At 40.4% G+C, this 72089-nt stretch overlaps 1 long non-coding RNA gene across 1 annotated transcript; it reads left to right on the forward strand.

Annotated features, from left to right (window-relative positions):
* The first annotated feature begins 36221 nt into the window (after positions 1–36221).
* Positions 36222–45260, forward strand: LOC123639413. Its single transcript, XR_006735723.1, has 3 exons — positions 36222–36267; positions 44948–45072; positions 45247–45260. It is a non-coding gene; the product is annotated as an uncharacterized LOC123639413 (long non-coding RNA).
* The last annotated feature ends 26829 nt before the right edge of the window (positions 45261–72089 follow it).

Genomic DNA, 72089 nt, shown 5'->3' on the forward strand with positions numbered 1-72089 from the left:
ATTGAGAGAAGCATTCCAATGATGATAACCCTATTTATCCAAGTACTTTTCCATTCCAGATGTTATTTATAAGGTGGTGATATCTATGGGCCCTGAATACTCAAAGGTGGATGGGGAGGTGGACAACAGAGGGCTGGACTTGGAAGACATGTCCTACATTAGAGTAAGCATTAAGTATTCAATAACTGGAAATAGTCTCAGGTTAGAAAACAAAGAGGGAAAGGCCAATGGGAGTGAGAGGATAAGAGGAGTGGTTATACAAAGTCATAATTTCCCAAGAGAAAGGAAGAATGAAAAATTATTAGTTTAATTAGATTCTAGCCATATCTATAGACAGTTTAGGGTGAATATGCAACGGCAGACCATAGATACAAATTGGTAGCCCGAGAGCTAAATTCAGTCTGCTGACATGTTTTATTTGGCTTGAACAATTTATTCAGCTTGAAATTCTTCAGGTTGACAATTCAGGCTGGGCTCAGCTAGGTGGTTCTTCCAGTCTTGGTTGGGCTTCTTTCTATGTCAGCTGCAGTTTGGGTCAATGACTTCAATGATCTTGGCTGGGCACTGTCACATCTCTAGACTAAAACTAAGCTGAGTCAACTCTGGTCCATACGGTCTCTCATCCTCCAGTAGGCCAGCCCAGGCTTGTTCATATGGCACTTGGTCAGGGTTCCAAGAGAGTAAGAGGAAGCACACAAGAACTTCAAACAAGTGAACCTTGTCACTTCCAAGTGAACAAGTGAACTGTCATTTCCACTTCATTATATTTTCAAAGTAATTCACCGGGCCAGTCTGGGTTGAAAAGATGAAGAAATCAATTTCAACTCTTACTGGGAGGAGCTGCAAAGTGCCACTGCAAAGGTGAGTGGATACTGGGAGGCATGAACAACCACAGGCAGACCTAAGCTGTGATGCCTTTAAAAGGAATCTTTGTGGGTAATTTTGTCCTCCAGAAATGATATCTATTATTTTTAGATGTCAGCACTTATAAACAGTATTAGAGCAAGTGGGCTCAAAACAAATGATCATGAAAGATTTTCTGTTATGAGGGTAAAGAAGAAGAGATACATCAAAAGGATGGATCCCTTAATATTATTTAACAGGAATAATTCATTAGCCCACTTTCTTCCCCATCTATTGCCTTAATAAGAGGGCACTAAAATGAGAAGATAATAAGGGACACACAGGAAATGTGAATGTGTCAGGATGGCAGGTTATAAGAGGAAGATAAAAAGGAGTGCCAGGAAACTTAGTGGGCACAGTCATCTAGGGGTATAGCTCCAATATGGATACAGATGATTATCACCACTCAGAAATGTAGGCTTAGTTACCAGATGGACGAGAGTGCTTACAAAAATGGCTGTGGTTGTTCATGCACACCCCCTTGTTCTCTAGTCACACCCCTACATGATTTTTCATAAAAATACAGTTTTTCCTGGGTCTTTGTTTCTAGAGTTTCTTGTGTCATGGAAAACTTTGGTTAAATAAGTTTGTTATACTTTCCTCTTGTTAATCTGTCTTTTGTTATAAGGGTGTCAGCCATGAACCTTGCAATGGGTGAGGAAAAGACATTTCCTTTTCTTCCCTAAGTAAATTCTCATTAGCATTAATAATGATGATGATGATATTGTTGATGCATTCATACGAAGCTACTAACTGATGAGATTTAATACTGATTTTTGGCAAAAAAAATGATATCAATCAATCATTCCATTTGTCTGAAAAATAGTGATCACAGAATGAATGTATAAACCATAAAATGATTGTTTTAGGTAGATTAGGGGATTAATGGCATGTGAATGTTTGCCACTGATTCATTTATTCAACAGATAAATAAATACAACACTGTGTTAGAAACTGGTGATGCAAACATGACTAAGACAAAGACTTTCTAAAAGCACACAATTTCAAATAGAAAATATTTGGCACAGGGTAATACATAACATTTATTAAACACTTAGCACTACAGGTTAAGAACTCCACATATAATTTACACATATTAAACCATTTAATACACAGCAACCCTCTGGATTAGGTCCATTTTACAGAGGAGGAAACTGATTAAGCAGCTTGCTTGAGATCATATAGACATTAAGCGGCAAAACTGAAACTCAAACACAGGATTCTGACTGCAAAGTCAGAACACTCTAACGGCTACTCTCATTATCTCTCAATAGGTACTCAGTAAACACATCTTGACATAAATGAAGATTTGCAACACAAGAGAGAAAGCCTTGAGCAGAAGTGTTAAGGTGTGAAGATATTATAAAGTCAGTCTGGGATGGGGAAGGTGGATGCCCTGAAACAGCAGAGAAGGCTTCCCAGAGAAACCTTAGGAATATAAACTAAAAAGAAAATCCTAAATCTCCCCCACCACCCCTGCAGAGTGAACAGACCTCCTCCTGGCCAAGGGGACCCCAGAAAAACCTTCAAACTGAGAATATCGTGGCTTGTCTCTGATTAGCAGACTTCCTTATTGTAACTTAAAACATTCTAAGCCTTTAGACAAAGCTTTATTTCCTTAACCAATTACCAATCAAAGAATCTTTGCACCCTAGTGCACCTGTAAGCCCTTGCTTCAAGATCTCTCCCACCTTTTCAGGCCAAACCAATGTGTACCTTCTATGGGTTGATTTATGATTTTACCTGCAATTCCTATCTCCCTAAAGTGTATAAAACTAAACTATAACCAAACTACTTTCAGACAACTTATTCAAGGCTTCTTGGGTATGGTTCTCCAGGCCAAAGGTCACACATATTTGGCTCAGAAGAAATCTCTTCAAATTATTTTACAGAGTTTGTTTGTTCCCCAACTTCCCTCCCCCCAGCTGCCGGCATTAGCAGGAATATTCTAAGTGCTCACAGAGGGAAAAGGCATTTCAGAGGAAAGTTACTGCATCTGCAAAGATTCAAAGTTGCCCTGGAAAAATACATTTAGGAATCCAACTTGGGAAGCCTGCAACATTTCCCTCTACATAAAAATAGGATTGGGGATCTCCTACCAAAATGGATTTGGGGGCCCCATCAAAGAGGGGCCAGGGAGCCCTCCATCTGTCTCACTCTAGCTATGAGGACCTCGGGGACCCACTTTCCCACACAAGGCCCTGTGTTCAATATGCATTAATATGCACAGAATGAATGATGCCTCCTCTCCTGGCTGAACAAGGACTAGAAACAGAAGTGAGAACAGAACCTCCGAAGTTAAGTAAAGGTAGACCCCTGTGGACATAAGGATTAGGGAAAAAGTGATGTGCAGGGGGGGAATGAAATGCTAGTAGCCAGGATCCCCTTTATTCAAATTATTACTGGAAGGTATTCATCCCCCAAGAATTCTCCTGGCCCCAGGGTAAGCCAGCCTTGTTTACTTCCCCCATTGTACTCCACTTGCTTCTAATGAATTATTTTCCTTTTAATCTTTTACACTGAAGGGCAGGGAGAGAGAAAAGAAAAGAAAACCTCTGCATCCATGAAAGCATACTCTACACCCACCTAAGCCATTTGCACCAGTTCCAGGTGGAGCCTTCACTTTTAAATGTAGAATAGAAAAACAGAGCCACTCAGAGATGCTCATTGTATGCCTCTGAGCTCTCAAAGGACTGCTAGAAGATACATCTACATTTCAAAGAAAAACCAAACTCAGACTCCCTGAGTTTTTGTAGGAAGACCTGAGTTAAGAACTCTAGTATGGGGGGATGGGATGCAATGTGATCCTGTAATCCCAGCACTTTGGGATTGAGAGAGCCCAGGAGTTGGAGACCAGCCTGTACAACATAGCAAGACCCGTGGATCTACAAAAAGTTTAAAAATTAGCCAGGCATGGTGACTCATGCCTGTTGTCCCAGATACTCAGGAGGCTGAGCCAAGAGAATCACTTGAGCCCAGGAGTTGGTGGCTGCAGTGAGCCTGGGCAACACAGTGAGACCCTGTCTCAAAAAAAGAAAAACAAAAGAACTCTAAGATAGAGTTTGGATTATTGGGAGAAAGCAGGACACCTGGTCAAGGAAACATTAGGAGATACTGAATAGTACTCACCAGCCTCTGAGACTATGTTTGTGGACCCCTAGTAGTTAAAGAGACCCAAAATGGAAACCAGCTTTCTAGTGTGAATGCCTCAGCAGATGGCAGTCCTGGCAGACAATGACCCAAAAATCCAGCTCCCATTTCCCATAAATGCTTTAGCTCTCTGTAGGCTCCTGGGATCTTAGTGAGTACACGGAGAACAAACACACAACCAGGGGCACTGTGTAGGGTTCTGACAGTTGTGGCTTTATGGGTAGCCCAAGACAGCCCTGGGGTTTCTCTTATTATCAGGGATTAGGCTTCTACCTTCTGGAAGACAGACAACTTCAGATAGAAATTAAGTTCAGTTATAGATAAATAAACATAAGCGTTTTGCACACTGGACATTTTGAGCCAAGATTCATACCTCTCCCTTGTCCACCCTATTTCAACAGCCTGAGTCTGTATGACTGCAGGGTTTACTCTCCTTCCACCCTAGTATCCTATCTGTCACCAGGTATTTCCACTTCTGAAATGTTTGTTTGGAATCACCTTAGCCTCTCTATTCTGTCTGCCGTGTGATCTTGCCCCTACTATTACACTCCATGTGCCAGGGATATTGATTTAAAATGCAGGTTCCTGAGCCCTAGGAATCAGCCTTATCAAGTCCAGGTCCATGCAGTGTTTTTCTCTAATCACCTCCTGTGGCCCCTGATCTTTCTGTTCTCTTTCAGAGTGGGCACTTCCTAGCCCAGCCCATAAACATTCTCCCACTGCCTCTTAGGTATGAGAGGAGCAAAGAATTTCTTTTCTCACCCAAGGCAAGTTCATAGCTGAGCCACCCAAAACAAAAGACAAATTAACAAGAGAAAAGCATACAAATTTGTTTAGCATAAATTTTATGTAACATAGAAGCCTTCGGAAACAGGAAAACTTGTGTATTTCTATGCTAGCTTTAAGGAAGAGTGAACAGTAATGGGGATATATGATTGTACAAAGAGGGTATGATCTCATGTTAATAAACTTGGGAGACTTAGCAAGAACTGTTTGTTTAGATTTTTCTGAGCATCTCTGAGTCTTCCTGGATAAGGACGTTCTTTTCCTCTGTAATAGGAAGAGTAGCTCCTGAATAAGCATCTTATAACCTGCTGCAGGGGAAGAGGGTGAAGGAAACATGAGACTGACCTTCCTACTTCATCATTTTCTCAAACACCAAGGTGCTATATTTTGGGGTAGCATGTCCTGAATCCCACCAGGTGATCATTTTGTTTTCCCAGCTAGAGTTTTACTTTTTTGAGGGCAAGAACTATGTGTAAACATTTTTAACCCAGGAAAGAGAAAAAGAAAGCAGCATATTATGTATATAACATAAATTATATATAAATAATATGTATTATTTATAATATATAAGCTAGGAGGTTTCCCACATGTGTTCTCATTCAATTCTGACAAAAACTCTTCAAGAACGTATGTCAAAGCCTAATTTTCAAAATGTTAAAAACATAATTCTTATATAAATATAGTGAGCATATGTCAAATTTTATTTAGCTCATTATTAAGGAAACTAGTAGGATGGCAAAGCCCGTTCAAACAAGTTATGAGAAACAAGAATTACAGTCAGGGTAGCAGGTAGGAGAGAGAAATAAAAGTATGCCAAACAACCATTGCTAAGTGAGGTGCAAACTAGTTACTGTACTACAAGGCAATAAAACCATAACTTTGGTGGTCTCAAAAGGCAAAATAACAACAAATTTAGTTTGATGATCTTAATTGACTTTTATTTGCAATTCTAAAATTGGATGACCCCTTATTTTATAGAATAGAATAAATGTTTTCCATGAGCCATACAGATGAGTTTGGTTTTATAGATAGAAAATGGCTTTTAGCAAAGGAAGAAAAACAACGCAATTTTTTTCCAAGACAGATCAAACACCACTGCAATGCATTTACATTTGCAAAGAGCCAAATACTTTTCAGTAAGCCAGGTCACCTTTCCTTTCTATATAACTTTAGTAGACCCATTCCTTATTTTAGAACAATATCTAATTCCCAGCCGATTTGTATAGTTGTAGTACTACTTCTGGACAGCAGAGGTCACTAATAACAGATACACTAGATTACCAAATTTTAATAAATGCAAAACAGCTGAAGGAGGAGCCAGTTTTCCCTAAATTTTGTGCTCTGTGGTAATTGTACAAAATAACCAATAATGGCATGCATCCTTTGAGACTCTCCACACTTGCACTCCATACACATACTGGGAAAAAAATTTCTCAGAAAATCAGTGTTTACTGGTATTCCACTTGTATTCTATAGAAAAAAAAAAAAAACACCTAGGAAATTGGTACACTACGAAAGAGCCTACCAGTTGTCTAGTTAACAATCCATAACTATCCAACAGATAATTCCCTTAAAAACCTTAGGGGGAAAATTTTCTCCTACTGATAATACGGCCCTCAAAATCATAATTATTTAGCCACCTGGCTGTTGGTTTAGAAGTCACCCATTAGCCTCATAGTGCAACCAAAAAAAACACTGGTGTTGAGGTTCCCCACCTTTGGTTTGACCCATTACTGATAACAAAACATTCAAATCATAAATAAGAATTCAAGCTAAGGGCATGAATTTCAAGTAGCTCTTGCCATCTGAAGATTGAAATGTTGGTGTTTAGGCCCTAGGCCAGCAGCTCTCAAGCTTTTTGAAGCAGTGGTTCTGTATCAAAGTCACCTGGAAGGCTAGTTAAAACACAAATTGCAGGTTCTACTGCCATAGTGTCTAATTCAGGACGTCTGGAGTCAGGCCCAATAATTTGCAGTTCTACCTGGTTCTCAGGGGAGGCTGCTGCCAGTGGCCCCGGGACCACGCTTTGCAAACCATTGCTCTCCACCAAACCTGGCTTGTGCAAGCCCAGGAACACTGTACCATGGTCAGATATACAGAAAAAAGCCTCATCCTAGAGTGCCACAAGCCACATTTCAGTTGGCTAGAACTCAAACTAATAATGTGGTGATTCTGTTCATATTTTAATCATGTCCTGTGTCATAGCATTATTTTTCTTCTGTCCTTATCTCAATGTTATTAAATGTTTTACTGACGATGTTACCACTTTGTATCAGCCTATCCAGCACCTCACTGTTCATGTTGAATTCTTTATTTCAGGCTAAACAGCTTCATGACACAGTTAAATTTTCCAGAACAATGTATAGTCATGGACAAAAATCACAAAGAGGACAAAGAGAGTAACTAAAGCAATGATCAAATGGGAAGAGTTTTGTTGAGAACAGCTAGAAACGGCCTCACCCACCCCAGCCTGGTCTTTCTAAATAAAGAACTGAGTTCCCCCTTTCTCTGGCCTCTTGTTTTGCCCTGTGACTAGCCAACAGGCCAGATCTTGAGTGGGCATTCAACAGGAAGCAGTAATATGATATAAACTTCCACGCTAATAGAGAGAACTATCGGCTGTAAAAATATGGAGAGTGAATAGAATGCAAAAGCCATGGCAATTTATCACTGACTCATGAATTCATCTCCCAGTCTCCCAGAAATATATATGAATGCCTTTATAGTTACATTCCTTGGGTCAGATAGAGCCAGGTGAATAGCCAACGTATAACAAAAGGGTTCTTTAGTGCCCTCATGAACAAATTCACCTCATTTCTCAGGGCTGTGAGTGAATGAAAATAAGAAATTACAAGGGAAATCACACTGCAATCTTCACTCTGGGCTAGGTTACAATGAGGACTATAATAATACGTAATAAATATGCAGCAAACCATGCCTATTAAAGAAGATGCTCCTTCTGCCGGCACATGGTCCGCATCCATCATTGCATGTACAATAGGCCAACTGCTCCATATTGCAGGAGCAACGTCACTAGCCAGTAATTACAGGCAGGAGAATTTCCTGCCCGTAGAAAAGGAAGTAAAAGGGCCTTCAACAATACAGACCTGATACATTTGCTTTGTATGCAAAAATGTCCTGTTATAACACTGTCACTCTTGCCTTTTGAGATGAATATTTATTTTAAAAAAAAAAAGCTTCTGGAACAACAACTTCATCTCAGACCCAGGTTGCAGTCAAATAAGTTAGGTTTCGGGGGCCACGACTTCAGAATGAGGTTAGGATCTCCAGGGCTCTGCTGGCAGAGGGGCAAGAGCAAGACGAGTTCTAACTATAACTTCAACAGAGTACTTTAAAAAATAATATTTTATTAATTCAGTCCACAGACAGACTTCTTCAGGCAGAGAGAATTTGCATTTTAACTAATTCACTTTGTGGTAAGTATCAGAAATGCAGGAGTGTGCCCCTATCAGTGATTAAAAAGCCTGGAGAGATTCCTGTCCACTGGATTTTGGGGTGGTGCCGCATCCCAGCTCTGTAATTGTATGCTGTCAGCAGCTTGCCACAAAGCACAGAGCATATGGCATCCTCCAAGGATTCGCTACCATTTTTTTTTCTTTCTTTTTTTTTTTTTTCCACCGTGTGAATCAGCTGGTCACTCTAGCTCCTCTGTAGGATAATTCAAACAGCTGATCCCAACCAACTTAGGTGGGAAGAGCCCTTTGTCTTACTTTCTAACCCACTGGCTTGGGTAAGGTTGCAGCATTTTGTCAGTGGTTCATTTAATAGCACATAGCTTATTGGCATTACTACGTTTGAAATAAAGAATGGAACAATGTATTCTATCCCCAGGGCATCCCAGAACCAAACTGGTGAAGTTATATTTTTTATGTAACCAAAAACTAACTTTTATCAGATGGCATCTTAAATGCAAATACATTGCCAATTTGCTTTTATTTCACTAACGCTGAGAAACACTGGACATGTCATCGATTCAGGATCAGCTCTGCTTAGAGAAAAGAAAGGAAAATCTGAGACTTTCAAATAGTTTTAATCTGAGTCAAGATCTTACAATCCAATTTATAGAATAATATTTTCGTTCAATCTATTTTTTGTTTTGTTTTGATCAGAAGAGGATGGTGTCTACTGTAATACTGCTAACTATGACACTCCAGACACTTAACACAGAGCAAGGTCATGAATATCAGACTTCTCTGAGTTCTTATCTTTCATGGTTCACAGATCTCATCTCTTTGATCATCAGGGTAGCTCCCAAATTGAATCTGTTTTTCTCTCCCTTCTCCCTCTACAGCCAACCATTTCATTCTGGACCAAGAGATTAATGAAATCATGGCTAGAGTGAAAAAGAACCTAGTGAACCAAAGAATGATAAATGAGTAAATAAATTTCAAAGAAAAAACATAAAGAGAGAAAAATATGCCTAAGAAGGAAGGTGAACAGAAATATAGATCTGGCAATCAGACTTAAGCATCATATACATTTATGGACAATGAAAAAAAAAAAGAAAACAGAAAGAAAATCTCCAAAGAGATTTAATCCTAAAAGGGAATCTTTCAAATAGAAGGGATGTTTTCACAGCATTTTATTGACACAATGTTTGAGTTTCACATTTAATTGCAATTAAATGCTGAAACAGATTCTAGGTTAGACTCAAATCTGAGTCAAATCAGGGGTTGCAAAGACAATCAAATTCAGAAAAGAATGACACCCCTCTCTGAACAATGGCTGCCATTTTTATTCAAATGTCTCAATCAAATAAAAATTAAATGGTGTGATACAGAGTGACATCAAAGAGAAAGCCATGACATTCTTTGTAATTATCCAGCTGCTTCAAACAGGCACCCATTGGCCAAGTGTTTTCCTGATTCCAGAGGCTCCCCCAGATCTCCTAGTGTCAACTGTCAGGAGACCCCATTTACCAACACGATTTCTCATGGTTTTATACGACATACCCAAGTGTCTGGCCACCCTGCTTCAATTAAAGGGACAAAAAACAAACAAAAAGACTGGGGCCTTCTGTGTCCTTTCTGTCCTGGTTTAGCCTGTGCTTCTAGTAGCTGTGCCCCAACGTTGCATCTCACTGCCATCCCCCAGCTGCTCTCAGGAAAGCAAGGGAGATGCCTGCTCCAGCTGGGAAGTAAAGGGAAATTTTTAAGAGAAAGGATGGCAAGGGAGCAGAGAGAAATTTTAATGACTAAGTAGTAAGGAGGGTAAAAGGCAAAACAGAAAGAAGAAAAAAAAAAAAGGCCATGGAGGTAAGACAGTGCTTACCTATAGAACAATGAGGAAAGAGGCGATTATTAGAGCCAGGACAAATCAGTAAAGTTTCCTGAATCTGAGAACAAAATGCAGCTGCAAGTTGCCATTGCTGAGACTGTTATAGGCTCTGGAGGGTTCAATGCTAAGGTCACTGACCCCATGCTTTCTTCAAGCAGTTAGCCTGGGCTAGGAGATTTCAATCTGAACAGATCTAGAAACATCAGCTGCAGAACTAAAACCAATGCCCAGAGGCCTCCATTAATGTGCCATCGTGCACAGTCCATGGGAGGGTGGCCCAGTGGACTGCTCAAATGTTCTGGCTTATGGTATTCTATGTGCAATACTTATAAAAAGAGACAGCATTAAATGTGAAAACAGATATTTTTTGTAAAAAGCTGAACAAGTGCAAGGTATTACTATCACAATATTTAACAAGCACATGACTGTTATTTTCCTTAGTTTGTTTGATATATTAAGAAATATGTAATCAATAGTTGAAAGCAGCTGTCACCAAAAAAATCTGCCTCCAAAGAAAAGTATAATCTTTATAAAATACAAATTGTATTACAATCCACCTCTTCCCACCTACCTTCCACTAGTACTACCCTGCTTATGCTTCAGTGGTCTTTGGTTGTTCCAGGTGGGAAGGGGAACTCAAAGGTTTTCAACCCAACTGCTATCTCTCCCCCCACCTCCATCTCACGACTGCTCTCTGGGCTTGAGCCACCCTGCACTGTTGTTCCTCATACTCAGCAGGCTCCTTCTGCCACGGGGTCTTCCCCACATGCTGTTCTTTCATCACGGAACACTTCTCTTAACTCTTGGCAAAACTAACCCATACTCTTCCCTCCAGAATTGCTTTCTCAGAGAAACCTTCTCCGACTTCCCTGATGGAGCTGGTAGAGCTGGATCATGTGGTATAGGCTGTCGGTGCCCCACGTACCGCTCACCCCTGCTACAATTAACACTATACACCTGACATTTGAATGATGCCTGTCTCCCTCAGAAGACTCTAAACTCCACGAGAGTAGGGATGGTGTCAGTTTTGCTCACTGTTTGTCTCAATGCCAAGGATAATAACATCAGGCACATAGATGACCCATAAAGAATCATTGAATGGAAAACGTCTGAGAGGCAGACCGAAGCCGGAAGCCCACCAGGACCAGCCTGGCGGAGAGTTCAAACACAGAAGTTACTGAATATTTATCCCAAAGGAGATGGGTGCAAACTGAAAGGGTCTAAAACTTGTCTTTAACTGGCAAGTTTAATTTATGCCCACAAAACGAAGATGAAAACTCTTACAGAAAACACGAGAGAGTGGTATGTATATTTTAAGCACTACTATATGGCTTTTTTCTCTCTCTAAATTTTGAAACATCTTTTTAGGTGTTTTAGTATTTTTAATAAAAGTGATTCATTAAGTGTAAAAAAAAATCATTGAATGAATGGATAAGTGGAAAAAATGGATCCATCCTCTGCTAGTGAGACAGCATGGTTTATCTCAAAAAAAAAAAAAAAGCAGATTTTGAATCATAGTCTTCACCAAATATAAATATATTAATTTAGTCAATAAGTATTTATTGTGCTTCCTGGCAAGTGGACTAGATATAAAAATAAACAAAGCACGATTCCTTCCCTGAGAGTACTTATGCTATAGATTCTGTAAAGTGTCAGAAAGTAAATAATTTCAATTGTGCAGGCCATCTCTGTTGCAACTACTTAACTCCATTGTGTAGTACAAAAGCAGCCACGGGCAATACGTAAATGGATGAACACAATTGTATTCCAATAAAACTTTATTTACAAAAACAGGCAGTTGGTTGCTGGTTGGCTGTGGTTTGCTACCTCCTGCTCCAGGAGAAATTACAAGACATGGGTGTAGATATACAGAAAACTTTAAATCACATTAAATATTCTGATACAGCAGCCATATGTTGAGTCCCTACTATGGGTCATGCACTGGGCTAGTGATAAGGAAAACCCCCATCTGTTACTTATCACAGCAGCCACCTGAGACCCCCACCCCTCATGGAAGACCCACATCAGCATAATACTAACCTAACACCTGGCCCATCAACTAATCTATTACCTGGCACATCAGCATAACACTAAACCTATTACCTGGTGCAGCAACTACCCTATTACCTGGTGCATCAACATAATACTAACCTATTACCTTGCAGGCATTAGTCACCTGAGACCCCACCCCTTGGATCACCCCAACTTAATAAAAGTGGGAAAAATTGGGCAGATGGGGCTCAGAATTTATTTGGTGGCGAGACCCCCTCTGAGCCCGCCGGCGAATAAACCTTGATTCTCCGACTCTCCGTGGGCCGCTGGGTTTGTCCTCAGGACCACTCGCTGTAACACTAGGATTTGGGGGCATACAGGATGAAGAAGGCTGGCCCTGCCCGAGGGCTAGCTCACTATCTAAGGGAAGACACCCACGTGCCCATTAATTATTATAAAACAGCTTGAAAAGGTTGCAAAAGGAAAAGCTCTGAAACACAGTAAAAACAAAGTATTCTGAAAGCCCAGAGGAGGCAGGGATGCAGACATGTGTACTCTTTAAAGGTAAGTGGCACACAGGCAGCCCGGCTCTGGGAAGAGAATCTGAACGCCTGGGTTGGGTGGATGCAAGGGAAGGAGTCAGGGAGGAGGAATGTAAGTGCTGGTGAGTGCAGCCTGGGCAGAAGGATTCGAATTAGTGTGGCAGCTGTTGAAATGGGAGGAGAGGACAGATTCCAGGGACACTGCAGAGGTTCCATCTGTGAGACTGATCTGCTAATTGGTTTATGCTGTTGTGATACAGCAGAGCTGTCTTTTAACTTACAGAGATAAAGCCACAAATGTGTGGTCAGAATGTGAGCTCAGGATTGTTTATGCACCACTGGTGATGGCAGAGGCCCTGAGTCATCAAAACTCTAGCTACCAAGTGGCCCTGTGACCTACACACATTTATAAATAAAAGACCAAGGTGAGAGACAGTGTGAACAGGTGAAAACCACTTTCTCTGCATTTTACCTCTTAGGCCACCCAGCCTCTCATGGGAGCATCGTTGGTGGATAAGGCCTCTTCTATGCAACTTTCCATCTTACCTCTGATTCCGAATCTAAGAGAGACCAGCTCTTGGTCATTGACTTTAAAAGCTAGATCTGTTCTGGGAAGACCCAGTTTTAACTCACAAATCAGAGCTTGATTTGCAACACTTTCTTCCCCAGGGTTTGGAGAGCTATTCTGGGGATGAGAACTTGAGAAGCCTGAGGAAGAATTCCTAGACACCCCCAAACGGACCCTCCTTCAAGCAGTGAGTCAGTGCTGTGGCATCCGTCTCTGGTAGCATACTCCTTGGAAGTGCTAATGAGCAATGGCCCAGGGGGAGGTGGAACCCCATGCTGGGCTGATAGAACTCATCCCCTGACTCATTCAGATCTCTGGGACCATCTTTTAAATGTCAATTGTTTTCTAATGCTCTTCAGGAACTTTCCCTAAGCCTCCTCCAACTTAGAGCCCACTCCTTGCTCCCTAGGGGACTCTTGTGCCCCAAGTCTAAGAGTCACCAAGAAAGGGTCTGAGCTTGGCAACTCTGGCTCTATTCCAGCTCTACTGAGTAACTTACAGCAGGTCATTTTCTCTTTTGAAGTTTCTGCTTCACCCTCTGTCTCACAGAGGGGGTAGTGCCATTCATCACCCTGAAGCACTCTTTTATTGGCACACGTCTCTGATTAACATCAGGGAGACCACACACAAAACTGGAGGAGTAGGATTTGATGTAGTTGCGAACAAACTGGGGGCATGAAGGTAGAACCCACAGGTTCAAATCCCACCCTCCCACTGGAGCTAACGGTCTGATGTTGAGCAAGTCACCCAATCTATACAAGGATTTGAATGTTGCTTTAAGACAGGAGTGATATGTGAGACTATGGGAATGGGCTTTGGAAACGGAAATAAAACTATCTGGGGCTCTTGTGAGGGGAGGCATGGTTAAACAGAAAGAGCACGGAATTTGGAGTGAGATTCAAATTCACGTTCCACTCAGGTGAAACGTGACATATTAGAATCCTTATTTCTTCTGCATAAAGGAGAGAATGAAACCCCAAGGGACTGTCACGAGGGTGCAGTGACAGGGTGTGTGTGGAGGGGTTTGTAAATTATAAGCACAGGACAGATTCCAGTCGCTGTTGTTCCCGTAACAGTATCTGATAGATCACCAGCCAAGTGCGATTCTATCTGTGTTTTGAGGAAAGTACAGAAAGGACATAAAAAGGAGACAGAGACAACAGCACTAGACGCTGGGGAGATTATAAAGATCATATTTCTCTATGCCAGCTAATTAATTCTTCATGGAGAGCTCCTGAGGGGAGAAATCAACTAAAGCCGAGAGGCCAACCGTAGCACTTTTCAAAGGGAAAGTCATTTTCCTCAGATCACGTCTGAACTTTGCCAGGTGTGGTTCATTGGATATTTGAGAGTCGAAGAGACTCCATTCCCACTGTCAGATTGAAATTTGTCTCAAAAAAAAAAAAAAAAATCAAGCTTTTTCTGTCAGCAATGTAAGAACTCTGAAGCTCCAAGAATAACGACTGCTTTTATACAGTATTGTGCAGAGAATTGAACTAAACCAGGTGCTGAGGAAAGAATGCAATTGTCGATGTTACATTGACCTTAATTCCAATCCATGGAGATACCCTGCTCCACCTCTGTGAGCCTCTTCCCCTCAACTATAAGATGAAGACCATGTCGCATTCCTCACGGTTTGCAATGAGGGTCATCATGTAAGCAAAACCCTCCAGAAAGTGCTACGCAGAGTCTTGGTAAAAGAGAGACCCCAAAGGCTGCATGGAATTACGACCAGGGATCAAAAGAAATTTTCTATGTAACTCTAAATAATAAGTTTTGTCAGTGGTTCATGGATTAACAACTTATAAACAAATGTATATTTTCGAAGACCACAGATAGGAACCAATTTTATCACTAATCTTTCATTTGTTTGCTTGTTTCTTCTTTTTTAAGACCTCAGATGCACAAAGGTTAACCATCCTCATCTCCCTTCACCTCCATGCTAAAGAATTCAGTGTCTAATCCTCCATTTTACCTTCCACAGGTGTGTGTTGTGTGTGCACACACTCATGCATGGGGAGAGAGGCACACACAGAGAAAGAGAGAGAGAGACATTAGGCTCTTCAGTTGTGTTTGCCTTGGGTTTTTTTATTGACTCTCCTTGTGACAGACACATCACAGGGCTGACTCAGGGCTTGGCGTTCCACAAACACCACTGCAATGGACATCTTGATAAGCACCTGAGCCAGCTTGCCAGGGGTCTATTCTTGGGAGCTGGCTTTCTGGGTTATGAGGTGTGCATGTGCTTAATTGTATCCCACACAGCCATATCCCCTGCAGAGCGGCTGTTCTGATGATGCTTCACTCTGCAGCGCATGTGGGATGCTTGCATCCCCACATCTTTGCCAACAGTTGATAGGATGTGACTTTCTAATTTTTGCCCATGTGTCACATGTAAAGTGACATCTCATTGTTGCTTTAATTTGTCTCTTTCTGATTGTTAATGAGGTTGAGTATTTGCTTATTTATTTATTAGACAACCAGATATACTCCTTTGGAAATTTCCCATTTATCCCCATTTCCCACTTTTTTCTATTATTTTTTATTGTTGAATTACAATGATCTTGTTTAATTCCAGATAATAACCTCTTGTTGATCATGGACATACAGATTTCTATTTCTGCTGTCAATGCTGTCTGTGTGGCCTGTGTTGAAAAGAAATCTTTGATTTTGATATAGTCAAATTCATCAGTATTAGGCTTTGTGATTACATTTTAAAACCTTTCTCTCCTCATTAAAAGCCTTCAATGGTTCACCATTGCTCTTAGGATAAAGTTTAAAATCCTCAGCACCGAATCCAAGGAGCTTCATGATTTTGCCTGACCTGCCTTCCTAGTTTCTCCTGGGGTTGTACAGAGGAAGGTTTTTTGTAGGGTACACATATAGCTCAAGGGAGAGAGATATTCCAGGGCAACATGGGTACTGTCTGTGCTTTCTCTTCATTAGCATGTGGCCTGGCAGAAACTGAGGGGTTTCTTCAAAACCTAGGAGAACTCAATTTTTATAAATATGTGTGTGTGTGTGTGTGTGTGTGTGTGTGTGTGTGTGTGTGTGTGTGTGTGAGAGAGAGAGAGAGAGAGAGAGACAGAGAGTATTCTTTAGAGACAGAGTCATGCTCTGTTACCCAGGCTAGAGTACAGCAGCACAATCATAGCTCACTGCAGCCTCAAACTCCTGGGCTCAAGTAATCCTTTTGCCTCAGCCTCCCAAGTAGCTTAGACTGCAGGCACGCCACCACACCTTTTTTTTTAAAGGAAGGCAACAGTTTATTACTGTCAGTTGTCCCAAAATAGTAATTAGTAAATAATAAGCCTTCTTTCTGCACAAGAGAATGTGACCATGCCTATACAAACTGTGTCACTGCCAGCAACACATACTATAGTGGACAAAGGGGCAACTAAAACCAACTCAAGATGTGCTGCATCTGCTTCTGGTGAGTTCTCTATCCTTGGCTGACTAAATTGGGAATCTTAGTTCATTTCTGTGTAGACACCTGTGTTTGTGTATGTGTGTGTTTGTACATGTGTGTCTATATATATGTCTGTGTATATATGTGTGTGTACATGTGTGTGCATGCATGTATTTTTGTTACATGCCTGTGGGGGGGGGCGGTAATTTTGGCTACTCACAGGGTTCCTTAACAAGGTCACTCTTATCATTTTGGGAAGGACAGTTCTTGGATGTGTGGAAATCCCAAGTGTCTTACAGGATGTTTGGCATCCCTAGTAACCAAATGCTAAGTGCCTATAATTAGTGTGCAACAGTTATTGAGATAGCAAACCTCACATTTCCAAATACCTACTAGGTACTTTCTCCCATCCTTTACTGGGAATAACTGCTTGGTAGAAAGTTCCCTGAGGGTGAAGAACTCTACATTTATATGGCATCACCAGCACATAGCATGAGGCTCTAGACAAAGTTGACAATCGATAAATATTTAAGGATGAGTAAATGAATCACTGAATTAAACCTTCACATTCATGATTCTCTGCCATTATAAATTATGCCTGTGCTTTTTTTATTCCTTTGGAATGACCTTCCTCCAACCTGATAAGTCCAGGGAAGTCCTACCCATCCAAAGTAATCTCTACTGCAAACCTTCCCTGACTTTCCAACACAGCTAACCTCCAAATGAGTTCCCTTCACCGTGTGTATGCACCTCCTTCATGGCATCTACTATAGTGAATTGAATGTGTCTTTATGCCTACATATCCCATAAGACTGTGAATACCTTGGTGGATGTGGGTGATGAATTATTTATCCATGTATTCCCTTGAGTCTTCACATCAAATCTGGCACATAATAAGCTGCTGAACATTTACTGAATGAATAAGTGAATGAAGGAGGAAGGAGAGACAATTTCAAGTCTATGTAGAATGATTTCAAAACCCAAGGGAAGAATCTATGGAAACCAGACATTGAAGAGATTTTCTATGAGAGAGCAAAAGAGACAGAGAGAGAGAGAGAGAGAGAGCCTGGGACAAGAGCTGGATTTCTGGGCGCCAGCCAGAGACATCAGGGAGGCACAACAGCTTAGGAGAGGAATGCCCAAGTGTAGGGATGACAACCTGAGCCCAAGCAGTCCATCCTTGGAATATAAGAGATAGAAAAAAACCACAGATCCCAGTAGACCTCAAGAAGCTCCTGGCTTCAGCCCTCCAGGAGCTACCACTAAGCAGAATACACTCTAAAATATAGGTAGACACAGGCCTTAAAACCAGGCTGCCTGGCTTCAAATCTCAACGTTGCTACCTACTAGCTGTGAGACCTGGAGCTCAGTGTTTACATTTTTTATGCCTCAATTTCCTCATCTGTCCTCTGTAAAACAAGGGTAATTATAGCACATACCTCTCGGGCTAATTTCTGAGGTTTAAACAAGATAATATGGGTTATGTGTTTAGAATACTGCCTGGCACATCGTAAGCACACAACCAAGATTAGTTGTTATGTATGATGAGCATAGACTATCACTTAGAATCATCTAAGAAAGCCTCCCAGGACCAACTAAGAGATTTCTGAGTACTATGTAAGAAAAGGAGACAGAAACTCTACTTTGGGACTATCACACATAGAACTTTGCAAGATATCTGCAAACTTTTAACTCCACAAGTGCTTATAATTTTTGCTAACCCTTATCTATAGTGCCCCAGAGGTCAGCAGTAAAATCTCTAAATGAAAGCCTCTATGAGTTTATTAAGGGGAACATTAATGAAGAGAGGGGCTACCAAATCCAGCTACCAAATCTGTCTGGGGAGAGGAGAAACCCTGAACGTCAAGGGGATGCTAGCACTCGAAAGAAGAAAGGGGAGGAAGTCAAGTCCTCAGGACATGAGACCTCAGAGCAAAGGGGACAAGGGACTTCCCGGGATGGAGAAGTGGCTCCAACACTTGACCTGCAAGTGCGCAGCTCCCTGAAAACGTCTGAAGTTGACCTTGTCACCTCTGCCTCCACGTACTCCATTTCCGGCAGAGAATTATTCTGTAAGTGTGTTACACTAGTAAACTTGAAGTTGTTTTTGTTATTTCCTTCCCCTTTATCATTCATATCAAGCTTGTCACCAAATGTTATCTACTTTTTCTATTTTTAAACCTTTTTCCATTTTATTATGGAAATATAAAATGTGTAAATGTATATGTCCAGTTTACTGAACAATAATAAAACAAAACACCATTGAATCTTCCCATCGAGGTTGAGAAACAGTATCAGTAGAGCTTATAAGGCTCTTCTTTGATAATCTTATTGTTTCTTACTATACTAGTCCCTCAGATTCACTTTACTGCTCCAATCTCACTGTTGTCACCAGATTATCATTACTCCATGTCAAGATCAAAGCCACAGCTACTTCATTTATTCATTCAAAATATTATTTGCACCTCCTGTGTGATGAGCAGTGTGTTGGACCTGAGTGATACCGAAGGTGAAGTCATGCCATCCAGAAGCTCAAAATCGAGGGGACAGACAGACCAGAAATGGACAGGTTAGAACAACCATGGGTCATGCACATGTGACAGAGGTATCACACGTGCTTCGCTGGTGGGGGGATAGCCCTGGATCATCTCCCTATAGCTCCAACCCCCTGTACTGTTTTCATCACATTTTACCCCCAGTCTAGGAGTAACATAATTCCCCTCGGCCTGGTTTTATAACTTTCCAGAATCTTGCACCAAGGAGCATGCACCACATGCAGGTCTGACTGGGTCTACTGCTCACAAAGCTGTGTTATCTTACAAAGCTGACTTAAACTCTCTGAGCTTCACGGTCCTCTTCTGTAGATCAGGAATGATAATAGCACCTCCTGTTGAGTTACTGTTGGAATCAATCCCATGATAAATGTGAAAGTCCTTTGCCAACTAGAAAACAACACAAATGTTGTGTGGGATGTTCTTTCTTTCTCTCCTTTTGTCCTTGTTGAAATTGATCCACCCTTCAAGATTCAACAACTGCATCTTCCATGGAGCTTCCAGTCAACTCTCCCTGTCCCTTTGACCCCTTTTGTTATTTTTGTCAGCGCCACATAGTTTGTGCTGTGATTACTTCGTACGAGTGAAACTTAGTTTCTCAAGTCAGACCCTGAGCATTGTGAAGGTAGGGTCATGTCTCATATTTCCCTAGTGTCCTCACAGGACCCAAACCCCTGCTTGACGTCATTTAGAACATTCTCTGTCACATACTCATTGCTGACTGAGCAGAATATGCCTCTCTCAGTGTTAGAATTCAATTATAGAAACACTGTTTCAACGGTACTTCTATATATTTCAGTCAGAAATTTGTTATAAAATTAAAATGGTTGCAATGAAGGGAATACCAGCGATACCCGAAAGTCTACTGTGTTGTTAAATTGACATCAAATAAGGAATTAGAAGTTTCAGACCTTGGCTGATTTTCCCCATCATTGCCTGCATTTCCCCAGGCAAGTCTTTTAAGGTGGCCATATGCCTCAGTCTTGCCATCTGCAAAATGAAGTCATTAACTGCTACTTACCAATTCTGAAAGAATTCAGTGTCAATATATTCTATGAATAAGCCTTTGTAATGCCATGATCTCCTAGAAATAAAGGAACCAAACACATTCAAGATATTCTTATAATTATGACTGTTTCTGCCTTACCCTAAATTAGCCACAGATATCACAGACATCCACCAACCCCATGGATAAGGCAAATGCCCAACTCTGTTTTACTTAGTCTAATTTAGCCAAAAAAGTGAACAGGTTTGGGATTTCATACACACCATGGAATTGAGGGGAGAGTAGGAGATGCTGGTGAAACAAAGAAAGCTTCTCCATCTCCCAAAGAATGCCTCATTCTCCCCAACCCAAATTCCTTCTCATGCTCCCAACAGTCAAACTTTAAAATGAGGAAGACCAAATTACTCGGAATGCCAGGAAAAGAATGATTCTTTTCTCATCATTTTCTTCTGACTTTAGGATTAGCAGTTGGTAATCTAAAAACAAAACCTATAAATCAGAGTCAGAATACTGATTTTTAATTTTTTTTCAAGTTGTTCTGCTCTTAGTATCCAGGGTTTGCCAATTCACACTGATGATTATTGCAACCCCAGCCATGCACCAATAATTGGCATTAAAGATAAATAAATAAACCACTACCACTAATTAATGTAACTTATCACTTCTTAAAGGGAAGGTGAGAAACAGAGAAGAAGGATAAGACTTGGAACCAACAAGACCCAAGTCTGAAGCCCAGCCACTCACCATCTAGATCATGGGCAAGTTACCTTCTCTGAGATTCAGACTTCTCATCTATACAATGAAGAAAATGAAAATGAAATTTACCCTGCAAGACTGATGTAATAATTAGAGAGAAGGTAAGCAAAACATCCATCACAGTATTTGCTCTGAATTATTACACAACACATTTTAAATGCTAGAATGCATGCTGGCAATTTACATTAAATTATCTTTAATTCGGTTCTCCATAGTTCTACTTCAACTAGCCCTGACCCAGTATGAATGATCACAAGGAGGGGAGGAATGAAGGAAGGAGGAAGGAAGAAGTGTCTGGAAAAAGCATATTCGATATCGCCATTATTTTGGATTGGATTATTTGGGTCGTTAGGGACATGATTTCCAGTTTCTCTACAGGAGCCACAGAGCACCTTTCTGGTAGCTTAGATTTCATTTCAGCTGGGTTGTGGTTCTTGTTATTTTTGTCACTATTGTTTTAATGAATGCCAGCATTGATCATTGTCATCCTGGAACAACTTCCAAGCAGACATACTTTTAACAACCAGCATTAACTGTGGCTATAGATTTCTCGGCTGTGTCTGTGCCGCTGCTGCTGTTTATAACGGTGGCGTTCATGAAGGTGACGAGCGCCTGACAGCATCCTTCTGGCATTTGAAGATTTCATTTGACAGTATCGACTGCAGTGAACTGAACAGCCACCAAACAACATTGATAAGAGTATCTCTTGTGGTTTTGAGAGGCAGTCTGATACCATGGAAAGAGATGTGGGCTCAGAATTTGCAACAGCTGGTCCCACCCTTGATTCTACATTGGATTTGCTCTGTGACCTTGGGTGTTTTATTAAAGCTCTTTGGCACTGTGCAGCATCTGTAAAATTGGGGCTGTATCAACGTAATACAGCTTTGACTCGCAGTCCAGTGGCATGGCGTTTCTATTACAATCTAGTGAGCACCAACAATGGAATGGAAGCTTTACTGAATACAGAATCAATCCTTTGGCGGACAAACTGAACTGGGAAAGCAGGATACAGACCCAGAGGAAAGATGGGGAAATAAACTTGGTGGAATTACCATGAATTACAAAGAATTTTACAAATACAGCTTTAGATAGACTAGTATAATGATAATAATTAAGAGACAGGTGCCCACAGCAGAATGGAAAGACAGAGAGATTGGGAACTATAGCTCACCTCTATTTCAACATTGAAAGCTACAATTATGGTATTTTTGCCGGACAACCCAGCCAGTTCATTTGTATTTTCCTGTCTGATTGGCTGAATTCAAGCTTTGACACATGGTTTTTGGCTCTACTGGTAGGTGCAACCCATGCTATCAAGACAAGTCACATATGCAAATAACCCTTAGCTTCTGGCTCTTGTCAGCTGCAAACATGGAGGCGGGAATGGAGAATTGTCCTGTGTCTGTTTCTGAATTCAGTGGCCTAGAGCCCAGGAAAATATGGAGACATTTTATTGCCATAGCTACTGCTTCCTGATAAATGGAAGAGAGACTGTGTGCATGGAAAAAACAAACAAACAACGTTATTGCAACAGGATAGAATGGACCATGGAAGTGATGCTGGGTAGGAGGGTGTGCTGGAGGGAGAAGGCACATGGACAGAACCAGAGGGTGGATGAGAATCCCGTCACTGTCTCCCTGGGGTAATAAGGCAAACCCCCAAATGCAAGCAAGGTGCAACAAGATTAGACTTGAGAATCAGGGTGTAGAACACAGTATGACTCCTAGCATTGGTGAAATAGCCTGGTTGAGTGCTATTCAAAGTGTGGTCACATACTCTGTTATCAGCCCATGGCGACACAAGTACAGAAACTGAGGGTAGACGTTTAGAAACTTTTATAGCAGTTTGATACAGTAATTATATATCTTTCGAATCCAATACCAGAAAAAAAAAATTGAGCTTGTATTTTTACGTCCTTTTTAAATTTTGTTTTTCTAGCACTTCATTTGTATGTTTTCCAAAACTGTTGGCTTATGATAGATTTATAAATTAAATTTTTAACAAAATGATCCTTTACCATATATACCATGTTAATAAGCAACAGTCTAGTTCACAACCCACATAATCTCTGAGTTAAAAGGCTTTGCAAACACACATCTATCCAGGCTGTATGTGATCTCAAGGCTCTTCAATAGGTATCTCTTAAACACCGAATAGCATGTTGATAAGAAAGGAAGCAAATATAGTGTATGCAGATCCAGAGAAAACAATATAACCAGAACGTCTGAGTTACCAAGGAGTAGGTTTAGACTCAAGGTCTATATCAGCCTGTGTTTCATTAGGAGACAGAAATCCCATAGCGATTTAAACAGAGGAAGTTTAATATAAAAATTATTATACTATGATAGGAGAGTTAATATTAATACAAAGATTTACTCTAAAGGGTACTGTAGGGCTGAGGCAGAGTACCCACAGCTGGGAATTGTCCCTAATTAGAGAAAATGGGCAGCTGAGAAGTTTGTCCGGTTCCCAGGGCCACAGTTGGCCTACAGTTGTGGAGCAAACAAGAAACAACCCTCCGGGAAGCAGGTGACTTGATGCTGGGGGCGGGCACACAGAGGTAGGTGGGACACTTCTGCAGACGGGAGCCTCAAGTGCACAGTATTACACTGGGAGACCGCCCCCGCCTCCCACAGGTGGTCACCGGGCCCAGGCAGGGGCTGCAAGTTGACCAACTGGACTGCACACTTTGGGGACATGGCTGGGACATAGCGGAATCATATATCCACCCATCCCCCGTTCCTACTCCCACCCCGACCCCCGCTGCTGAGGGACCGCGCACCAGCAGCAAGAAGGAAAAGGCCACACGCCAGAACCAGGAGAAGCCCCCCCTCCTTCAGGGTCCCTCCAGCGCTCTCCCCTGGCAACGGTTAACATCGCGCTCTCTGTAAAGGAGAACTAGTTAGCGCCCAATCCGTCATTTCAGAAGAGGAACAGAAGGCTGAATTTGGAGCTGAGAGCCAATACGCTGATGACTGCCGCAAGGTTAGAAAGAATAGTATCACAACTGGAGCTGAGGAAGAATGACTCAAGAGGCAACGCATTCTCCAAAACAGGAGTAATCATTCAGAGTTTTTAGCGTTTAATTATGCACCTACTAGATACAGGTTACTCGATTAGGGTCTGGGACTACAAACAGGAACACGGGACATTGAGTGCTCATCTCTGGATAAAGTACAGATTATTTTTCCATATTCCATGCACAGGCAACACTCCCTTTTTCTGAAAAAAAACTGTCATCAACATGTGAAATTGACAACATGGTATAGTGACTTTGGAGGTGAACAGGCTCTTCCACTTTTAAGTTGTGTAACTTTGATAACTTAACCTTTGTGGTTCTCACTTTTCTCAAGTAGAAATAGGATTGATAATACCTACCTTGAAGTCTGGGTACAAAGTTTAAAAGCAATATATAAAACACTAGGTACAGGATCTGAAAATTAGTAGGTGCTCAATAAATGGTAGCTATCATGTGTAGCTGTCAGTTATAATAAATGGTGAGACAGAGCATTTGAGCTAAGATGTATCCGTGACACTCTAAAAGATGCTTCTATGCTCTACAGCTGCTGTCTCCAACCCCCAGGCCATGTACCAGTAGCAGTCCGTGGCCTGTTAGGAACTGGGCCACATAGCAGGTGAGTGGCAGGTGAGCAAGTGAAGCTGTATCTGTATTTACAGCCTCTCCTCATCGCTCACATCACCACATAAGCTCCACCTCCTATCAGATCAGTGGCAGCATTAGCTTCTCATAGGAGCAGGAAACTTACTATAAACTGGGCATGCAAGGCATCTGGATTGCACGCTCCTTATGAGAATCGAAGGCCTGATGATCTGAGGTGGAGCTGAGGCAGTGATGCTAGCACTGGGGAGCAGCTGCACATACAGATTATCATTAGCAGAGAGGTTTGACTGCACAATAAATGTAATGTGATTGAATCATCCCAGAACCATCCCCCACCCCTGGGTCATGGAAACATTTTCTTCCATGAAACCAGTCCCTGGTGACAAAAACGTTGGAGACCACTGCTCTGCAAGAAGCATGGGTGCAGATAAAACACTAGAAATAAAGCCAAGATGTAGAGCCTAACCGTGTGATTCTCTTTAGCCAATTGGAAGGCGGTAGATATAACATGACTTCCAATTGAGATTGAAATGTGCTTGTATGGTTGGATATGCCCTCTTATATTTCTGTCATCTCCATGAGAAGAACATGCCTTGACTAACTCTCAGGTCCCAAGAGAAGTATAAGAGACCCATGAACCAGAGCCACCTAGCCAACCTACAAACCTATATGTGAGAATGTTGTCTTAAACCACTGAGTTTTAGAGAAGTTTGACAATTGCAAACCAACACACCTATTAACCTGTGAGAGATACTCCTGAAAAAAATTCTTGCTTTGGGCAGAAAATTTGACCACATGACTTCAAGGTCACTTCCAACTATAAGATTCTATAATTTTCCTTTTTATTCATCCATCTCTTAGGTACCTTAAGGAATATTAACAGACTGTCTGACATCTGTACTTTAGAAAAGCTCACACTCTAAGAGTATAGGCCAGGGGTCAGTAAACTTTTTCTGTTAAAGGCCATATAGGACATCTTTAGACTTTGCAGAACATCAGTCTCTGTCACACTGCTCTCCCAGTGAAGCACAAATGCAGCCATAGACAATACGTAAACAAAGGGGCACATCTGTGTCCCAATAAAACTTTATTTACAAAACAGGCAGAGGGACAAATTTGTCCTGAAAGCTGTGGTGTGCAGCCACTGCTACAGACAAAAGTAATATATAGGAAGCAATTGGAGAACAATGCACAATGTGATAATTAGGTACATTTTGTTTTCTTTAACACTTACAAGGTACTATATGCCCGACACTGTTCTAGGACTTACAAATATTTACTCACTTAGTCCTCTTAATAACTCAAAAGGTTTTAATATCTGCATTTTACTGATGAGAAAACAAAGACACAGAGAGGTTAAGTAACTTGCATAAAATCACACAGCTGGAAAGTGGTGAAGCTGGAATTTTAACCCTGGACACCAGGATATAGAATCTTCTTTTCACTACTATGTGATGATACCTGAAGTTGTAGAATGTAAGTAATAACAGCTAACATTCACTGAGAATTTACTATGTGTCAGACATCATACTGAATGCTCTATATTTCTAATCTCTTCAAGTCTTGATCACATACCTATGAAATAGGTACTATGGTTATCCTCTCCCTTTTGGAAATAAGGAAAGTGAGCTTAGAGAGGTTAATTACCTTGTTCAAGGTTGCACAGCCATAGGTGGTTGTGCTTCCAGACTTTGTGCTCATTACCATCCAGCTGCATCCCTTTGTATTAATACCAGAGGAGTTAGAGAGGGAAGAGCACAGCAGTGAAACTCATCAAGGAAGACCTTGGGGGAGAGGGGAGGGCTAAGCTAGGCTCCTAGGTTTGGTAGGATTTGAATAAGTGACAGGTATAGAGCAGGATTTCTATTATTTGATGCACAAAGTTTTTCTTTGTGTTTTATTTTTATTTATTGCCACACCTTTAAAACACTAGAGATTTCACATAAAATCTGGATATCTAACTTCTAAAAATGCAGAAGACATGTCGACCCTGAGCCACACCATGGCATGGTGGTGTCCAATTGCTCCAATAGCCTCAGAGTGGCTGTGCCCCTCAGACCTGGTTGTCTTCTCCAGTTTGTCATGCTCTCCACACTCCCTGTTGTCTCACACTCATCTAAACGTGGAGGCAAAGATTCCCAGGGAAGGAAGAAAGCGTGAGGAAAGGCAAGAAAGCAGAGATTATCAAGGCACGTGTGTGTGGTGGGGTGTGCACACACACATGTATGTGTAGTCCCAGTCAGGAAGGAAAAAGCAGGAGAGTAAGGAGTTAGTGGTGGCATTGTCTAGAGCAGAACGGAGTGGTTTTGTGGGAGTCCAGCAATGTAATAAAAGAAGGGCAGGTGAAGGTTTTCAGCAGAGAAATCCACATGAATGACTCTCCTCAGGGAGCTCTGGTCCTGGGGGGTGTGGTACTTTTAAAGTTGAATTGGGTAAGAGAGATTACACAGGAGAGAAATGAGAAACGGGTTGGGAGCAGAGTTGGGAGGACATTGTAATGACCCACATGGGAAGCAATAAAAGCCTTCAACCAAGAAAGAGCCCCTGTTCCTGCCTGGTTCAGCCAAGAAATATTTAGCACCTTGTCTGGCTTTATTTACTTAAATAGTTCCTGGGATAGTAAACAGAGTGGGGAAAGGTGATGTTTAGGCTAGAGGGCTGATACGGGCAAGGGATGATTCTTCACTACTTAACAGATGGGGACAATTAGACAGGAGAGTGTTGGCAAATAGAGAAATGTCACAAAAGGAGTCTGCAATAACAGCCTCAAGCCATTGGTGGCTCTTTTCTCATCTTTTCCTTCTATACAATCTGCATAGATCTGCCCACTCTTTGTCAATTTCTGGACATTTAATGAAATAGCATGTGTGAGAGCAGTTTGCATAGGGCTGGGCACATAGCAGGTGCTCACTAAGTATTAGTCTGTATCTGAGTCTGAATCAAGATAGACATTTCAGCTTCCCAATCTGTATTTTTGTCAGGTCTACAAGACGAACTTCAACTGTAATAGATTCACTGCTTTGAGGGTATTACTGCAGCTCCAGAGGAAGGAGACCACTAATGAGGAGGAACTGCAGCAAGAGGAAGAGGATGAAAGAGTAACACATATTTTTATTCCTACAGGAAATAATTGCCTAGAAATCATGTAAACTTTTCTGAGTTGAAAAAGAATACTGTACTTTAAATTACCTCTAAAGCGCATGATCTAGTGACCACATTTTCACTCGAGCCGAGTCGTTTGACACAGTAAATACAATTACAACCAAAGTCAATATACTCTTTCTGTTGTGCATTTCCTTTCATCAGTGGGTTTCAAAGGGTTGGTATCAGTATGGGGTTGAAATACCCTTGCCCAAAGCATCTGAGTTATGAGAACATGAAGCATGTCTTCTTCCATATTAACTTTTTATGGGAACAATGTGATATAGTAGAAAGAGTACTAATCTAAAATACCAAGGATTCTAATGCTAGCCCCCCAGCCCACCCTAGAGACTTTAGGCAAATCACTTTACTTCTTTGGGTCTCAGCTTCTCTCTCTAAAAGAAGAGGAGAGAGTCCATGAGATCAATGGTTTCAAAAATCTAGCTAATATCAGAATCACCTGGGGGAGCTTTTAGAGACAGATTCCTGGCCCCTGAAGCTGTTGTTACTCAGAATACCTAGAGATGGAGCTAAAATCAAGCCCGTAGCAAAGAACCGCAACATCTCAGCGACATATAGCAATTTAGGTCACAAGGCTGTAGACTCACTGATAATCAGCTGATCTCAGCTGGCTCAATCCCATCTGGGGGTAGGCAGTGGGTTGCCTGATGAGAGCTGGGCTCCACTGGGGTAGCCCAACTCTAAGCTGGGTGTATCTCACCCTACTTCCCGGCCCGGCATGCCAGATTGGGTACATCTTCTCATGGCAACAGCAGAGGATGCCTTTACTACATCATGTCCGTTAGCAACCAATTGGCCAAACCAAAGCCTAGGCTAATATCAGAGGGAGGAAATATATTCTTCCCATGGAAGTTACCAGTGAATATTTTTGAAGAAAAATTCAATCCACCACAGGATGCCAAAACACTGTAATTGTTTTTGGTTTTTTTGAGTCCCAGGTGACTTGGATACACAGCCAAGAATAAATGATCTAAGCTATTTTCTAACTCAGACATCATAAAATGTTTAAATTGATAAAGAGAAATGGAAATCGGGTTGAGGAAAAAGTCATTTGGGTGAAATGAACACTCGTCACCATAAGGCAAAAGCCTTTACCGATGGCATGAGAAGATGTGAGGCCAGAGAGTTGAGGAAAATGTGAAAGAGACTAACTTTCCATGAGCATCTGTTCTTCTCCAAGGACTTCACGTGAGTCCCTTATTTTGTTCCTGACCAAAACCCCACTAGTTAGGTGTTAGTGTTTTCATCCTTTTTCTTCTTCTGTTAGATGAAGAAAATGGCCCAGAAAGCTGGATCCTCTTGCTCAAGGCAGCACAGCTCACACGTGGCAGCGCTGGTATTCTAACTCCAGTTTGGCTCCAGAGTCTTTGCTCCTTTTTCTGCACCCGCAGCTGCCTTACCATGGGCTTCCGACCAGGACCTAAGCCTGCATGCAGAGTCTAGCTGCACAAATCAGAACCCGGGGAGGCAGCGACATTGCCTGAAAACCCTAAAATCTCTGTGCCTCCCATTGAAGGGTTCACCTCTCTTGTTTCACTTACTCATTTTTGTAACATGGTCACTTATCACCTGAGAGTGTCAGGGTAAGTTACTCAGTCTCTCAGTTTTCTCATCTATAAAGTGGGCACAATGGAACCTGCCTTATAGGATTGCCATAAGGAGTAAAAGAGTCAAAGTTTGTAATACCATGTGTATGTGTGCAAAGTCTGGCTCTTGGTAGGTGCTAGCTGGGTGTTCGTTAAATAAATAATGGTCTCATTTGTATACATGTCTTGTGTATAGGCTATAGAGCAGTGGTTCTCAAAGTATGTTCCATGAACCATATCCCACATCCAGTAAATTAGGAACTCTGGGATTGGGTCCCAGCAACCTGTTTTAACAAGTCTGCCAGGTGATTCTGCTGCATGCTAAAGCATCTCAAGTATCTCTTTGTCCTCTGGTTTTTATTAGATGTCTCAATAAAGATAAAAAAGTTAACGATATTTAACATTTATTGAGCCCTCCAATGTATTAGGCATACTCTAGGAACTTTTAATCCTCCCAACCACCCTCTGAGTCGATTGCTATTATTCATATTAGTCCCATATGAGGAAACTGAGGCACAGGGTAACAGCTAGTAAACTGGCAGATCTGTGATCTGAACCCATTCCATCTAATGGCAGAACCTGCACTCTTCAACCTCAGATGACAGGGCCGAGCAAAGGCTATTGAATAAATCAGGAACAGCTATTACCTAACAAAGCTCTGGCTTCAAACACAAACCTGTTACCCATGACCACCTGCCTTCCATGGGGAAGTTAAGAAGGGTAGAGGGCAGTCGCTCTTTTCCAGGGTCAGAAATCACTATAGTGTCTCTTACCTGCTGGGGCCACAGTCTCTTCCTTGCTGGTCTCTAGACACCACCTACCAAGACCTCCCAAAATTCATGTGACCTTCCATCTGTGTCTGCCTCCCGAGACTCAGTCTACTTCAGACCTCTCATGTTCTGGATTCCTCCAGATTTATCAATTTCTTTGGTCTCCAACTAGCCCTGAGTTTCCTACCAAGTCCCTCCAAGGTCTCTGATCTGTTGCCTGGCCAGCCCCGCACATGCCCAGATGCACACACAGCAGCAACTGTTTCCTGACTTCTTAGGAACACAGCACACTCCTAAACACTGAGAGTTTTGTGAGAAACCCATAGGGCCAGTTCATTTGGCTAATTTTTAAACCACATTATCAACTCCTTTTGTGCCTATTTCTTAATACATAGGAAATGAAATATCCTGGTTTATAGCAGAGACCATTTCCAAAGGGCAGCTGTCAAATCCCTGAATGTGTATTTCTTTGGGGACAGTCATATGAGATTAACCTTCTCCATCCATTCACTGCCATTTGCTTCTGAGCCATTTCCGTCTTCCCCGGGGATGCTGAGCGCTTTGATCGCAACAACAAGGCACATGGTTGTTTGTAAAGTGCCCTCGCCAAATCCAGGAGCAGGGCAGGGAGTAATAAATGCAACTTTAATCTCACCTGGGATGGAGGCCAGCTATGCTAGCAAAAAAAGCAGAAAAGAAAGGCACTGGGCTCAAAAGCAGCACCACCTGCCCTCCCCGGCCGTCAGAAATGGGCGCAGACAGCGTGGGGAAGACAGACAGAGAATGCCTCTGCACATATGCTGTCAAGAAGGGCTCGAGGAAACCCCAGAGGAGAGAGCAGCTGCTTTTGTTTCCTTGGAGGCAGAGCCCAGTAGGGAGTGGGTGAGCCAGGAGCCAGGAAGACAATTACTAGAAAGGCATTCCCTGGTGTTCTAATGAGGCAATTAGAGCCGCTGAGTTTGAGACTGTCAGAGCAGGATGGGGCTCTGAAGACCCCCCCACCCAGCCCCCTCATTTTACAGAAGAGGTAACTGAGGCCCAGACGGGGAGAGGGACTTCCCCAGAGTCACGGTGCCAATTAGAGGTCAGATTAGAACCCAGATCTCCAGACACCGTGATGCTCTGCCCCTTCCAGAATCAAAAACCCACCCTCCAGAGGGCACGTACTGAGATCAGGTGAAGGGGGAAAAGCTCATGGCAGGAATCATGCTTTCACTCTGAGCACCCTAGGGTGGAGGTGGGAGGTGGGGAGGGGGTAGCAGGGTGGCTCTCTCAGCCTCTGTAGTGTCCTGTGTCATATTCCTGCCACCTTGCGCAAAGATGTCCTTCGCCTCTGCGTTTCTAAGGAGCCCATCCACAGGGTTCTCAGGGGATCTCAGCATGGGGAGAGCCCCAAGATGCCTGCAGTTGGGAATTCTGAAGGGCCTCCGGGGCCCACAGGCCACCAACCCTCACCAGTGTTTCCTTACTTCTTAACAAGCTCAATAAATCTGCTAACAAAGGGGAGAAACAAGGACCTGAAGAATGTCCCCTGCCTTCGCCCCCTCCCCGGCGGGCCAGCCTTCCAAAGTCACGCAGCCACCACACGCTCCCCTCCTCCACCACCCTCCTCGCTGCACACTCGTCAGCCTGAATTGCTTCTTTGTGTGCCCGTCTCCCGAGCAGGCTCAGCAATTTGCATCTTTGCTGTTCTCCTTTTAAAAATGACAGAAAAACACTCAGCAGAGTGGAGGCTGCCTAGGCGGAGCTTCTGCCGACAAAAACAGGGGCACAGAAGTCAACCTGACATTTTGCCAAATGTGACTCCCTCCCATCCCCTCACACACACCAAAAAGTAGATTTTAATGAGGAAGTTTCTGAGCAAGGGCATTGAGGAAGGGATTGAGGGAGAAAAAGCACAGATCTCACCGCGAGCGATTTAGCAAACATTTCTGTGCACAGATTGCTGTGCGGGAGCGGTGGAGATCAGGGGTGAGCCCTCCATGGTGGGTTTTCTTCCCTTCTCTTATCTAACCTTTAAAGGACGAGGGAAGAAGAAAACTGTATTTCTTATGAATCGTGTGCTTTATCGCAATTAATTCTTCAACAGCCCAATGTTCTCAGGTTATAGAGGGGCTGTTGTGAGCCAAAGAGGTTAAATATCTCATCCAAGGACATGTCTTATGGACTAAAGATTCAAGCCCCATACATTGTTCCATATACCTGTTGGCCCTCTGGCTTTAAAGCTGCTATATTTAGAAAAATCTAGCAAATGTTGTCACTCAAAAGCCTACCTTTCCTTCCAATTAAAAAGATATGCCAAAAGGACCTCTTCTATTTGTTTTTGTGTAACACACTCTCTAGTGCTTTCCGCTGTCAGTTATATGCCTTGCTCTCCATTCACAGACAGAAGATATGCCAGAAGGGAGGAGCACTCCGCAGCAACTTCTTGCAAGAAGACCTGCGGTGGGACTGAGCCCTTATCCACATTAATGAGGGATGCATGAATGTGGCTCGAGCATTTGGAGTGTGGCTGGAAGACGTGTGGTTCTTAACCTGGAGCTGATATGAAATACAGGCAGTCTCTTGGTCTGTGAGTACCTTTGATGTTGTTTTTTTTTTTTTTTTTTAAGGGTGGCAGCTTCTTCTCCAGCATTCTCAAACACCAACAAAACAATCTCACAATCTCATATAATGTAAAATGGATAATCCAACCTTCTGTGGGGTACAGGTGGAATCAGGCTCCCTCCTGTTTACAAACAGTGGTAATCGCCACTGCCCAGTCCACCAATAGCTGGACTTTGTCCTCCTTCTGTGAAGTGCATCCGCATTTGTGCTTACGAGCAGGAACCCAGGGCATTGTGGGGGCTGGGACCTCTGTGTGTTGCAAGCATGAAATGGCCTACTGCCAGAGGCCAGGACTTGCACTGGAGTATCCTCTGACTTACTCTTCAAGGTCTGTGGAAGATCATAGCCGTTTCCAAGCAAATCATCACAGCTACTTTCTTGATTTTTTTGATCCTGTCAAGTAGGAGGGAGCAGTGCATGGACCGGCGTGAGGCAAACTTTTTGATAGAACTTGGCACTTCCAGGTGCAAAATATTTTATCTTCAAGCTAACTGGTGTGGGTCAGAGAAGCACACCTCCCATGACCTTATCACAGGGTTAAGCTTCCATTCCAAGGCAGTACTCTGGGGACAAGTTTTCATCTCACATAGATGGCTGCCCACCAGGTGGCCCAGAGCTGAAAGGGAGACAAGTCTCATGCTAAAATCTTAGAGTCTTTGATGGAGGGAGTATAGCTTGGAAAACCTATGTTTCAAACCTTCTTTGTTTTACAGAGGTAGAGAGGCTGTTTGTAAGAGAGAGATTTTTATGAGCATGACAGCAGGCACCAAGCTGCTTTAAAGTGCTGGTGTCAACAAGGACCATCAGATTGGGGTGATGGCATTCAATCCCTCTGTATGGACTGCAGCTCCACTGTCCTGCTTCAGGAAGAGGCTTTTGGCGAGTGTATGAAACAGCAGCCTAAGCAAAGACCACAGATGCTGGATTTTCATAAACTCCTAGCGTAGTACCCGGCACGTACTAACACTCAGCTCATGTTTGTTGTAAGAATGGATGGTTGGGATTCTCAGCAATGGCAGCTGGGAGCGTTTGTCTTAGGCAAAAGCAAGTGAGTCTGAAAGTAGAAAAGAAGAAAGTGCACAGAGCGTGATGGATGCAACTGGCAGGCTGGAGAGAAGGACTATGGAAGGCATTTTTATGGCCTTCCAGCAACAACTAGGGGTAATCTTCTGTCTGATTGGAGGAAAGCAACTCAAACATTGGAGACCTCAGCCAGGTGAAATACACACACGCACATACACACATACATCTTTTTCAAGCTTTAAAGAGTGAATGTTCCTTAGTCCTATCTTTCCAAGTTAAAAAAATAAATAAGTACAAGCTCAACCTTGCCAAAAATATAATAGATTTAAAATCCATTACAATAGCCATTTTTTTCAGGAATACTAAAGGTTCAGAATATCCAATTACCAGAGGCCATGAAATTATTTCAATTATGTCTAACACCAAAGTGTGAACTAATTGAAAAGAAAGGTTCTAAAGCACCAAACCTGAAAATAAAATTTAAATAATAATAATAATAATAATTAAAGAGACAGCGAAAGCAAAAAGTAACTTTCAATCACTTTATAAATTATTTTCCTTCATCTCTAGACTGATGGGAACTTCTTTAAAAAGCCAGCAACCAGAATACCACCGGAAGACATCTGTTCCTCTCATTCTTTAGTGAAGTGCAGATGGAGACTCCTACGTGGTTTTGGTAAGAGGAATTGGTCATGCTTATTAGCCTGGGCAGATTTAGGTTTCAAATAATAAGCTAAATTGAGAACTACCAAGAGACCAACACTTGCAAAAGCTGCACTGTAGCCTGAAGAGGGACATGCCAATTTTAGATTAATTAAAGAGGTTATTAAATTGTTCAGATGGCATGTTAATGAGCAATCTGCAGGGTACTCAGTCAACAACCACACCTCCCAACCTTAATTACAGGACCCCGTATTGAAAGGAATCTGGGCAAGCCAGCAAAGGGACTAGAAGAACATCCATCTTGAATATGAAATGAATATGGTCAACACAGGATGAATCCCATGAAGAAAGATGATAGTTAAGCTTATAATATAAACTCTTTCAGAAGAACGGTAATGCTGATCCCAGCCAGCTTAGAGACACTGAAATATTAGAATTAATTAGAGATACAACAGATAATGTGCCTTTAAAATATATTTTGGACCCAAGAGGTCCAAGTGCCTTGGTATATTTTACCAACTCACATTTTTCTTAATACCTAGTGATAAAATTAGAAGGCTTAAATTATTGTTTCTATTTTACAAGGTTTACCTAAACGTATAGATCAAGACATTGTAGTATCTACCACCTACTTGAGCACTCAAATATCAGAAGAAGGATTCTGCTCAGATGAGTAATTCTCAAAGTAGGGGCCACAGGGGGCCACCTTATGACCCTCAGACTGATCTGCAACTGAAACTCTCTGCTTTGGTCTTTTTGGGTGAATTACCCATAAATCCATAAGCTTTAGTTTACCTAAACCACCAAGGTTTATTTTCTAGGAAATTTCTAAGCCATTTATTAATGGTTACTGAAATTTTGCATTTATATAAACTAAAACTAGGCAGCTCCTAGAACTTATTGAGGATTATAATTCAATATTCTTCCAAGAAGTCTGCTATATAATGCTTGGCAGGGATGAAAACCTCCTACTGCATGTAAGCACTTGCAAGTTACTGGAAATCCCACAAAATTCCAGAAGGGTAATTTATTTTCATTGTATCAAAATTTTCTTGAGTTGATCATGACTTAAATAGCTACCATTTATTCCTTTTGAATTTAAAATTACTATTAATTTATTTTTATCTTTATTAGTTTAGTAGTTTATTATGAGTCATTTGGTTCTTCTTATACAGTGACACATCATTATCATGGTATTGTTGTGGGCTTTTTTGACCTTTGTTATTTCAATAAATTCCTCCAAACTAGTGTTGCCAAGTTTAGCAAATCCTCAGTTAAATATTAATTTAACCTAGACAACAAATAACTTTCAGTGTAGGTCCCAAATATTACATGAGGCATACTTATACTCAAAAAATAATTTGTTCATTTGAAATTTAAATTTAATTGGGTGTCCTGAGTGCTATGTGGCAATCTCACTCCAAACAATCTTGTATTTTATTGATAAAGCAAAAGAACTTAGTGATACAGAGTTTAAGTGATAAATTAGATTGATTAGTATTGCCTGTCTGAAATGTTCTGAGACTGTCAAGTCTGGTTCAGTCAGGGTAAAAATTGCTATGATTGATTAGTGATGTCTGCCATGGATGAGGCACAAGGATTCACTGATACAGATGCTGAATTTTTGCTATCTCTGCCTTAATGGCTAAAGTAGAACTTCTATCTCCCAGAGTCCTACTAGAAGTTATCTCTATTGGTCATGTCACTCCTTTGCTCAAAACCTTAAAATCTTTTAATACTTTCCATTGCCCTTAGGATAAAGACCAAAGAGAGTTCCTAAGGTGGCTTTCAAGCTGGCTCCTGCCAACTTCTCCAGTATCGTCTTTTGCCATGTTCCACGTCACCTCCTGTGTTCCAGCCTCCCTGGCCTTGGTGAGAGTTCTTCACATAGGTTTTTACCACTGCCTGGAAATCTCTTCCTCCTCTTCTTTACCCAAGTACCTTTTGCTCATTCCTTAAATCCCAGCTCAAACATGACTCCTCAGGTAAACTTCTGACATTCCAGAAAAGGTCAAGAATTATTTAACATAGACTCATTGCAACTATCACAGTTTGTGAAAATCATTTTTGTCCATATTTGATTAATGCATTTTTCTTACAACTAGATCATAAAATTCTTGAAGGCAGGGTCAGTCTTTGTTTTATTCACCATTTTATCCCCAGAATCTAGCACAATGTGTGCAAATACTATGTCTGAATTATATATTTCTTGAGTGACCGAATGCATATATTAGCTTAATGAGTTTAATGTGAAAAAAATCTTGGTTGTCCATTAAAAAAAATTAACTCCATTTTTTCCCCTCAGGCTGTAATTACAAACTTATTTAGGACTATCCAAGTGTAATAAATAAAACGAGCATTATTTCTTCCAATGCAAATCACAATAACCCTTTCATTTGCACACTTACCATCCATACCTTTAAATGTTTCCTTGGGAAAATGCTTTGGTGGAGAGTTTAATATAATGGAGGGAAAGTTCTTAGGTATGCTTAATATTTTCTTTTTTGTTATTAGTTAAATATTAAAAATGTTGTTGAAAGGCATTCTAAGCATCATCCTTTAGTAAACATTGTATTCCATTTACCCATCTGCAGTGGCTTTTTTTGATATGTCAATTTCGCTAGGCTACAGCCCCCAATTATTCAATCAAACACCAATGTAGCTGTTTCTCTGAGGTATTTTGCAGATGTAGTTAAAGCCCCTAATCAGTTGACCTTACTTAAAGTCTAAAAAAGACCCAAGATTTATTTCTGGATATTGTAGGTAGGGCTGATTCAATCAGTGGAAAGACTTTAAAAGCAGGGCTGAGGCTTCTCCCAAATGGAGAATAAATTCTGTCTATGAACAGAAGCTTTGGCCCGTGCTTTTGAGTTCCAGTTTCCCTTTCACCCTACAGATTTCAGATTTGTTTAGCCAGCCCCGACATCTGTGTATGCCAATTCCTTGTAATAAATATCTCTCTCTCTCTCTCTCTCTCAGTCAGATATATATATCTGACTGGTTCTGCTTCTCTGATTGAGCCCTGACTCATACACCATCCATTGATACAGACAGTTGTGTCAAGAATATGAAAAAGAAAACCATACTTCACTCAATGATAGGATAGAGCTAACAGCATTGCTGATTGCAGAACTTTTACAGTCTCGGTTCCTCCATACCTCTGCCCCATCCCAAACCACTTACAGTTACAGCAAAAAATCTAAGAGGTCATTACTTTTAAATTAGACTAGTACAAACTCATTTTAAAAATATTACAAGAATGGCAATATCGGAAGGGGGAATGTAGCTGCTGGTTCTATAATAGAACTCATTTCAAGAAAAGCCTTATCTTTGTTGGGAAGAGGCTTTGATAAGTAAGCCACCTGGGAGTAGACATTGAGCTCTGAATGCAGACAGAACTTTTCTTTATGAGGGGAAGAGAAAAACTCAGTTGTCCCGAAGGATATAATGGAGGGACCACAGTGGCAAGGGATGTTAACAAGAAGGCAGACGTTCACATCTTGCTATAGTCTGAATGTTTGTGTCCCCCAAAATTCCTGTGTTAAAATCCTAACCCTCAAGGTGATGATATCAGGAGGTGGGGCCTTTGGGAAGTGATTAAGTTATAAGGGTCGAGCTTTCATGAATGAGATTTGTGACCCTATAAAAGAGAACCACCATGAGGGGACACAACGAGAAAGCACCATCTGTGAATGAGGAAATGGGCCCTCACCAGACACTGAATCTGTTGGTGCTTTGATCTTGGACTTCCTGGCCTCCATAACTGTAAGAAATAAATTTTTGTTGTTTATAAGCCACCTAGTTTGTGGTATTTTGTTAGAGCAGCCCGAATGGACTAAGACTGAGACACAGCCTCTATGACCAGTCCCTGTATTCACTGACATGCCCTGACTCTTTGATAAAGTTACTGAACTCAAGTACAAGTGAATTTCTAAGAAGCCAAAGAAGGAGCTGGGCTTCAGGCAGTTGGACATGACAGCCTGGGTGGCTGTGGGGGCCTGTGGGAGGGAAGAAGAAAGAGAGAGATGCAGGAAGAAGTAACTCCACCTTTTCTTCCCCTCTCCTCCCATCCCCCACCACTACCACCACCACCATCCCCAGCAAGGAGGGGAGAGCTATGAATGCTCACCGGGCCACAGAATTGTGGTTCTTGGGAAGCTCATTCAGATGTCCTAGGTGAGAGTGGGGAGGACATTGGCTAGCATCTAGTTACCTAAGTATGATGTCACTGCTGCCTCTGTCACACACTTAGGCATTTCTAGGAAGCTGAAGGCTTTACCTAATTGGCCTAGTGTTAAATTGTTAATGGGTCATTGTAAATTCCCTAAGGCAGCAGCCAAATATCAAACTGGCTAATTAGCAACAAAATATTTCAAATAATGTTAAAATTCATAGCAGGTTGTCACAAGCACAAGGGTAAATTCTGCATTTCCTCAGCATACACATTCAGATTCAACCTCTGTCTTCATATGCTTAAAAAATTAATATTTATGAGCCACTAAATTTATTACAAATGTCCTACCTTTGCGTGAATCCTTGGAAACTATTGGCCATTAAGGTTTTCTCATAAGTATTTACCAAAAAACGCAAGAAAAGAGTCTCGTGTCTTCTAATAGCCATAGCTACACTCAGTGGATTTTCCCAAATGTGTTTTCACTTACCTGATTCCCTCCCTAGCTGTGTATATGGTGCCTTGGAGACACAGAAAAGGCTGAACAGAAATACATTCCTATCTGTGATTCCTGGCAGTGTTATTTTTTGTGCCTGTTCAGTTCAATTCAACTGATATTTATAATCCAGACTCTGTGCTTGGTGATAGTAACACAGAGGTGATTAATATATAGCTTCTGTGCTCTGTGAGTTCAACATCTAAATAATGAAATGTCATTCATGTGATAGGAGCATAATAGAGGCAGAGAACAGTGGAGAGAGTGCCTGGCTCCATCTATGGTGGGTGGGAGGTCAGGGAAGGTTTCGCAGAGGTAGCGTCATAAGATGACAGAATTTCAACTCAATAAATTAGAAATTTAAAAGTTAAGGTGCGTTTTAACCCACATTAAAAGGCTAGGAATAGGATGCACATAGAAACTTTAAACTAGAGAATTTTAATAGGCAACTAATTCTTCTAATTAGCTCAATAACAATCCAGGAATTGGGAGAAGAAAGGGCAGCTCAAATAAACAAGACATGGATAAAGTATACTCGTACTTTTGGTGGTTTATAATTAAAGAACTTCTCTCATAGCAGGACACAGACCTGTAGAATCAACCTTAGGTCCTAGGGGAAGCTAGATGCCTTGAAAGTCAGCATTTTAAAGATGAGCAAGCATCTAGCATGTGTGTCTTTGAGGACACAGCATTTCTGCCTCATTCTCAGACCTCGACCAGTGTCGTGTCTAGTATCTTTGTTCTCGGTTGCATTCTCATCACCTCACACTCAAAAAGTGCTCGATAAATAATAATATTAAGAGCTATCATTTATTGAGCTCATCTTTTTATGTGCCATTTATGTGCCAGGACTGCTCTCTCATGAGTATTAACAAATCTGGCTAGGCTGGGCTCAGTGGCTCACGCCCGTAATCCTAGCACTCTGGGAGGCCGAGGTGGGAGGATGCTTTGGGCTCAGGAGTTCAAGAGCAGCCTGAGTAAGAGGGAGACCCCATCTCTACTAAAAATAGAAAAAATTAGCCAGGAATGGTAGTGAACACCTGTAGTCCCAGCTACTTGGGTGGCTGAGACAGGAGGATTGCTTGAATCCAGGAATTGGAGGTTGCTATGAGCTATGATGATGCCACTGCACTCTAGCCTGGGCAACAGAGCAAGACTCTGTTTCAAACCAAAAAACAAAAAACAAATCTGGCTAGGTAAAAATATCTTGAATTAGGAGTCTCACAGAAAACTTACGTTTCCAGAACATGCAAGTACACATTCTCCATGGTTTAACTACAATGTATCTATAAATAACTTCCAGATATTTTTGTCCCAGGTAAAATCATTATAGGAACGCCACTTATGAGCTCTGCTTTTCAAATACTTATGGAACACCAAATGATGAAAATAAATTAATTCCAGTGACTATGGTAACACACGTTATGTGACCTTTTCAGGGAGAATTTTGCAGGTCTTGTTATGGAGCATTCACTGTGTTTTTGTTAGGATGCAGAAATTAGAACTATAAAACATAAACATTTTAGTATCCTACCATAACAGTTTTCTGTGTGTGTAACTAGACATAAACAAAAGTTAAGTGATCTAAATTATATTAGAAACTTTGCAAATAAAGCACAAACATGACATGACACAGACATAAAAAGCGTTTCCTACTAGACACTGATCTTGCCAAACAAAATAGCGCATTTTGAATGACAAAAGCAGGTGAGAATATGTTTAATAAAGTAAGTCAGTTGAACACCTCAGGCCAACACCAATCTTTTTACTAACCACCACTTCTTAAAAATATTTCCCTTACCACCCTAGAACTAATAAAATAATCTGGAATCCAAATTTAGTAAAACTATAAATAGCCAAAAAAAGTTTTTAGAAACTTTAAGTACATTCCAAATTGTGTGTTTACAGAGTTATTTGCTCTTTCCATGGAACCTCTCTTCTAAGAAACGAAGTTGACCCAGTAGAAAAGTATAAATTTATGGGGAGAAAAAAAAACAGAAAAAAGATGGAAAGAGCTGAGAGGTTAATTAACTTATCCAAGTACCCACAGCTGGAGAAGGATCAAGGTAGTACTCAAATCCAGGTCTGCCCGTCAAGTGTGGGTAGTGGAATAAGGCAAAGAATCTCTGAAAGTTAGACAACTTGCTATCTCAGGCAGGTAGCAACCGTAGTTTGAGTTATTCTCTTCCTCTGCCTTTTTCTTAAAACACAAGAAATGTCAAGTGAAAGAGTTGTTCTACATCTCTCCTTTTTTTCTTGCCCAATTTTTGGCACAGGTACTGCTGGGAAAAAAAGTAGCTTTAAAATGCAATTATATAAAACATCAAAGGAAGTTATGACAAGAAGAAACTTGGTGATCCGTAAGCCAAATGCCATTGACTTCACTGAAAACTAGTTAATACTGGCATTTGCCTGAGTATGTTGGGCAGGGCACTAGTCCTAAAGATGACGTGCATGTACACTACATGCACAAACACACACATGCACACTCACACGCAGGGTTCCACATTCTGTTTGGTGGTTTATTAACACTGGAACTTTTGAACTTTTTGAATTTTAACGTAGGATTTCCCACACTTATTTGACCACAGGCCTATCTACAGCGTACATACGATTTTGGTTTTTTGTTTTGTTTTCAGCAAACCTATTAAATATGATGGAACTATTTTGCGGAGCACCTTAGAAAGCATTGTTACAGCTTACGCGTGATCGCATATATGGTTGATTTGAGGGATATATAAAGGTCTCTTCTGACCCCTGTTATAATACTTAAAATATCGATAGCTCTTAGATGCTGTTGGACTTTTGAGGTCTTTATTAATAAACAAATATTCCAGGAATCAAACATTTAAAGCCAAGAGATACCAACTAGTTAGTGCAGACAACTCATCAATGGGAACTTAACTAGACCTTTAGCCAATTTGTTCTTATCTACTTCAAATTATCCATCATGCACCTACCCACCCAACAGATCTCCCCAGATAAATACCCTTTTTTTTTTTTTTTTTTTTTTTTTTTCAGAGACAGGGTCTCGCTCTGTTGCCTAGGCTGGAGTGCAGTGGTATCATCATAGCTCACTGCAGATTCCAATTCCCAGGCTATTGAGTGATCCTCCTGCCTCAGCCTCCTGAGTAGCTAGGATTTTACAGGCATGTGCCACCACACCTGGCTAATTTTTCTATTATTTGTAGAGGAGTCTTGCTATGTTGCCCAGGCTGGTCTTGAACTCTTAGCCTCAAGTGGTCCTCCTGCCTCAGCCTCCCAGAATGCCCAATACCATTTTTATCCTCTGCTGAAAAATCTGGAAGGATTCTCCTCGCCCATCAAGTCACTGTCTTCACCCCAGCATTCAATACTCCTCAAAAGCCACATCCCTCCAACTTTACTTTTCACTGCTCTCCATTCCCCACACTGAAGACACCTTCTTCAGTCTTCTCTATGAGTTCCAGGCTCTTCCTGCCTTCTTTATTTTTTCTTTATATTTCCCTAACTTTCCTTCTCATCCTAACCCCACTCATCTTTCAAGTTCTGCTTCTTCTGAGAAGGCTTTTGGTAACTTTACCCAGCATTGAGCTCTCTCTTTTTTTATACCAGAGTTGAGGGTATTATTAAATGCATTTAGCACTTCATTGTATAATTTTATTTTTTCTCTGTTACAATTGTATATGTTTTGTTCCTCTCTTACCACCCTTTGCTTCTAAATATAAGTCTCTTAAGAGAACAAACCTTGCCATAATCTTAATTTGTATTCCCTACCACATTTCTCATGCACTGGAAACACAAGGAATGCTTCCTCAATTATTGCCTGGAATGAAAACAGAATGATGATTATAAATGGGTATTACGCAGTTACTGAAGAAAGCCAGACAGGACCTTTCTGTGATAATAGTTTATTTGCATCAATTTTAAGATACTCTCTACTATAAGCAGCATAACTACATCTTATACCATTCTATAATTCAGATCTTTCATCATTTCAGACTGTCTTCCCCCAAATGAACTCAATGACTCTTTTTCTCTAAGAAGGGATGGAAGTGAGGAACTAAGTATGACTTTCAGGTTTCAGATCTCCAAAGTCTGTGGCACACAGACTCTAAGGTGGCCTCCAATTATCCCCACCTCTTGAAATGCATGCCTTTGTGTACTCCCCTCCTCTTGAGTAGACTGGACCTATGATTTGCTTCCAACCCATAGACTATGGCACAGAGATGGGATGTCATTCCCATGATTATGTTGCATAAGATTACAACTTCTATCTCACTAGCTGATTCTCTGTGGCCTTCTTAGCTTGCAGGCTTTCGTAAAGCAAATAGCCATTTTGGAGATGCCCATATGGCAAAGAACAGGGAGTAGCTTCCAACCAACAGTAAGCCCTCAGTCCAGTAGCCCTGCAGAAATGAAATTCTACTGACAAACACATGGGTTCAGAAGCAAATCCTCCCCTCTTAAGCACTCAGATGAGACCTGGCCCCAAATGACACCTTGATGGCAGCCCTGTGAGAGATCTAGAAGCAGAGGACCTAGCCAAATCATGCCCAGGTTTGTGGCCCACAGAAACTGTGAGGTGATAAATGTGTGTTGTCTTAAGCCACTAAGTTTGTAGTAATTTGTTACACAGCAATGTATAACAAATACAGGATGTTAAAGAGTATCTTTATGATTCTTTCAATGCTGACATTAAGATGTACCTGCCAAAAGAACCAACCTTGTAATGCAAATATTCAGTGTGAGCTCTCTCCCATCCTGGAAGCTTATGTAATAATGCTAGAAAAATTAAGAACATCTTATGTGATATCTGGTAGAAGCTTGAAAGTTTAGACAGCCAACATTAAGAAATTGCATTTTAGCCAGGCATGGTAGCTCACACCTGTAATCCCAACATTTTGGGAGGCCAAGGCAAGAGGACTACTTGAAGCCAGGAGTTCAGGACCAGCCTGAGCAAGAGCAAGACCTTCCTCTCTACAAAAAATAAAAATATTAGCTGGGCATGGTAGTGGGCACCTGTAGTCCCAGCTACTCAGGAGGCTGAGGTGGAAGGATCACTTGAGCCCAGGAGTTTGAGGTTGCCATCAGCTATGATGATGCCACTGTACTCTAGCCCAGGTGAGACAGCAAGATCCTGTTTCAAAAAAAAGAAAGGAAGAAAGAAAAAGAAAGAACAAAATTGCATCCTAAATTTATTTAAAACATTGGCCCCAGCATTCAAAAATTAAAATTTAAAATAAGCTTGGTCACTTCTTAAAAGAGTCTTTGTTAGATGTCTCTGTCAAAGACCTCAAATTTTAAAAGTTGCTAAAGCTACGTATAATACTACAAGGAACATTTCATGACTAAGTATGAGAATTATATTTGATGTACATTAATTGGTAAACATGTACTAGCTAGATGCTTAATAGGAGAGAAGACTGAAGGCATTGAGAAACTAGTGAGTAGAGAATTGCTAATTAGGAAAAGAAGCAGCATTTTTTGCAGGTTTACATCTTGCATCAATACTTAATTGATTCTTTGTTTTGGCAGTTGGAAAAGCCCATAGACATTTTAAGTCTCTTAAGAGTTATGATTTATTGGGTGAAACAGTAGCTTCTAGACTTCTGGATTTTAAGAACTAGGAAAACTTAAAATTAAAAACCAAAAATGGGTAGTTTAATGAATAGATGGATTGAAAATACTACCATAGACAGTAAACTTCATTTTGCCAAGTTATGACATTTTAAAAAAATCATTATTTCATTATATCATTATCATCATTTCATAGAGAAAGGATAATTCAACCTTAAGTAGTAAAGTCATAATCTCAAAATTTAAAAAACAGAACTTTAATTTCAATAAGTCTGTTTTTAAGAAATATTCACTACGTTGTCCACATTATTCTCTGTTCCTTGTAGATCATCACAGCATTTGGAAACCCTGGGCTAAACGGATGTCCTAAGATGGCAAGCACTGAGAGACTTTTGACATCAGACTGCCTAGAATATCCCAAGGAAGTTCTATCTCATTTAGGAAACTCCAGGTTAATTTTTTTCTTTATAAAATCCAGATGTATAAGTGACACTAGCTGAAGATACATTTACCAAAGCATGTGTGTCTTTCCAGACTTGTTTTGAATACAGATTCTGATCTTTTTAAAATGCAGTGGTTGTCAGGCTCAGACATTTTAATAAAATTCTTCCCCATTCCCCCATAGAACAGGCATAATTTGGACAGAAATTGTTGCTGTGATCACTGACTCAGTCGTCTCTTCTCCCAGGAAGACACGTCACTGGGACCTAGAGGTGGCATTCCTGCGGCCACAACCTCCAGGCAGCAGCCATCTTGGATGAAGGTTTGAAGCCTCCCTCTGAGGAAATAACCAAACTCTGGAGGCCTCCAAACCCAAGCCTAACATGTCAAGCGATGTCAAACATCCCATCCACATGTCACCTCCCTCTGTAATGAATAAAACTGAGTCCTTACAGGACCTGAGTCCCCAAAGATCAATAGACTTCTCCGGCGAGCTCCAGCCGTGGAAGTTCATTACGGCTGGGTAGGTATCTCAGCATTTGATCTCCAAGAATATCAGTGAACGTGCAGAATGTGCAGCCACCAGTGTTTACAGTACTGTGAAATATATCATGAGCTTAATTGGAAAAAGCTCAACCATCCCACGGACCGAGTTCCTTTCTGTTTCTTTGGAGGTGACCTCTCGTGGTGCCTATTCACTCCTTCAGAAACTCGGGGAACTGTGACTGAAGGAAGCACGCCGGCATCTGTCGTGGAAAAGGGCAGTACCTGAGACGAATGTCAGGGCTAGAATTAGGCTGACTGGCACACATTAAAATGCAACATAATAGCGTATTTGTCGCAGTGGCCCTCTCCTGCAGTCTGCTCCTGAGGAATAATGATGGCTTACTGACGAGAAGCAGGGACTCAGGGGCTCTGCCACTTGATAACATTGTCGCGCTGATGGTTTGAAGTGGCCCCACTGTCGCCTGCATTTGGCTGCAAACAGCAGCCATTGACTCCTTCAGGCGGGGCGCTGAAAACACACCCCCAGCTCTGCACAACAGTGTCCATTTTGAAAGGCTTAAATAAAGCATTCTCTGCCATAATTTCCATTGTCATTCTTCTCCCACTGTTTTTATAATATGGCCAAGAGTGGGACTGTAAACTAATATAACATTCAAGAACCTCAAACAACAAACACCAGCACTGTGTTTGCTGGGGGAAAGGATCACCAAGCTTTCTGCAGAGGCAGGCACGCCGGGGCACACGCAGCCACCTGCCTTATTAAAGCCGTCCTTTCCTGGGAAAAGAACATTGCCACGGAAATAATGAATTAATTTGGCATTTCCTTCGGCCTCGCTCAGCACGCAGTGTGCTTCCCTAAGCATGAAAACAGCACATCTTCACAGAAACGTTTCTAAAATGATGTGCCTACTCATAGAAAAGATCAATTTGAATAGATTCAAACCCCAAGAGGGCAATTCAATACGAAAAGTTTTCAACCAAAGTTAAGACAGATTGTCCAACTAGTTTTCAAGCCCAGCATAGACCATTACGTTTGTCCATATTTCAGGTTATAAACCCCTTTCTCTCTTTCCCCTTCTCACTGTGTCTATACATACACAGGCACACACATTTATTTGTAGCTTTACATACACTGTGAACAAAGTTCTTCCTATGTCAGCATAAAAACTATTGCTGTTTAAGTGAGGGAAAAAATGTGTTTCCTAATATAGGGAATAGAAACATAAAGTTATTGGATGTGACTTTTGCCTGAGAGGCTATATTTGGGTTGAAAAAGAAAAGGAGAGATAAAGTGGGATTATAAGGGGTTTAGGGATTGAAAGAGGGAGAAATTGGTTGATTACAATGCTGGCTGGTGGCTACTGTGTTGAAAACATTGATTTGGGAGGTAAAAGGCCAGATTCGTGCAGAACAGTCAAAATGGAATCAGAGCGTAAAAGTACAATTAGCAGATTGAGGGTCAGAAACTGTGCATTGCAACATGGAAGTGATAATTATAAGCAGCTAAGGAGAGGCTGGGACTCAGAGGTGAGAATGCTGTGCTGCTGAGGAGGGAGGATGGAACTCCCTCAGTCAAGTCCAAGACGGAGAAACACACAACCCACCAACACTAGGGAACATGAAGAGCAAAATCAGACAATTGTGGGGTTTTTTTTTTTCTTCTTTTTCTTTCATTCTTAGATCAAGGGTTATTGCCACTGAATTTCCCAGGTTGGTTTTTATTTGACATCCACTACAGAAACCTAACAGTTAGCAAAGCAGAAAGCTAAAACAAAACAAAACAAAACAGAACAAAACTCTTCTAAGACGATATTCCAGCATTTTCTGCATTTTCCATGCCGATAACTTGGGATGCCATAGATGCAGCCCTTATTATTGACATCCTCCATTTCCTAATAGGTGTCTGAGAAGTTTACCTTAAGTTAACGATTATAAAATCAGGAACCGTAGCTCTACGGTAGCACAACAGGTACGAGCCCCACACTGACAAGCCAAGGGTGTCATGTAGTAGATCCCCAAGGCAGGTGCCTATTAGTTATCCAGTGGGGTTTTTAAAATTTCCCACCCCAAGGCTGCATCCCAGGCAAATTAAATGAAAGTTTCTGGGTGTTAGATACAAGTACTGTGTTTGAGAAACCACTGGTATTGAGAAATCCCTGAGGCCCCACTGACTTTGATTTGTTTCACACCCCTAACTGGAACTCCCCACTCCACCCTGTCCAATCCCTCAAACGTTGGCCAGCAGACCTAAGGAAGTGCCAATGTCAATGTGGATAGATCAGCACTGAGTCATCTCCTTGTCTGGCAGAGCCACTCCAAGTACCAAGAGAGTCAAAAGCTTGATGATGAAGAAACCCAACACAGGTGACTTCAGAAAGCAAGAAGCAGATTCCAACATGCAACAGAAATTTCACCCCTGAAATAAACATGAGCTTTTATGCCCTCCCATACAAACCCTGATGGATAGCCTCTAAGTACCATTGCAGCTATCATTTTAGGACCCAAACGGAAGGAATCCTCTTCTCAATTTTATGGGCTGACAAACAGAAACTGGACTCCATGTCCTGCCTTTTAGGATTTTTGCTGTAGGTATTAACATTCTCCCTCCATAAAAAGTAACCTGCTAACAACATCCAGGGGTTGTTCTGAACCCATGGGCTTCTATTTTATTCTAAGAGACCCAAATGAGAATGTCTTAGTCCTAGACTCATTATCCTTTATAGCCACACTCAAGAACTCTATTAACTCTGGGTGGAAAGTAATTCCAAAAATTCCCTGCTTGATTTTTTTTCATATCAACCAAAGCCATAAAGGCTGACTGAGCTCTTTGTTAATCCAATCACACAAAATGATACTAGTCTATAATGCTTTCTATATTGTTCTACATTCGTTACATGATGTGCTACAGCACCCTTTTCTACAGTAAATTTTTATGGCATCATTCTTTATTAGGGAGATTTTGTTAGTCCTACTTTAAAACTGATGTCTGAGCTATAACACCACAACCTTATAAAGCTCCTTAACATAATTCCCTGTACACCCTTCTCCTTATTTCTTAATCCTTGTAATTCTCCTGAATTATTTCAGCATTTGTGTTTGTTACCTCTGTTTTAGAAAAGAAAAAACTTGCAATTGCTCCCCAGTGCATACTGAATGAAGTTCAAGCTCCACAGGCTGCCTTTTAAAATATTACATAATCTGATTCCAATCTTCATTCCTAGTCTTGTAGATACTGATCTCTTCTTATCCCTGGAGTGTGCTGTGCACAGTTCCATCCATGCACTTGTGTGTGTACAATTCCCTTTACAATGAGGGTCCGTCCCCATTCTTCTCTGCACTAGACCTGTTCGGTTAAAGGGTTCCCTTAGCTTCATCCTCAGTCATGAGTTCTTAACCTGAAGTCTGTACACTTCTTGGACTGCTTAAGTGGATTCATGGGGTATGTGTATCTCTTCAAATTATTATACAAAATTATACATCTACATGGTAAGCTATAACTTTGGTGGCCTGAAATGACCATGCCTCCCCATATTCATGCCCTTGTGTAGTTTCCTCGCCATGACTCTGAACTCAGAGGAAGTAACTCTGTGCCAGTTCTGGCTCAAGCCTTAAGATTTTATGCTACGAGGGAAGCCAGCTGCCATGTAAAAATTCCAACTACTCTGAGACCACCAGACTGTTATGAAGTCCAGGCAGCCACATGGAGAAGCCCATAAGGAAGACAACTGAAGCCCTTGGCCAAAAGCCAGCAGCCAGCACCAACTGCCAACCATGTGACTGGGCCCATTTCGGAATTTCCAGCTGAAACCAGATGAAGCAGAAGAATCACCTGTCAAACCACCAAATCACGGGAAATGAGGAAAAAGCAAAACAAAACTCTGTTGTTGTTCTAGGTTTGGGTTTCGTGGTTTGCTTCACAGTGAGAGATAACAAAACAGAGGGTATGTAGGCGCTCCTGAGTGCAAATTGTTTCTGGGAAAAGGATCCAGATTCTCAAAGAAGTTAGTGATGCAAAATAGGTTAAGTTTCTTTACATGAAGAGGATCCTGCAAAGCACTTAAAATAGTAGCTGCCATATGGCAGCACTCGGTAAGTGTTAGCTATTATTACTGTGTAGCCAACATTCCATTCTAGATATTTCAAGAAGATTCTCTGGAGGGCAAGTCATTACTATGATTGAGAAGCCGAAATTATAATAACATTATTATAACAAAACAAAAACATGTGCATCAAATCTGAAGGATGAGTAGAAAATAGGATAAATAGCCTTGAATCAGGAAACTCAAAAACAGGGTGAGCCAAGGTTGAAAAAATCATATAGGAAAGTTTGAGACTTAGCTTGAATAGAAAGCATACCCTAAGAATCTCACCCCACTCACCTCCAGATGAAAAACCTGACAGCCTCCTGGATTGCCCTGAACTGATCAGCTTGCAGTAATTGCCCTAGGTCACTGAGGGATGGGAGGAAGGATGGTGGGTGAAATTGGGGATGACTTTGGGATGGAGAGGAGGTGTCATGAGAGTGCATGGGTGCTGGCCCCTACATTATCAGTGAGGCAGTCAGTGACATCATTCTCCCTGAGTGTCCAAGGATGGTAGGAGGCCTTGAGGAGAATGAAAAAGGTTTAGAATAGCTGGTGAAAGCCCTCAGCCAGAAATGAGTGAAATGATGGCCAAGTAGCATGGCAGGCCCAACTGCAGCTGAAGGACTGAGAATGAAATGTAGGTCACCACTCACAAACAGACATCTCAGCAGAGCCCTTCCTTAATTTGCAAAAATGACATAGGCAGTAACCAGTTTCTGAAGATGCTGGGCAAGAGCAGATTGGCCATCCACCAGGGGGGCTGTTGTCAAGAGGACTTGGGCCCTGGGTTCAAATGCAACCCATATCATTAGTAAGGTCTCTCCTTAGCTACAAGATTCCCAACACATGCTGGCATTTTGACCTTGGGCAAGTTACTCAGCTATTCGGTGCCTCAGTTTCCTCATCTGTAAGAATGGCTGCTTTGAGGATTATATGAAAATCATACTTGTATAGCCCTGCGCACTATGATGGCCATTATTATTATTACTTTATAAACCAACAGTAGTACCGTCCCTTTCTTTTGGAGACTCAGGTCCCATTCTTTGAAACATCTTGTGAATTTTACAACTCTCCATAATTATGCAAACCTGAAGATTATTCCATTGAAATGAAAACACACATCTTTATGCTACATATTTATGTAGTAGTTTCCATAGATAGCATCATTCAAAGCTACTGGAATCTGTTGTCAAAAATTATGCCCAAGCTGGGCATGCATGGTCACTCCTGCCTGTAATCCAAGCAACTTGGGAAGCTGAGGCAGGAGGATCATTTGAGGCCAGGAGTTTAAGACCAGCCTGGGCAATATAGCAAGACCCCGTCTCTAAAAATTTTTTTTTAAATTAGGCCGGTGTGGTGTTGTGTACCTATAGTGCCAACTACTTGGGAGGCTGACACAGGAGGATCGCTTGAGCCCAGGTGTTTGAGGCTGCAGTGAGCTATGATGGCACCACTGTACTCTAGCCCGGATGAAAGAGTGTGGCCCTCTCTCAAAAAAAAAAAAAAAAGTTATGTCCTACTTCACACATTTATTCTTGCACTTCCAGGCATACCAATAAAAAGTCAAATTCTATTGCTTTCTCTTGTCAGTCAATGATGTTTCTCATTCAGTTGGGGATAAAGTGATCACACACACATACATACACACATCCCTTACAAAACTTATATAAGAGAATTCAGATAGCAGAAAAGTCAATGAATATAAAATCTCACCAGCGTAGTTGTGATGGTTAATTTTGTGTCAGCTTGACTGGACCTTAGTGCCCAGGTATTTGATCAAATATTGTTGTGGATGTTTCCTTGAGGGTGTTTTAGATGAGATTACATTACAAGTAGCGGACTTTGAGTAAAGCAGATTGGGTGGGCTGTAGTGTGGGTGGCTCCCACCCAATCAGTTGAAGGCCTAAATAGAACAAAAGACTGACCACCTCCAAAGAGGAGGGAATTCTGGCAGCAGATGGCCTTCAGACTTCATCTCCAACATTGGCTCTTCCTGAGTCTCCTGCCTGCCAGCCCAGCCTGCAGATTTTGGACTTGCCAGCTTCCATAATTGCATGAGCCAATTCCTTAAAATATATAATATATATATAATACACACACACACATATCCTAGGTTCTGTTTCTCCAGAGAACCCTGACTAATGCACCAGTTATTTCTGATGTTCTCCTGATGGGCCACTTGAGGGCCAAGATCATGGAAGCTTATTTAATGGAGGCCTAGCACATAGCAATACAGAGCATACCCCTGGCTCCAAATTTGTTTTTGTCTGTGAATCTATGAGAACATTCCTCAGAAAAGCATTTGGAAATTAAGAAAGGCATTAAATCAAATTTGAAGCTCTTTGAATTTGTGAATTTTATTCTTCTATAGGAGTGTCATTTTGCCTATCCGATTGTGCAATGCGTCACCTATGGAACGATAGTCCTGGGTTCTTCTAATATCTACATTTTGCCCAAGGCTTTTTAGAAGCATAGCAAAGTCCGCTGTCTCAGAGATAATATTCTTTCTACATCACCCATATCTGAGGGCCTTTGGGTTCCATGCTACCTAGTATTTCTCCCACATTTCAGGTAACAACTCTCTGTTTCATTGCCAGAAAGGCCCTGTCATACATATTCAGGAAACATTTGCCTGGAAGACAAATGCAGTGCACAGCGTGCTGGAGGTACAAGTGACTTCTACCCATTCTTGTTCCATTTCAGATTATAACGACTTTCTGCCTGTTCTTTCAATGAATATTTCTGGACTGCTGGAACATTAAAAAAAATCACTAAAAACCAAACTTACTATTCATCTAATTCTAATTTCCCAACTTGCCTTGGTTTAATGACAGACTTCTTTTTCACGGCATTTGCTTGTTATTTTTCACTTCCCTCTGTCCTTCCTTGTCTATTCCTTGCTATTGTTCATCGTGGGGTTTTGTTCTAAAGCCTGCTTTTACCTTCTGCTTTTTGTTAGATCTCTCTTCTGCTGGACTACAAATAGCATCCCATTGTTTTTAATTCAGCTATTACCCAGTGACGCTTTTCCCTTGTTGTGAAGGTATAACCTCTCTGAATTTATTCTCCCCCACCAAGATCTATATTATTTTTATTTCTGCCCCTAAAACAACAGTTTTCCATTATCTCCTATCTTCGCAGCCTTTTTCTTAGTTTGAGAAAATTAGGAAAATGAAGCTAAACAATGATCATTTCTGGCACTTCATTACCATTTCTTAGCATTATTAATCATAGGAGATGTGAATACCAAGTAATATGTGACATTTCTAGTTGTAGGATCCTCACGTCTTAGCTCTAACGTCTCTGCCTTCAGTTTCTTAGTATGTAAATGGAGTTTTATAACAATAATATGTGCCTCGGAGGACTGGCGCTAGGATTACATAAGATTAGCATATTAAAGCATGTTATAAACTATGAAAGTGATAATATGAAGGTTAGTATCCAGTTATCCAGGTGCGTATTCACTAGGAGGCTTCCTGTGGATTAAAAATTAAATTAAAAACTCTGCCATAACAAGTAAATAAAGAAACTAAATAGCACACAATTACCAAACTTAGTCTCAATTGTACTACATTCTTTCGTCACCTAGAAACTAATTAGTACGACATAATCACATACTTCCTGCCCAGTAAACATACAAGTCCCAGAGGTACAAACGGTTTGTATCATGAATCACTGGCCACTGGCTTACTGGTAATTATCATATAAATGAGGTGCTTCAAGTTGACCTCTGATTCCCTAGCCCTTTTCTGAAACAGCAAAGATACACCAGTTATGCAAAAATTTGATAAAATTTAAATTACTTTTCTTGCTGGAGCCTCCTGGATATTCTTTGTTTGGGGAGAAAAAAGATCACAACAACAATAACAAGCAAAGAACCCTATCAAAATAGATACTAAAATACGGTATTAGTGTACAGTGGGCATGTTTAGAAATAATTTCCACAAGTAAAAAAGAAGATTCCAGAACAGTTTGTAGTAAAGTTCCAAGCACAGACATTCACTCCGATTATATGGAAGTTATTGTATTTAAGCCTTTCTCACGAAGTCAGCAAGTGGAAGTTAACAGACAGCACCGGCTCTGACCCTGGTTACTTATAGGTCAGCGACATTACTCATCTCACCCACAGTTTCTTCTTTGTACAGTTAAGCAATTCCATTGGGTGATTTTAGGGTTCTTTCCTGCCCTAATATCCCTTGATTCCGAGTCTTAAAAGAAAGACATACATATTGTAATATAAATATCAACATCAGTGGTACATTGGAATCACCCGGGGGCTTTAGAAACTACTGACAGTGGGGCTCCACCCCCTGAGAGTCGGGATTACTTGGGTCTGAGCATAGCTGGCCAAGAAGGACTGTAAAATCTCCCAGGTGATTCTCATGTTCAGCCAAGCTCCAGAAGCACTTCTTAATTACTACATACCTTTTTGGATGTGGGCAGTTCCTCTTTTCCCTCCTTGTTCACAAAAGCTAAATTACCTCTCTGAGGATGCCTTGCCATAAAAACATGGAGAATCCAGCCTGCCCTGAATGACTGTGGAAACCATGAGATGACAGCAGTGAAGGCAGCTGGCACACAGGAGGGGCACGAGAAGCCACTCTTTATTTCTTTCTGCCCTCTTCCCTGTCCCCCAAGTCCTCCAAGACCTACACAAGCCTCCGCTACTTATCAAATAGGGAAATATTACTGACAGAACCTAAATACATATTCGGAAGTAGAATTTTCCAAACTATTCTATCAACTCAATGAAAGTACATATAAGAGCAGAGATCCCAACACCATTATTTCCCCAATACTTAGAATAAATATTTACTCCATGAAGAGACAAACTGGTTGATGTTTCTGTTGGTCTTTGTCCCTTTTCCCCAGCACACACACACACACACACTTTACCATGTCTCTATAACTTCGCTTCTCAGTGATGTAAAGGATCTGGGTGGGTCTCATGGACAACGGCGTTTTCTTTCCCCTTGATCAGTACAGACACTGTGCTATAGAAAGGATCATGTAGATGTTGTTATGGAGAAAGTCTCTATAAAATACTCATTTGGTGCATGAACAAATGGACTCCTATTGCCACATACATGACTTTGGAATATGATAAGAGAAATATCAAATGTCAAAAGACAAAATTACAGTAAATTTAAAGATCTTAATTGGTTTCTTATTCCAGAATTGGACAAAAATCTCTTTCTATAAAATAGAATGAGTGTTCTGATGAGTTGAGCAGAGGAGTTTGGCTTTCTAGACAGAAAAGGACTGAGGAAAGCAGAAACAAAAAATGCAGAATGGATTGGTTATTTCGAAGTTACTTTCCTTGTAAAAGTTAAAGCAGAGGGAACTTCCTTATCAAGCTGGCTAAAACTGGCTTGTCTGGGGATTTGGCTTTTCTCTCTCTCTCTCTCTCTCTCTCTCTCTCTCTCTCTCTCTCTCTCTCTCCCTCCCTCCTCTTCCCCCAATTTCTCAGCAGGTCAGATAAACAACTTAGTTTCGCTTGGTGATGTGGAACCTTAGCATGTGTGCCTCCATTTCATTTTGGTCTGCTGAGCCCAGGGCAGGAGCTCTGTCCAAACCAATGACCTCCTATAAATTTTAACATAAGAAATCATAAAATTAGGAAAAACATACCTAAGAAGCTGTCTCTGTGGGTGTGCAAAGCTACCTGTGGTTTGGTTTGGTAGCCCTTTGTGAGAGCCTCCAGCCAACTCCAGGAGAGCTCTCAAATCAATGAAAAGATGAAGGCAAAAATTTTTATCATGCAGAGCCCTCACCAAAGGAGTCTCTGCTTGCAGTGTTTGCCAGCCTAGTCCTTGATTTCACTGATCATTATGTGATGGACAAGCAGGGCTAGAAATAGAAGAGAAGAACAATATTCTATCAGCCAATGTTCTTAGTCAATCAGAATAATTTATGTGTTTTCCCTTTTAAGAGGAGGATGTGGAGTGGAGTATGGTTGAAGCCTGAAGTTATCAGTGAACAGGGAAAAAAGAAAAAGACAAATTGCAAATGTTCTGGTCTTTCCATCCATCGGCTCCAATGTAATACATGTCCACTTCATCATTTTGTTCATACAGTCAAATATTCGTGGAGGATTTTGATCAGGCATCTTCAATGACCTGCCTGATTACTGAACAAGTCAGGCTATCTTTGGCATATTGTTCCAAGTCCTTACTAATGACTTGAGAACAGGAGGTTATAAAATTCTTAACATTGGGTAAGATTGGTGAACTGTCTCACGTGCCACTCTCATGTGCCTTTATAAACCCGTTCGGCACAAAATAATGTTTATCCTCACTAATCATATCTGAAAATTACAGAGTGAATAATCACTCATGATTATGGAAATATCAAGGGAGCCTGTTTTAACACTGCTTTGTGTGGGCCATTCTCTAAATCCCCTCTGTTCATAACTCTAGAATGAACTGGAAGAAAATATTCAGAACAAACCAGATGGCTGTAGAGAAGCAAAGGTTATTTTTAAAGACTGGGTAAACAGGTCAACGTTCTTCCTAAGGAAACCAAACTGTCAGTCTTGGATACCCCTAGTCGAGCAGTGAGGGAAAAGAAAAGCAAAACTTCTCCCCAGGGAAACGGAGGAGATACATTCACCTGGAGGATGGCTGTGTGCTCGTTAAACCCACCAGGGAAACATGTTATGAACTTGAGCCGTAATTTTCTAAATTAGTGGCAATTTCCTTAATGAATCTTCCCCTAAACCTTTTGTGAGGATAACTATGTGGAATATCAGCGGCAGAAACAAGGGCTAAAAGGCTAGAAATGACTTGCCCACAGTCACACGACAAACTTTAGAGAGTCACCTTTGCTTCTTACACCACGAGACTATACTAGTGACTATAAAGAAGAGATAAAGACCTGGGGTATATGCCTAAATAATCAGAGCAACTGCCACATACTTCTTTCCAGAACCCTCTATTAATAAGTCAGCTCCTTGCTTTTTAATAGAAACCTGGCTGATACAGTCGCATTTTCTTTACATCCTTTATATACTGGCTGTTGGTTATTCACAAACATTGAATAATCAAGAGAAATAGCATTTTTTAATTTATCAGATTGAGAGGCTAAATAATCATATTCTTCTTAAAAGAGAATTCACTGAATATATAGATTTCAAAGGAATATTAGAAAAGTTTCTCTTATTATTATTGTCCACTATATTTTTTAAATAGCATACAGGTTAAAAAGCCGTGGAAACAGTTTCCCTGGTGGTATTTTTTTGTTTCTCTATGAGGTAGGGTCAAATTTTGCTATCTGCTCAGTCTTTTTATATTCTCTCTCCTAATCCCTTTGAAGTTTATGGGAATGTTGGGAATAGGTATTAAATGATTCTCTTATAAGCATGGAAAGCAGGATTGTGCAAGAGGAAATGGACAGGCTTGAGAATTTCAAAATCCTGGGTTCAAATCTCAGCTTGGCTGCTCGACCTTGAATAGAATATTTCACGGTACTTCAATGCAGTCTCTTCATCCCTTCATAAAACAGGGAGAATGGTGCCTACCTGACATGGTTACTGTCCACATTGGAAATAAAGTTTGTCCTGCACAGTGCCTGGTTCATAGACGTTTCTTAAGTCATGAGCCCTCCCTTCCCCTCAAAATTTTAATCAGTCCAAATCCTGGAATAGTGTCAATTGGTTTAAATTTGGTGGAGCTGTTAGGAAACTTAGCCAACCATACTACCAAGGCATTGTGAACAAGCACGCCCAGCTAGGTAACAATCCCAGGGTGGTCGGGATAAGAACAGTGAGCTGGCATTTGTCCTCACCCAGCCACTTACAGTGAACCTTGTGCAAGTTCCTCTCTGTGTCAGTTTCTTCATCTGTGAAAAACAGTAAAAATAGCACTTGCTATTCTAGCTTCACACGTTTGTTGCGGAGAATAAAATGATGTGCTTAGTAAGTGATGAAAGTGTAAAGTATAATTTTTAAACATAATAAAATAACAAGAGCGTGGTTAATTTTGGCTTACTTTCTCTCAACGTTATGCATTCCAAACTTGTTTCTTTGCATTATTTTCTTGAACAAAGTCTATATGATGGCTATCTTTTAACTTTGATCTACAAAAAATTAGTATATATAGGTGTGTGTATGCATATATATATGCATACGTGTGAAGAACATGAGGTGGTAAGAGATGTCTTTGCAGTGGGAAGCATTTAAATTTTATTTTGGAATCTTTCTGTACTTTTCAAGGGTTAGCAACCACCGAAGAAGTAGGAATTTAAATGGCCTCTTGACAATCTTTAAAGCTGGATAAAAGTCAGTTAGTCACAGATCATTATTAACAATAGCTAATGTTTATTGAGCAACTATCACATCCTGTATCAGGTATTATTCTAAACTCCTGTTCTTTTTACTTCTTTTATCCTCACTATGGCCCACTGATGTAGGTACTAAAATGACTCCCATGTTACAGGGAAGGAAACTGAGGTTTAGAGAACTGAAATAATACTCCCTATGTCACCGAGCCGATAAGTGGCCAGAATTTGAACTCAGGCTATCTGGAGTTTTCCGAAGTCTGCACTCTTAACCATTGCACAATTTTATTTACATTTTCATTTCAGGTGATCAACACTGTTCATGGACGGAGCTCAAAACTTTACCAGGTATGGAAGGAAAGGAGAATGCAGAGTACATTCAAGATAAAGCTGTCCATCTCAAGGATATTTCAATACGTTTATAAAAATTAAGATAATTTATAAAACAATATACATCTTAATATGGTAGCAATGACATATAAGATATTGGAGGAAAAGAGTAATTACAGAAATTAGAGCTAAGTCAGCCTAATGTAAGAGCTAATTTGTGAAAAAGGCCGGAGAATGGGTTGTTAGAGAGGGAGACATGAGTGTGTTGGGGGCTACAACATCTTGAAAGCATGGAACCTAGTCTTCCTGAGGAAAGTTCCTCCCTTTTAAAAGAAAAAGAAAATATATGGTAAGTGGGTGGCAGTCGGTAGAATACCTGTTTTTCTTGACTAACTCAAATGTAAACTGTAAAGTTAACATATAGAAATGAGTCCCATCTTCATCAAGAGCTGTCAATGACAAATTAGTTATCAACCTCCCTGTGCTCCCTAGTGTGCCAGGGATAGAGAGTTGGAAAAAGGAAATTATACCCTCTTGTAAGGAAATCTCACCATCTAAGAAGTTTCATAATGATAGATAGGAACATGAAGTGCTGAAGAACTCTGGTGATCAATGTTATCAGCAAGTATCCCTAAACTCTTTAAGAATGGGAGCGTTATTTCACCACCTTATTCCTTCTTTAGGCGAGAAACAAGGATAATTCTGGCTTCAGGAGTAGCTTTATGGAAGAGCCAAATTATTGGCACCAGGCCCCACTTGCCTTAGTTTTTTTGTCCCGCTCTGCAGCACTTCACCCAGGGCACCAGCATCATGGCCTGTGCACTGGTTTATGTTTATAATCATGGGTGGAGAGGACAGGGATGAATGATCCACCCAAATCAAGTCTAGGCTTACTTTTCCTTACTGTCCTCAAGAACAAGCCTCCCTGGTTGGCACTGTTTCTTTGTTTTCCAAGTCCCATTTATGACTTTGAATATATTCCCATTAATACCAGACATGAAAATAATCCAACCAGCAATAAACATCATGATTCAACACCTTCTCAAAGTTTAAATAATGATGGATACATGCCTGTAAACACAAAGGCAGAAGAAAATTAAAATCTATACTTTATAAATAACAGTTTACATGATCTTCCCTTAATATAACATCCCTCTCCCCTTTTTTTTTTAATTTAAAAAAAAAACCCTATATACCGTGTTCTGTTTAAATCCCCTGGAGTGAGGGCAATATTAAAATCAAAACGACCTCAGATTTGTGCCTGTTTTAATGTTTAGCTATCACCGAAACCTCATTAAGTTACATTTCAAAACCATGTCCAGTATTTAGTTGGAGGTTTTTTGTTTTGTTTTGTTTTAAATAAATTGCTAGTGCTTATCTTCAGGAACCTGATGACAACTCACCTCTACTGGAAACAGCGCTGAGTGCACCCCGGCCTCGCCATAACTCAGGGTTATAGCACTTGTAACAAAGGCTGGAATCCTTCGCCAAGCAGGGTAGCAGCACTTCCAGGACATAACAATGACAGCAGGGGGAAAGGACACCACAGTTCACATCTAGACCCGCCGCATGGCTACACGCACACTGTCGCCTCTGCAGTTTCATTATCTGGATGAAGGGGAAGAGACTTCAACACCAGCATGACTGCCCTGAATGTAGCCTAGAAAATCATGGAGTCTTGTCACTTCCCCGTTGTGACTTGTTTCATGACTGCAACAAATCACTCACTTCCACCTGCTCCTGCCCAATGTCTCCTAACTGCAAAGAAGGCAAAGTACCATAAATAACATCTATTGCCAACTATGATTTTAAATCTTTACTGAATTTTGAATGCTCCAGACACACCATAATATGCAGAGATGATGCACCTTTCTAAAGACTCTTTTTATGCATATTTAAGTCCCTATTCTCATCCTAGGTCCACTACTAACTAGCTGTTTAGACTCAAGCAAGTATCTTAACCTATTTGAGGCCTGGTTTGCTCTTCTCCAAATTTTTTTTTTTTAAATTTATGCCCCTTCTTCCAGAGCTTTTGTGATTATCATAGGAGGTTATACATATGAAAGTACCTTGACAAATATAAAGTATTATGAAAATGTATAAGCAGTAACAGGCATCCAACCAAAATTCCAAAGTGCACCCTGATCCCTCTCTTGATTGTGATGTTATAAGAACTCAGCTTCTCTTTCTCAAATCACAAAAAAAAATAAAACCAATACATGAAAAATGATTCTGCCCTTTAGAAACTGCTCCTACTTCAAACTGGTAACCAAGAATGTGTGTTTTCCTTTGCCTCCCACAAAATGCATAATAAAAAAAAATAGTTCAGCCTCTGGAGAATATATCGTTATCAAAAATCAAAATGAAAACTCAAAGGAAGTAAAAGAAATAGCAGCACTTCCCATCAGCAGGTAAATAAGTCTTTGATAGAACTGGGAACAACTGTCTGGAGGAGGAACATTCTAGGAGGCATTGTTCTCAGTAAACAAGAAAGCAGATGCCACCCCACATTTCGTGAAATATTTATGACTGCACCATTTGTTCCTTTTGGGGGAGCAAATTGATGACTCCTACCCAATACAATCACCTGGGGTGTGCCAAGTACAGGCTCCATCAATCACGCTGACGGGATTTGTTTCACCTTATTCAGAGGCTGCCTCCCCTTCAATCCAAAGTCCAAGATGGAAAGGATGAAAAAGATGGAAGAGCCAAGGCTTCTATGATCAGTGTTTATTTTTTAATGCCAAGAGTTATAGCGTTTGGGGTATTGCTGCTGGATGCAGAAGTGTTTTGTCTCCTTCAAACTGGCCAAACAAATGGGGGCCTGTGTCAACCCCATTTCAGTCGAGTGCCACTCATTCCATATTTACAACTGTGTGCATGGTGCTGTGTCACAAGGTAATGTTTCATTTTGCATCAGATTTAAAATCAGAACACATGCTGCCTAGAACTGGATTAATGATGGAAATTCACATCGGCGGTGGATGGAAGTTTCCATTGCCAAAACAAACAAGCACGCAACCAGAGTTGAATTAACTCTTTAGGTTACAGAGAATGGATCATTTATTCAGCAACACAGATTGAGCATCTATTGTGTGCTCAGCAATGTATTATGCAACAATGTGTCCTTCCCTTAAGAGGGTCTCAGATTCAAGTAAGTAAGAAAGCAAGTAAGCAAGTGACTGAAATATACCAAGTGTGGAAATAGAGACATGCATAGAGTTCTTCAAGATCACAGACAAGAGAGAGACTCCCTCAGCTAAGGAGGCTGTCACTTTGGAGGTGATGGCTAAGCTAGAGCTTAAACTCTGAGGTTGCACCCCAGGCAGATGTGACAGCATCTGCAAAGGCATGGAGGTGTGACAGAGCACGGGGTGTTTTTTGTGGAAGGAACAAGAGTTGTGTGGGGAAGAGTAACAATTAGGCTGGATTCTAGGTTGGGGTCAATGAAACGGACTTGGAAGTCACACCAGGGAATGTAAACTTTGTTCTCTGAGCTAGGAATAGGCAAACTATGGCCCCTGGGCAAAATCAGATTCATTCCTTTATGGCTGCTTTGTCCCTAGAACTGCAGAGTTGAGTGGTTGCTACAGAGACCATGTGGCCCACAAAGTCTCAAGTATTTACTATCTGACCCTTTACAGGAAAAGTTTGCCAAGACCTGCTCTAGGAAATGGGAAACCATTAGATTCTGCAGTGGGGAAGTTTGTCAGCAGGGTGGAAGAATGAGCTAAAAGTCAAAGAGACTGGAAACTATTTCAGAAGCCCAGACAGATGACACACGTTATCTAAACCCTTGCTGCTCAAAGCATGATCCTCAGAATGGTATTATCAACACTACCTGGGAGCTTGTTAGAAATGCAGACCCTCAGGCCCCACTGTGGACCTACAAAATCACGATGTGCATTTTGACAAGCTTTCCAGGTGATACTTATACATATTAAAGTCTGGGAAGCCCTGCTGTAAACTACAGGCACAGTTATGGGGATAGGGAAGAAGAAGAGACATCAGAGATATTTAGGAGGTAGACTTGATGATTGGTGATTAATTGGAGGCAGTTGTCAGGTATGCATGGGATCAAAATTGAGGATGATTCAAACATTTTCACTTTGCACAGCTGGGTAGACGGCAATGACGCCGCTCATATAGATGGGCAAAAGAAAAACAGGTACTGGGAAAGAGATAAGGAGTTAGATTTGGAAACATATTTAACTGAAGATACTAGAAGATCATCAAGAGAGAATTGGAAATACAGGTTTGAGGCTTTTGACAAGCAGCAGAGTTGGAAATGTATTCTGGGAAGTCATTAGCATACTGTGGTAGTTGAAGCCATGTTGGTATGTTCATTTACCCAGAGAAAATGGAAAGAGTGAGAAGAGAAGAGGGCTGAGGACAGACCTGGGAAACATTTACTACACCAATGGAGGAAGGGAAGTTCACGAAGGTGGCTGAGAAGCAATGGCCACAGACAAGGGATAATTAAGAGAAATGATAGTTGCTGTATTTCAAAGTGATCAAATTATATCTCGATTCTGATGTCCTATTCCAGACAGCAAAGAAAATTATATTTTAAAGCAAAATACAATCATGTCACTTCCTGAAAAATCTTCAGCAGCTCCATGTTATCTACAAAATGGTGCTGAAAGTCATCTGATTGGATCCCCAATTTATCTCTCACTGCAGCCTCTCTGATACCCAGTACTTGAACCATCTTGAATCATTCACCTGGCACAATTTGCATTCTCCTGCCTTTGGTCCTCCCGCCTCTCTCTCCCTTTCTTCCTGTCAAAGTCCTAACTTTCTGCAGGTTCCTGCTCACATACTACCTTCTCCATGAAGTCTTCCTAGATTTCCTATCTCTAATTATGATCAATCTATCCCTCTCTGTCTTTCAATATCACATAACTTGTATACTTGATAATAGCTCTTAATCTGACTTGTTCTAGCTAAATTCTGGGGATGCTTGTCTCCACAACAGATTGATCATGCATCCTTAGGTGACAGGGACCATGTCTTACTTAACTTTGTTTACCCTCTACAAAAGACCCTGGCCATTATTAGGTAAGAGATCATTATGGTGAACAAAAGAGAAGCATGCTAGTTTCAATAGGCTAAATTATGCCCAAAATTATCACCCTCATGGAGAGAACCCCATGGTATATTAATTAACACAGTTGTTTCAGTTCTTCATTGGGCTAGATACATTGTTGGATTTTATTTCTAGGAAAGCACTCAGAAAGACCAGCAGATCCTACCCCACCCCTCCTCCGTCAGGCTAGGTGCTGGGATGAACAATTATCCTTAGGGGGCCTGACCTTAGAGCAGTGTGCCCTGTCACAGTCCTCTCTAGCAATGATTCCACCACTTCTCTGCTCCCCTACCCCCACCTCTCCTCATTCATTCCCAGCCTGGATAACCTCAGCTGTCAGAAATCTTGCTCAAAGATCTTCACACTTAGATATTTTTTCACCTTGTCAGTACAAATGTTTGTTCATCAAAACCAGTGGATAAGTTGTTACACTTTTTCACATCTTGAGTTATCTCTTCCTTGGGGCAAAAAAAGGGGGGAGGGGGAGGGTCAGACTCTTACAAATGGACTCTACCCAACATTTCTACTTTTGGATGTGTGGTTTATGTGATAGGTGAAAAATCTATGCAATAAGAGGAGAAGGGAAAAAAAAACACTTACTATTGACAAGAAAACTTAGATACAAAATTTCCCCCCCAGAGCCAGTCATCTAGTTGTAGGCTCTGAAATTATAAAGGGGGAGAAATACAGAAATTGAAGACTGAAATTGCAAAGGCTGAAAGATCTGCAAAATATGTCCTTCTCATATAACACTCCCAGCAGCAGAGAGAGAATTAAACCTCAAATGTGAGAAAGCACTCTCAAACTATTCATTTTTATTCATCTGATAACCTACATTCTGTGATGTATTGGTGTCACAATTCAGTCAAAGGAGATATTAAATGGTAACACAACTGCATTCGTTATTACCATAGACACAAGATCACCAGGCCAATAAAGCTGGATTATAGTCCAAATAGTTTAAACTTTCAATATTTTTTATTTACAGAAGATTGTGTTACCTATAAACTGATCTCCAAATCAATTACACAAATATATGCATATGCACATACTCATTCTTAAGAAGGGGAAAAATTGAAGAAATCGTATTAGTTATTTATTCACTGGGCCAAAATAAACACCATTATTTAAAACTATGACCAGTTCCTATCTAAACACCAAATGTTAGTGTCATAGTAGGTGATATCAATTCTCAAATTAATCCATAGTGTCTTCTTTATCAAATTACCTATTACTAAAGCTAAGAATTTGTTGAATTAGAATGCACTGAGATTTGTTTGTTTGTTTGTTTGTTTGTTTAAATCATGCTTTGAAGAAAATAATAAGATGCTTCAATTTCCATAGTCTTGAATTTCCACTATATTACCATTTGTGGAGTCATTCTTCTTTGCCTGGAATTCTGGCTGTCCCATAGCAGCTATGTGACCTTGGGCAAGTTGTCTAATTACACTCTATTTTCCCTTACATAAAATGATGATTAAAGTAGCACACACCTCATTTTCATTGTCATGAAAATTAAAATAGTTAATACATTTGAACTGAGTAGAATAAGGTCAGAGACATAATATGTACTCAACAAGTTGACTGACTTGGTGGGGGAGGTTGGGGACAGGGTAAAAAGATCAGTTGCCACTTTTCTGTTATAATTTCTGTACGCATCCTAATTAAAGTCTGAAGAGTCTTAAATTTTCTCACTGTTCTTTCCCTTTACTGATAGTAGCCAATGCCCTATTTTAACTATAATTTATGCACCAAAATGTTCACATGTAATTTTCAAGAAAAGAAAATAATGTCATTGCTATTCTCAAAATGTAAAAAAAAAAAAAAAAAAAATCAAGTCACACCTTCAACAACTTCTACATTATGGAGATAGTAAAACTATTCATAACATAGAGATAATAAAAGATTCAGGAAAGGTTCCTAAGCTTTGAGGTTGACATCAAGGAAAACAACAATGCCCTTCCCTTTCCTCAAAAGTCCCTGGGCAGCTCTCAATGCATGGGCATGAATTCATGGAGAAAGCAGCTCTGCGGGTCCCAGTTGTACCCTTTCATTAGATGCCATCATTATAGCAATTTTTACTATATGGAGTCCATATCATATTATAAGCAACAGAATAAAATATATGCCACGTATACAAAAAAAGTATATATAGATACTCATTTTATAATACCTTAAGTTTCAGCATTATTCATCAACAAAAAGAAAAACAAAACCCAAAACAAAACCTAACTACCTTTCTCGAAATTACACTAAGCAAGGTGTGAATTTCCATGAGGTTCACAAGGCAGCAATACTAAAAATAAAATAGTGCTGAAGAGTGATAGGAACTTTTCTTAAGGCTTTCTTTGTTACATTTTACATTACAAAGGTAATATATTCTTACTGTAAAAAGTAGAAATGGAACAGGAAATGAAAAAAGAGAAAAGTTAATCATTAGCTGCCAGCCATCTTCATGCATATGTCTTTCAGTGAGGTAACCAAATTACACATCCGCTAAATAGATGCTCATTAAAAACATGCAATAGTATATACACATACATATAGAAAGTGTTATATAAAAATGAGCTCAAAATATACATGTTAATATGAAACTTATTTTTCTCACTTAATAAAACATCATAGATATATCCATCATGGTCTTTATATATAGACCTAATTCATTTTTAATAAGTGGATAATATTCTATGTTATAGATATCACACAGATTATTCTCCAATTTATTAAAACTCAAAGTTTTTTTTCAGTATTTTTTAAACACAACAAAAAAGCTAGATTTTTGTATACTGATATTTTCAAATGGGGGATTGCTGAGTGACAGGAAAGTTATATTGTTAGTAGATATTGCCAGATTATTCTCACCAATAAGTGCACTTGCTTCCTGCCATTTTTGGCAGAACTGGGTGTTATCATTTCCTCTGATTTTTTGCTATTCTAATGAGTGAAAAAGGCATCTTGTTATTATTTTAATTTCCTTCTTCTCAGTGTGAAGTTTTAGTGTTGTCATAATTATCATTGAACAACATTTTATCATGTTCTCTAAATTAGGGTTTCTCAAGCCCGGTACTATTAATATTTGAGGGCAAATTATTTTTTGTTGTTGGAGGCTGCCTTATACATTGTAAGATATTTAGTAACATCCCTGGCCTCTACCCACTAGATGCCAGTGACATCCTCCTCCATATTTGTGACGACCCAAACGCCTCCGGATAGAATCACCCTAGGTGCGAACCTCTACTTTAAATGCTTCATTTAGAAAGATTTTGATTTTAGATTTCTTATTAAATTTAATAAACAACAAGATTCCAGCAATCACCTCCAAGATATTTTGCAGGGTTGATAGATTTCAAAACCTGATCAATGATCTAAAAATACAAGCAAGTATATATAGCATCTGTGTAGCATAATAAACACCTCCTTAGGCACATAATGAATTTAACCCCAGGAAAACTGAAAGCAGAACCTTCTGACAGAGGAGTGGGAAGTTATTCAAGACCTGGGCATAATACCTACTTTAATTTCAAAGTCAAAAGGCAGCTTTTTTATTTCATTCCAACTCCCTGTTTGTGACTTGTGAACAGGTAAAGATAAAAAGAGTTGTTAAATATTTAAATATCTATTCACTGTGCCAAAATCTCAAGTGAGGCTTTTTCTTTGATTATTTCTTTTGATTACTGCAGTATTTTGATTTACTTTGAGTTTCCTAATCCAAAACAAACCAACAGTTTCCTAGAACTTCCTATAACTGGTGAAAGACTTTCTCTTTTGTTATAAAACAAGATTCCAAAATAGTATTCATATCATTTTAATTCTCGTAGACCAGGAATATACAAATTACTTTTCTTAAGAAAAAATACTACATTCTAATTGTTTTTTAAACACAGAGCATCTTTTCCCCAGCCTCAGAAGAGAAAAATACCAAAAACAATAGAAAAGTTTAATTGAAATTCAATACCAAAAGCAAGAACTAATATAACAATTAGTTATCTTCACCTATTCTTACAAACAGGTTGAATGCTGCCTTATTTATAATAGCAATAACATGAGACACACAGAGAAGGTTTTTTTGCAGAGAAACTGACCTTTATCAATTTATTCCAGGAGTAATTTTCTGGCTTTAATTGGAAGTCAGTATTTCTTTCTGATGAATTCATAAATAATAATTAAAAGGCTACCAGCCATTCCCAGCTGGCTCCAAGGTTTCAATTCTCTGTAATGGCAAAGGGGATGGTTTTAAAAAGGCAAAATGCCAGTCATGAGATCTATCTGACTATTGATAAAATACTGACAACAGCATTACAGGGAATCAATCAACAATGCAAAGAGCTGACCGAAAGACAAACATGGAAACCTGCCCTCCTTTGCAAGACACGGGCTTTTGTGATAAAATTGCATGCCTGACAAAATGTCCCTGCATTGTGGCAGCACGGGCTTCCAGCACTTGCTACCCTTATCGAAGACTATTTTTGAATTTTAGATATTTTGAGCTTAAAACTATTCACAAAGTACACGTTGAAAGAGAAAATTAAAGTTTCTTACTTACGGCTGTGACCACTGTCTACCCTCTTCCCCCAAAGAGATTTTTTTTTTTCAAATCCCTAAAAATATGTTAACTGAACAGTTTGTATCTTATGAGTTGATGAGTCAATTAATAGCTTATATTTTCATCTAGTTTCAGCTCATTACCAGTTATTTCAGGTAGCTGTGTTTAATTATTTGAGTCCAAAAATGAGTTGAGAAATAAATCTCCCAGCTAATGCTAATTGGTTTCCTATTATATGCACTTAAAAAAAATCTGTATAAGTCACTAGATTAAATAACAAGCAATTGGTAGTGTTCTTCCAATTACAGCACCTCCAGCAAAAACTCCATTATACAGAAGCAAGCTGAATCATGGTTAATTTATTAATGAATTTGGTACAGCATATAATGAGGTTGTAGATATTGAAGCCACTTAAATTCATTTAAGTAATCAGAGTTAGGGGACTTTGAAAAATTAAGCTAACTTTTAGCTAAAAGAACTCAAAAAATGTGGAGAAGAAGTAATCAGGCCATAACGGGGCAGCCCAGAGAAGTACTCCAGACAATCACACGGCTTGGGGAAATAACCTGCCCTACCGCAGCCACCTCCTGTCGGGAACATTTAGGAGTGCTTGTCTCTGTCCAACACAACTAGAGACCTGATGAAATCGTTCTAAAGTGGTGGACCAAGACGAGGAGGTCAGAAAGGCTCCTGGAGACGGAGACATTTTCCTAAGTAGGGAGAATTGACTTTTTGTGGCCAACTCTGGTTTATTTTCATCTCTAATATCTATACTCCTTCCCTAAGGAAGATATTAATACAAAGTGTCTGTTCCCATGATGCAATAGAGTATTAAACAGGTTTATGTTATTTGTTTCTAAGAAAAGTTATCATTATTGGCTTATCCATTGTGGTCTATTTCAGAACATTTAAATGACTTGTATTTGATTCATAAAGAGAAAGCGACATGTCAAAAAATTATGTGTAAGTGTACATGAAGTAAAGTCATGGAGAGAGATGAACATTTAAGCTATTTTTTATCAGTTCCAGATTTAGATATTTTAATAGTTAGGGCTTAAAGTCTGACTTTAATCTCACCCACGTCATTCCGAATCTCATCCCCCTAATATAGTGTCTTCCATAGAATGTACGCAATTGTAGGTAGTTAATTGTGTAATTGTTTTTAAATGTCTGTATGCCTCCAACAACACATAAGCTCCCTAAGATCACAGACCATCTCTGCCATTTTTATGGCATTATTGCCAGGGCCAAACACAGTGCTTGACACAGTCGTAGGAACTCAGTGAGCATAATTTTACACTTTTTGTGACATGCACACACACACACACACACACACACACACACACACGAAGTGTATAAAACATGAGTGTAGAGTTTAGCAAACAAATTATAAATAATTGTAAGGCAAACACCAATGTTACACCACCCATATCCAGAAAGAGAATATTGCTCCTGCCCCAAGAGCATCCCCTGCATGTGTCTGTCCCACCACTGTCCCCTCCTGTCCCATTGGAGGTAATCACTTTCTGTCATTTCTTCAGAGTTGTACAGCCTATATGTGCATATCTAGTCAATACTGATTAAACAACAACAAAAATAGATAAATCTTTAAGAAATTATTCATCTTATATATGTATGTGGCTCAGTTCATATAACCATTTTATAATATGTTAAATTATTTTAGTTTATCATAGTTATTGTCAAGCAGTAAGCCCTTCTCTGTGCCATATAATGTACTAGGTGCTCATTTGATTTGATATTTTTAAAAAACCCTAAAATGAGGCGCCATTTTCTCCATTCTATACACATAGAAACGGAGCCACAGAGAAAGTAAACCTATCGTGAACTGAGAGTTCTCTAACCCCCGCCCAAGCCATAAAGTTGGGTGGGCATGGCAGCACTCCAACATCACATGGAAGTGGCATGTATGAGACTGGGCTGGAATTGACCCTAAGGCACAAGTAATGACGTGAAGAAGTGGCCCCAAAGCTCATGGTCCTCACTCAGGCAACACTGCCTTGTCTCTCCCAGCCTCCCGCCATGGCCTCACTGGGAATTCTCAGGTTCAGTTGACAGGGGAAGAGAAAACTTAGGTCTGGTTTACTATGATTGTGCCAATATGGAGGCACCACCAGGAAGTGGACAGCTGCAGCACTGTAGCCTCTTTCTGGGACATCCCTGAAGGACAGGGAGGTGGGGACATTTTCCCAGTGGGTACAACTTCAAGCAGTGCACCTGGTTGTTCACTTTGCTTGGATGGAGAAATGGCCAGATGTGCAATTATGTATCAATACATGGGCTGTGGCCAACGGTTTGGCTGGATGGTCAGAGACTTGAAAGGAATATGGTTAGAAAATTGGTAACAAGAATTTGGTGAAGAGGAATGTGGACAGACACTTCTGAAAGGGTGAAAAACATGAAGATATTTGTGTCTCATGTGAATGGTCATCAAAGGGTGGTCTCAGCAGAGAATTTTAATAATAATTTAATGCTTAAGTGGATAGGATGACCCATTCTGCGGATACTAGTCAGCCTCTTTCCCCTGCTACCCTTGTCTGTCAGTGCCCAATGGACTCATGGACAAATTTATGGGTAAGAGGCAGAAGACACAAAAAAGGAACCCATGTTTCTGGCTTCTAAGATCATTCTCATAACCCCTTCCTAGGGTTACCAAATAAAATACAGGATGCCCAGGTAAATTCAAATTTCAGATAAACCGTGAATTTTTTGTAGTATAACTATGTCCCAAATATTGCATGGGACATACTTATACCAAAAAAATATTTTTTGTTTTTGAAATTCAAATTTAACTTGGACTCCAGCATTATTATTTGCTAAACCTGGAAACCCTACCATTACCCTATGCTTCCTTCCTACTTCCTTCCTCCTCATAAAAGAGTCAAGACGCTTTGCTCTCACCATTGTCTATCCAACTTTCATAGTACATCAAGCTTCTCTTTTCTATAAGTTATCAAAGTGTAACAAATTAATTATCAATAAAATTATTTCATATATTTTAACTTCAACTAGACAAAGAAAGCTCAGAGGTGAAGAAACCTAACAGTCTCTATTCACCAATGAATATACTGCCTAGAATTCTAAGTTTGGTATATTGTGTGTGTCTGTTTGTGTGTATAGATACACAGTTGCAATAACTTCAAAGTTATTAATAATTGCAACAGCTTAAACAGTTGTATTTATCTAAATACCTATCCACTTTCTCCTCTACCCCCAGATTATTTTTAAACAAACCCCAGAAAGCATTTTACTGCTTCTATAATTATTTCAGCATGTATTACTAAAATAGAAAGACTATTTTTTTAAAAAAGTACATCATTCTCTCTCCTAAAAAAATTAACAATAATTCCTTGATAGTAATAAATATCCATTCAGTATTCAGTGGTTTCCTGATTGCCTCATTAAAATTTTTATTGTTTATTTATTCGATAATATTTTTGAACACACAGGTTTATTAAAGAGGAATAAAATATCTGAAAAACAGGATAAAGGATACTAAAGCAAATTTAAAGAAAAAATAGAAGGTCTTGGGGTGACATGATATGTAAGTGAAAATGGGTTTTAGACTCTGATGTGAAGACTCTTCATGGTTTCTATGGGATTTTCAACTCTTCCCTGCAGTCTATTCAGTTAAAATGCTCCTGAGATGTCCACTTTCATTCATGACAGAGTAGCTGGTACCACCTTGCCCTCTTGCCATAAACAACCTTAATATATATATATTCTAGTGGTGTTATGTGTGTGTGTGTGTGTGTGTGTGTGTGTGTGTGTGTGTGTGTGTGTGTGTGTAAACAGTGTGATCCTGGAGAGAAAGGAAACACAAAAGGACAGAAGATGAGCCCCAGGCACCCGAGTATCTGGCTGGGGGCACCTTCTACCCTGGTACAGGTTGGAGCAGCTCCAACAAAAGCACAGTGATCTTGTTCAGCTGAGGAACCTACAGAGCTATAATAATCTAGACAATGGGATTTGAGTGTACTGATGGGTGAAAAGATCAATAGAACACAATATAGAATCCAGAAATAGACCCACATTACATGTTCAACTGATTTTCAATCAAGGCAATAAAGCAATTTAATGGAAAAAAGAGTCTTTTTGCACTTACAAGAAGATTCCAGAAAAACTGGCTGTTTATATGGAAAAAAATGAATCCTGACCCATACCTCATACCATCTACA

This window comes from Lemur catta, chromosome 6 (genome assembly GCF_020740605.2).
Source record: "Lemur catta isolate mLemCat1 chromosome 6, mLemCat1.pri, whole genome shotgun sequence".
NCBI lineage: Eukaryota > Metazoa > Chordata > Mammalia > Primates > Lemuridae > Lemur > Lemur catta.